Here is a 72089-nt window from a genome sequence, read left to right as displayed (position 1 = left end):
TTATAAATTCTTTGAGAAAAAAGTTGCATCTTATTTATAAGCATCCTTTGTTTTACCCATTATAATATCTTGCATAAACAGTAAATATCCAATAAATAGGTTTAAATGGCTTTCTAGTTGGAAAAAAGTTATAAATTAGCCTCTGTGTTCACAGACAGCATATATTAGTTTAGTTCAGTTCAGTCTCTCAGTCGTGTCTGACTCTTTGTGACCCCATGGACTGCAGCACGCCAGGCTTCCCTGATCACCAATTCCCGGAGTTTACTCAAACTCATGTCCATTGAGTTGGTGATGCCATCCAACCATCTCATCCTCTGTTGACCCCTTCTCCTCCCACCTTCAATCTTTCCCAGCATCTTTTCAAATGAGTCAGTCCTTTGCATCAGGTGGTCAAAGTATTGGAGTTTCAGCTTCAGCATCAGTCCTTCCAATGGATGTTCAGGACTGATTTCCTTTAGGATGGACTGGTTGGATCTCCTTGCAGTCCAAGGGACTCTCAAGAGTCTTCTCCAACACCACAGTTCAAAAGCATCAATTCTTCAGCACTCATCTTTCTTTATAGTACAACTCTCACATCCATACATGACCACCGGAAAAACTATAGCTTTGACTAGATGGACCTTTGACTAGACAGACAAATGACTGATTAATTTAATAAGGGTAACCTAGTGGTATATAATGCACATATTCTAGACACATCTCTAAATACTCATTGGAAGGACTGATGCTTAGGCTGAAACTCCAATACTTTGGCCACCTGATGCTGAAAACAGACACATTGGAAAAGACCCTGATGCTGGGAAAGATTGAAGGTGGGAGGAGAAGGGGACGACAGAGGATGAGATGGTTGGATGGCATCACTGACTCAATGGACATGAGTTTGAGTAAACTCCAGGAGTTGGTGATGGACAGGAGGCCTAGCGTGCTGCAGTACACAGGACTGCAAAGTCAGACATGACTGAGCAACTGAACTGAAAATATTCAGGCTGTATTTAACAATTTTCTATAATCTATTTTATAATATTTTAAATAATTTCTAGAAAGCTGTTCCTCCCTCAATATCAGTTCAAATGCTGAAAAAATTAATATTATGAAGGAAACTTAAAAATTATACTAAGGAAATGTAATCTATCTTTTGTTCTTTATGTCATTCTTGTAAAACCAGCAAAATTACTAATTTTTGTTATCCCAGATGTACCTTTGACATTTTAAGCCTAATGTTTAATCATTTAGTCATAGTAACAACTGCCAGGTATGGAAATAATTTTTATTATCACTACTGGCAATGATTTAGTGTTTCAAGGATTTATTAGGTCAGATCTTCCTCTGGCTAAGAATTTTTATTTTATTTAGAGATGCAGTTGATTTGTCTCAATTTACATGAAAAATATATCTACTTGTTCCACCATTTTGCTATTACAACTTTCTCCATATTCTCAAATATAGTGTGACTTCTTAAAATGTTAATAGCCACTGAAATCACCCCCCCCCAAATCTACAGTCAGTCTCAGAGGGATGAAAAGACAAAACATATGTCACTGACATGCTGAAATCAGAGCCCTGGTCTTCCAAATTTATGCACAGCAATTTTCCTGGACATCATGCTAACTGGTGTCATACCAGATTCATGACAGAAAGATAAACACAGACAGTGATATATTAAGTGATACAAATAATAATCAAGCTTGACACCCATTTTCATTTGTTTTTTTAATAACTAAATTAATTATGGAAACAGAATGTAGTCCAATATATGTAGTAAAAAATAACATATGTTTAGCCTTTTTTCTGTCTATTTATTTCAAGATGTAAGTTTTGTTTGAAGTAGAAGCTCTGCATTTTGTGACAAGTCTCTGAAGTTCAGAGGGAAATGAGAGTCTGCCCAAACACCTCTGATGAAGCAAGCAATCATTTGAACTATTTTTCTGTGTAGGTGAAAAATAAATTATTGTAATTTTAATTTGGAAGTCCTTCATTGGAAGGACTGATGATAAAGCTGAAACTCCTATACTTTGGCCACCTCATGCGAAGAGTTGACTCATTGGGAAAGACTCTGATGCTGGGAGGCATTGGGGGCAGGAGGAGAAGGGGACGACAGAGGATGAGATGGCTGGATGGCGTCACTGACTTGATGCACATGAGTTTGGGTGAACTCTGGGAGTTGGTGATGGACAGGCAGGCCTGGTGTGCTGCGATTCATGGGGTTGCAAAAAGTCGGGCACGACTGAGCCACTGAACTGAACTGAATTTTGATTTGAACAAAATTTAGCATGTTTTATTGTTTTACTTTCTAGTGATGCATTCTTTACGATACAACAAAGAGCAAAGCCAAACCAGAGAAATAAGTAAACTGAAAGTGGTATGATAAATGCTAAGAACCTTACTTATGCTTTGGACTAAAAGGTGGAAATATTTGCTGCTGATCCACAGTAAGGTTTCAACGCATTTCAGCAATTAAAACACTAAGCAAATCCTGTTACTGTAGTCTATCACTATTACAGTAAACTAGAGCTAGGGCACCCCACTCCAGTGTTCTTGCCTGGAGAATCCCAGGGACGGGGGAGCCTGGTGGGCTGCCGTCTATGGGGTCGCACAGAGTCAGACACGACTGAAGCGACTTAGCAGCAGCAGCAGCAGAGCTAGCATTCAGATTAAAAATCTGATTTTTACGTGTATATATATATATATATATTTAAAAATTAATACTATATAATATATACAATAACAATGTATAATAATGATTGAATACTACATAATTGCTATAACATATAATTAATTATATGTGCATATCCATGATCACACATATATGATAATATGTATATGTCATAAATACATAAGGATATATAATGCAATTACAATATATTGTTTTAATAATTCATTTAATATAATATATTCATATGTATATATGTGTAAAGTTATGTGGATACATCTATGATATATATCATGGATATATAATATAATCATAACATATTATATCATATATATGTTATAAATACAATTATATGGAATATGATGATTACAATATTTTAGTATAATATTTGTTAGTGTGTATTTAGAATCATATTATAAATATAATTAATTAAGATATTGGTTTCCCTGGTGGCCCAGATGGTAAAGAATGCCTGAAATATGGGAGATCCAGGTTTGATCCCTGAGTTGGGAAAATCCCCTGGAGAAGGAAATGGCTGCTTACTTCAGTTTTCTTGCCTGGAGAATTTCCATGGACAGAGGAGCCAGGCAGGCTTCAGTTCTTGAAGTCACAAAGAGCTGGACACAACTGACCTACTTTCATCTTTTTCACACATAATATATAATTAAGTATGTGTAGTTATATGTATACATCTAGGATATATAATAATAAAATATATAATATGCCATAATATAGTAATATATAATATAATTCATTATAGATGTGTATACGTGTATCTAATATATATGATCTCATACATACATATGTGTGTAGATACATGTATATATACACACACCACAGCTTCCTTATCTATTCATCTGCTAATGGACACTTAGATTGCTTCCATGTCTTGGCAGTTGCGAATAATGCTGCCATGAATACGTGCATTGGAGTGTATGTATTCTTTGGAATTAGTGGGTTTTTTGGGGAGGGATATATTGCTATCACTATGAGTGGAACTGCTATCTCACATAGCAACTCTATTTTCAGTTTTTTGAGGAAAATTCCATACCGTTTTCCATAGTGATTGCATCAATTTACTTTCCAATCAACAAATTAGGAGAGTTCCCTTATCCCCATATCCTGGCCAAGATTTTTATCAGTGTTCTTTTTGATGATAGTCATTGTGACATGTGTGAGTTTTGATTTCCACTTACCTGATGATTTTCACTTACCTGATGATTTCAGATGATGAGCATTTTTTTCATGTGCTTTTTGGCCATCTGCATTTCCTCTTTGGAAAAATATCTACTCAGTTCTCCTGCACATTTTTTAATCAAGTTGTTTGTTTCATGTTGAGTTGTATGAGCTGTTTCTGTATACTGGATATTAAGCCCTTATTGGTCATATTATGTGCAAATATTTTTACCCATTCAGTAGATTGTCTAGTCATTTTGTCCATAGCTTCCTTTGGTATGTAAAAACTTTGAAGTTTAATTAGGCAGTGCAAATAAATTTAAAATTTATATGGAAGTAGAAAAGACCTCAAGTAGCTAAAACAGTCTAGAAAGGACAGAGCTGGAGGAAAAATGCTCTCTGACTTTGTGCAAAATTATGTATAGTTTTGTACAAAATTATAGTAATCAAAACCTGGACAAATCCAAGTTTGGTACTGGTACAAAAACAGGTACACAGATCAATGGAATAGAAAGGAAAGTCCAAGAATAAACCATGCACTTATGGTCAATTAATCTGTGACAAAAGAGGCAAAAGTATATGATAGAATAAATATTGCATATTTATTTATTTAATGGCAAACAGATGGGGAAAAATGTAAACAGTTACAGACTGTATCTTCTTGGGCTCCAAAATCACTGCAGATGGTGACTGCAGCCATGAAATTAAAGACACTTGTTCTTTGGAAGGAAAGCTATGACAAGGCTAGACAGCATATTAAAAAGCAGAGACATTATTTTATCAACAAAGGTCCATATAGTCAAAGCTATGGTTTTTCCAGTAGTCATATATGGATCTGATGGACCATAAAGAAAGCTGAAGAACTGATGCTTCTGAACTCTCATGTGGGAGAAGACTCTTGAGAGTTCCTTGAACTGCAAAGAGATCAAGCCAGTCAATCCTAAAGGAAATCACCCTGAATATTTACTGGAAGAACTGATGCTGAACTGAAGCTCCAATACTTTGGCCACCTGATGTGAAGACCTGACTTATTGGAAAAGACCCTGATGCTGGGAAAGACTGAAGGTGGGAGGAGACGGGGACGACAGAGGATGAGATGGTTGGATGGCATCACTGACTCGATGGACATGAATTTGAGCAAGCTCTGGGAGTTGGTGATGGACAAGGAAGCCTGGCATGCTGCAGTCCATGGGATTGCAAAGAGTTGGACATGACTGAGAAACTGAACTGAACTGAACTGATTTATTTAATAAATTCAGTCTCTGCAATAAGTGATGCTGGGAAAACTGGACAGCCTCTTATAAAAGAATGAAACTAAAACACTCTTTAACACCATAGGCAAAATAAATTCAAAATGGATCAAAGACATAAATGTAAGATCAGTTACTATAAGATGTAAGATGTCAGACACTCCTTTTAGATCATATCTCACCCTGTATCTTGGGTATAAACATTAAGTTGAAAAAAATAAATTAATAATGAATATAAAAATGTATTAATTACTTCATAAATAAGTTATCTTAATCAGGAGCAAAATTTATATACTTCTGATAAAACATATTGATTGACACATCAAAATGCCTAGTATTTTAAAAGCTATTATTAAGAAGAGAAAATGTCATGTAGTTTTGATTCTCATATTGGGAATAGAGTATTTATATCTCCATGAAATTGTTTTATGGAAAGTGTTAGCAAATGGCATTTTAGAACCTTTCACATCATCTCATCATTTAGCATAAAATCACAAAATTTTTAAATTAAGCTTGCCTGTATTTGTAAACTACAAAATATGAATTTAAAATATTAGCTAAGAAAAAAAGTTTTTTTTCTATTTGACTAACATGAATTTTAATTTCAATACATACTTTGCTACATTGCTATATATACCTTTGGCTCCTACACTAAATACAAATATTATATTTAAAAAGTTACCAACCAATCATGTGTGCACATACATAATTAATTCAAAGCAAATAAAATAATATTCACCACATTTAAAATGAGAAATATTAAATTTGTCTTATAGTATCAGTTCAGTTCAATTCAGTTGCTCAGTTGTGTCTGACACTTTGTGACCCCATGGACTGCAGCAGGCCAGGATTGACTGGTTTGTTCTAATTGCAGAACAAGGGACTCTCAACAGTCTTCTCCAACACCACAGTTCAAAAGCATCAATCCTTCATCACTCAGCTTTCTTTATAGTTCAACTCTCACATCCATACATGACTACTGGAAAAATCACAGCTTTGTATGGTGGGCTAGGTATCTTTTGTTTGTCTCTCCAGAAGCGCACTTCATCCTTCTTCTCACGCTTTCTGCCCTAGAAAACTGTCCTACGTGTTGACATCCTAAATGCACATTCAGTGATGTTAGTTTCAGCCATGGTGGGAATGTTTATTCCATGGAAACTCAAATTTGCCTTGATTCAGAGGTTTCCTGAGCCCCCCTTCTATTTGGGCTAGAGCCCAAAAGCTGTGGTTAGACAATTACTAGCATAAAGTGCTAACTTATACCTATAATCAAGGCTCTTAATTATATCAGTTCAGGTCAGTCACTCAGTCATGTCTGTGTCTTTGCGACCCTATGGGCTGCAGCACATCAGGCTTCACTGTCCATCACCACCTCCCAGAGCATGCTCAAACTCATGACCATCGAATTGGTGATGCCATCCAACTGTATCATCCTCTGTCGTCCCTTTCTCCTCCTGCCTTCAATTTTTCCCAGCATTCAGGGTATTTTCCAATGAGTCAGTTCTTTGTATAAGGTGGCCAATAATTATATAAATCATCATAATTAATATAATCACAATAATCATCATAATTATATAAATGATCATAAATTTAGGCTGAGAATCAGCATTTTAAGTGTGTGTGTGTATAGAAAATTAAAAGGGATTCATGGGAATTATTTGTTAGTGAGAATTCTTACCACTCTTCTCTGAGTGGGAAAAACAAAAGTTAGATTGGATAGAATTTATGATGAGGCACAATAAAATGATGGAGTTTTCTCTAAAAAATGAAATAACTTATTGATATTTAATAGTCTATTAACTCAAGTGAATTATAGGATAATCTAAACACTGTTAAAGGAAGGAAATTTTGCTTAATTTTTACAATAGGGAAAATATAACATGATATTCATGTCATCCTTAGTACTTTATCAACATTTACTGATTCAAATCTAGTTTCCTCTCCCTTTTGGAACTGAATAGTCAGAGCACCAATTGTTTGAAGGACTGTGTACAGTTATTGAACTGTTGGACAAGAAAACAAATATTAACCAAAACTCTTAGTATTAATGCCTACTGTTGAAAACAACACATTCATAGAACAAAAAGGGTGGACAATTCCTTGCTTTACTACATTAACAGTGAAGCATTTTTATTTAAAATAATACCCTTGAGGATCAATAATACCCTCAAGCATATAACAACTAAACGATAACACCAAGATTTCTGGAAGTTGCAATAATGTGCTTATCAAAGAGAGAAATAACTCCAGTTAAACACTTTTCTCCTGGTAGCAAGAGCTGCAGCGAAGATATATCCCAAACAGATGGTGCAGAGGATGTGATCCGGCTGGATGATGGGAGGACAGTATTGCTACACCAGAATAAACTCCTGCTCTCGCCTGAGGATGGAACTGCTCACAGACATACAAGAGGCCCACAGATTGGGGTTGGAAACACAGATACCTGCAGTGGATCTCAAAATATTAGAAAAGATCGAAATGAATTTGAGGTGCGAGTTTTGTCTAAAAGAGGTAGTCAGTCACATTCTTGCTGTGATTGTAGTGTGATGGCAATCCCACGGAGCTTTGTAGAACCATAAAACGCTGCGAAGCTTAAATAAATGCACATCTACAGATTACACCGAGCACTCCACCCAAGCTTCTGCAAGCCAAGATTACTTAACATATGGCATGTGGGCTTGCAGACCCTTTTATATGTGCAGATCTATACGCAAAAAGGAGGAGGGATACGGAATTGCAATGTGATAATTGTCTCTTTGTACTTGTTCTTTTGAGTGTGTCTGTGTGCAGTGAGTACTGCTTGTGGATGGGAAAGGGAGTAAGAAGGCGGGAGGCCTCATTCACTACAGTCATCTGCTTGCTGACTACAGTCGTGAAGAATCAGATACTTGGGTGCGTTAACAGTTTCCTTTCTGAAGAGAAACGTTAAAGATGGGCAAATAATGTTTACTCGTGTGCAAGTTTAAGTAGCACAGCATCAGTACAGTTTTAAGTGGATTGAGTGGGCGAGATGTACATTTTTTGCATGATTTGGCATACAACTTAATTTTTTTAATTAAAACTTTAAAGAATAGAAATTTAAGGTTTATTTCACCATGAATTCAACTGAATATAACATAAAATGGTTTACATATTTTTATTTTAAAATATTTTGGACTTAAAGCATCAAGAAATATGGCTTCATTAAAAAAGCATAAGGCTATATAACTACTTCCCTTAGATTAGTTTATCCTCCCACTGACAACTATATCTTAAATTATGTTATGATTCTGTTCATCAAAGTCCCTGATTTTAAAAACCAGTACCTTAGTGGACATAAAAATGTTTTATAACAACTTTGTTCATATTTGAAAATGAAAGATACTGTCAAGTTAGTATTTAGAGAGATTTGAAGAAGAAAATTTCAAGAGGCAGAGCCTGACAAAATGAATCATAAAACAATCTGTTTTTAAATAAAAGATAATTAAAAAAGCCTGAAGGCTGGTAAGCAGTGCCATGCAAAAGTGTTAATTGACTACAGTAAATATTATGTGTAAGGCATGGAGCAGTTGTTGGTGGGAGTGTCAGGAACCTTTTTTTTTCAAATTAGCATTTTTATTGAAGTACAGCATACACATGGAAAATGTTCAAATTATAATTACACAGCTTGGTAAATTTTTTTAAAATTGGAGAAACCCACATAACCAGCACTTGGATCAAAATCCAGAATACTTCTAGTCTCCAAAAATTTTATCTTATACATTACTCAGTCATGACATCCACTCTCAGGAATAACCTGTACCCTAAAATCTGATACCATTGGGTAGTTTTGCCTGAAACACGGTCCTTTTAAACTATCTTTGTACTCATCATAATAACATTTATACAGCACTTACCATATGCCAAAAGACTACATACATTAAGTTATGCAGTCCTTAAAACCACCCCATAAATAGGTATTGTTATTATCTAGATTTTATAGATTAAGAAGTTGAGGCTCAGGGTATTTAACCCATCCTGTAGTAAAGGTAGAGGAGAAGGCAGTGGCACCCCACTCCAGTACTCTTGCCTGGAGAATCCCATGGACGGAGGAGCCTGGTGGGCTGCAGTCCATGGGGTCGCTAAGGGTCGGATACTACTGATGGATTTCACTTTCACTTTTCACTTTCATGCATTGGAGAAGGAAATGGCAACCTACTCTAGTGTCCTTGCCTGGAGAATCCCAGGGACGGCGGAGCCTAGTTGGCTGCTGTCTATGGGGTCACACAGAGTCGGACATGACTGAAGCGACTTAGCAGCAGCAGCATAGAGGAGAATATAATTCCCTTTCCCTTCTCCAGGAGATCTTTCCAATCCAGGGATCAAACCCAGGCTCCCTCATTGAGGGAAGATTCTTTATCAGCTGAGCCACCAGGGAAGCCCAAGAATACTGTAATGGGAAGCCTATCCCTTCTCTGTTGGATCTTCCTGACCCAGGAATCAAACCAGGGTCTCCTGCGTTGCAGGTGGATTCTTGACCAACTAATCTATCAGGGAAGCCCGATATAAATTTCATTGCAGAGTTTAAGGACATGGGAAAATGCATTGCTGGAGAAAAATTAACATAAATCTATTGAGAATCACTGCAGCACCAAGTCACTATTACTGGTGGGAAGCTGTATATGCTGAGGCACAGAAGAATGGTTGAGAAAGATTAATCTTACAGAGGAGAATGACACATTAGAATCACTTTAGTTACAACTCAGACTCTGAATTCTATGATAGGATATAACAGAAGTACAATATAGCTCAGTGAAGTGAGCAATTAGTTCTGTTGGGGTGGATGTGGGTAGATTCAGGAAGTTTTCAAAGAAACAGAAATTACTTTATGCTAGCCCTGAAAAAGATAATAGTACTAAAATAGAAAGAACATGAAGCAGAGTAATTAGTACACTCAGGCACACAGGGCCACTAAGTAGGAGTGCTATGACTAACATGTATGCTTTAAAAAAAAAAAATGAATTGGAAAATATGGAAAAGATCTACAATAAGGGTTTGGCCTTTCAGACCATATACTGCAAACAGGTGGCTTTTTTTTTTTTTTTAAACTAAAAAAGAGTCACATTTAATTTCAGTGTAACATCCTGAATCAAATCTTGGAACTGAAAAGAGACCTGAGTGAAGAACTCAAGTAATAATGGGGCTTGGTGCTGCTGCTGCTGCTAAGTTGCTTCAGTCGTGTCCGACTCTGTGCGACCCCATAGACGGCAGCCCACCAGGCCCCGAAGTCCTTGGGGTTCTCTAGGCAAGAACACTGGAGTGGGTTGCCATTTCCTTCTCCAATGCATGAAAGTGAAAAGTGAAAGTGAAGTTGCTCAGTAGTGTCCGACTTTTAGCGACCCCATGGACTGCAGCATTATAAGATGTTAACATTAGGGATGAAGGGTAAATGAAGGATACAAGGAAGTTCAAGACTGAGGGGCCAGGAGGGTTGCTCTGTGTTGAGGGTCTCTCCTTGGGTTACAGATGTCCTCCCACAGGCCATCTGCCTTTCCTCAGTGCGCATGGGTAGAAAGAGAACAAACTCTCTAGAATCTTTTTAAAAGGACGTTAACCTCATCATGAGGACCTCATTCCTCATTGCCTCATCCTAATCATCTCCCAAACACTCCATCTCCAAATGCTATCAAATTGGAGGTTAAGGCTTCAATATATGGATTTATGAGGAACACAGTTCAGTCCATAACACTGTCAGGGGGAAGCTTACTTGGCAAATGGAGATGGATAAGCTGATGGTAAACAGCATTCCCACATCCGCTGAACTTGCAAAAGGAGCAGTAGCTGATACCTAAAATATTCTTTCCTCCAATCAAGTATCCAGTTTGGGAAACAAGAATGCACAGCAAATATACAAAGGTATCTGAAGAGTAAAACCAGAAGAAACACAATTAATGAACTAGACAAATATAATTATTTTTATACTGAGTAACTCTGTGATTGATAAGGTAAATAAGATACAGATGAGCTGGTCTCAAGCATACACCCATGCCAGTCTATTGCAAAGTTGCCTACGCTCATGGTTACAAAAAAAGGAAGAAAAGACTCAAGGGTACTGTTAGATTTCCACAAAGACTGGTGTGATGCTCTCTGTCAGATACTGTCTTCAGTAACTCCCCAATGGTGATATGACAAGGTAATTCACTCCAGCAGAATTCCAAGGCAATTCACTGCCTGGAGAATCCCGTGGACAGAGGAGCCTGGCGGGCTACAGTCCATGGGGTCACAAAGAGTCGAACATGACTGAAGCAACTTAGCAGGCAGGCAAACGTATAGATTCTTGTGCTTCCCAAGTAGTTTTAGTGACAAAGAACCCGCCTGCCAATGCAGGAGATGTAAAAGATGCAGATTCGATTTCTGGGTTGGGAAGATTCCATGGACTAGGAAATGGCAGCCTGCTCCGGTATTCTTACCTGGAAAATTCCATGGGCAGAGGAGACTGGTGGGCTACAGGCTATGGGGCCTCTAAGAGTTGGACACACTTGACCAGGTGTGCACACACACATTCAGTTACAGATTTCTGTGTCAAGTGTCCTGACTATATTCAACACGTTTTGAAACCCATAGATAAGTAAATGCTATTAGTATTTCCAGGAATTGCTTATTTCTAATGCTTCTATCAATATAAACCTATCAATAACATTTTTTATTACAATGACCATCAAGATAAAATATTTAAATGCAATTGATAAGTTGAAACAGATACATAGGAGTTTACTTGTAATAAACACAAAATCACTTCTCTGCAGGAAAATATGGAACATTCAAAAAAATCAAACTAAACTACAAAGGAGTCCTTAATAATATCCAAATATAATCATCTTATGGCCTATGTTCTTTGAAGACAATGTAGTAAAATATTAAACTGAGAAAAAAACTAAAACTTCTTTCTGCTTAGAAACTAAAAATATATACCATTATTTAAAAGCATAAGGCAAGCTAGCAAACATTTAAAATGAAAAATAAAAAAGAGAAACTACATATCAAAATAAGCATAAAGAAGAAACTAGTGAAATCAAGAACAATATCCATGCAAGAAAAAACAAACAGCTAAGAAAATTGGAAGATAGTTTTTGAAAATATTAATAAGATTTTACATCTTCAGCAAAGCTGATCAAGGAAAGAATAACAAAACAGAAATAAAAAAGAGAATGAATGAGTGGATATTAATTCAGAGAGAACAATTATCAAAGGCCTAAAAGATATCTCAAATAACTGCATAATGCTATGTTGGAAATGTATATAAAATGAGTAACTGTCTGGGAAACTATGTAATTTCAATATTGATATGAGAATTTAAAAAACCGTATAGATCAGGAACAATGGATTTCCCAATTCCAGAGTACTCAAGAAATAGTAAAAGAAATAGCCAATGTTTGTGTAACATTTATACATGCCAAGCGCTGTTTCAAGTACTTTACTTATATTATCACATTCCTTCCCAATAATTATAAGCATTAGACGTTACAATTGTTTCCATTTTACAGATAGGAAACTGGACACACTAATTTGTAAGTAAGTTTCTGAAGGTCATAAAACCAACACGAGGCAAAACATGATTTTATGACTTCCGGTCATTTCAGAGTCATTTTCTCAAATGGTCTATCATCCTGAATCTCTAAATTGAAATACATTACTTTATTGATTGTAGAATGCCTTTTTTCACATTCTATTATCTTCGGAATCAGGATGCATCTTTTACTGAGACACTTCCGGTTGGCCAGGCACTTTTTTTTTTACATCACAGATTCAGGTGCTCTTCCCAGTGTCATAAAGAGAAAAAGATTGTAACTGTCAACATTTCAGTCAACAAGTCATTTGAAGAAGAAATATGAGTCCTGGCTGTTTAGTGAAAACCTTTGGTTGAAACTTTAAACTTATAAATTGCTAGCCTCAAAATTTACAAAATGGACATTAGTGTCTTAGAAGAAATCATAGAGGTGGTAAGACTACATCAATGCTTTTGTTACTACAAAGGACAATGTCGTGTAGGAAAAATGGATATTGATGACTCAGTCAAAGCTAAATTATATGTATCTCTAAATAAGTTTAAAAGAATATTTTTAAAAGATAGACAATAAAATACAAAGGGATAACCTGGAGAAGGCAATGGCAACCCACTCCAGTATTCTTGCCTGGAGAATCCCATGGACAGAGGAGCCTGGCGGGCTACAGTCCGTGGGGTCGCAAAGAGTCGGACACGACTGACTGACTAAATAACAAGAAGGACATTGTGTCATGGCTCACTTAACAGTATTTTTATTTTTAGTTGTGTTGTGCTACATAAATTAATTGTACATTTTATAATTGTTGGCATCTTGGTTATAATGAAATGTGGTAATATGCAAAGACTGCAATCCACATGGCAGAGACTTCAACCGAATATCTATTACCCTTTTCCTTTAATAACTGGAGTACTCTTCTTTGCTCCTCCCCTCTCTGTTTCCTTCAATTTTAACCTGAGTATGCCAAAACTAACTAAACACTATAGTCCCTAGCATCCCTAGAAGTTAAATGAGCCCATATGACCACATTCAGGCTAATGTTTATAAGGAAAGTGATAATGCAACTTCTAGATTGTTCCCCTAAGGGGAAGACTCACCTCTCTAATTTTCTTCTTCCACTTTGATGGTAGCCTTTCAAGCAGTCACTTGAGATGCAAGCCACATTTTGAGATTGTGGAACCCCAGATAGAAGGAGCTAACTTTGTGTCTTATGATTAATGCAGCAAATAGGCACTAAATCATACGCAACCAAAGACGCCTGAGTTTTTTAACGAAGATAAAGTGAACTTGTATTTTTTTCCTTAGAAGTTTAGATTTTATCTAAAGTTTGTTAATTAGTATTGATGTGTTACAAAATTATTATCAAAAATACAAGAAATCAGTAAATATATTTTCAATGGAGAGATATTTTCTGAAAAACAAAATTATTCATTTTGACTACACAGAAAACAGACCAAGGTTGAAATCACAACCACTGAATTGTTATACCGATAGAAGCATAATAGTTTTCCTTTATGGCTTCCTCTTCCCTGGTGGCTCAGCTGGTAAAGAATCCTCCCGCAATGCAAGAGACCTAGGTTCAATCCCCGGGTTGGGAAGATCCCCTGGAGAGGGGAAAGGCTACCCACTCCAGGATTCTGGCCTGGAGAATTCCATGGACTATATAGTCCATGGGGTCACAAAGGGTTTGACACAACTGAATGACTGTCAATTTCACTTCACAGACTAAATTCTGAAAACCAGAAAATCTGATGCCTTGTGATGCATTATTTTTGAGATATAGGAGGAAGAATCTCCTTACAACGAAACTTCTTTCCCAGTGTTGTAAGATATTGTAGCATTATCACCTCTATGATTTCTTCTAAGACACTAATGCCCATTTTGTCATGTGGGTGAGTGGTAGAGATAGCCATATTTTTATAACAGTTTTAAAAAGTAGAACCTTTTTATCTTGCACTCCACCAAAGAAAGCATGCTGTTTTATAACATACCTTTAGGAAATGAGATACAAGATTTTACTAAAGAGGTTATCTTGACAAAAATTAGTGTTGGGTTACTTCCAAGTTCTCACTTGCAATGTAATATGTTCTCAAGAGAGATGACATTTTCATCTGGAGTCAGCTATTTGGCTAATGTGAGAAGTCAGTGGGTAAAGAGTTACATCAAAAACACATAAAGCTTAATAGGCAAAACTCTTACCAAGCCATTATGACATGCCAGTGAATTTTTTTGTTTCTTAAATTAATTATTGCAAAAAAGAAACTCATTTTGTTTGTCTCAAAAAGTGAATATTTTAGAGCAGAAATTGCAACACTATTATATAAAAGCATAACCATATTTCTATAAATATAACTGTTTTAGGGATCATATTACTATTAACTAAGGTAATATTATTATTCATCATGATACTTCCAGGGTGCTGGGACTGGTGATAAGGACTTTGCATCATTTACATTCATCTTTTTATCTAACAGTGAATGCGTGTGTGAAGTCACTCCCGTCATGGTACTCTGCGACCCCATGGACTGTAGCCCTCCAGGCTCCTCTGTCCATGGGATTCTCCAGGCAAGAATACTGGAGTGGGTTGCCATGCCCTCCTCCAGGGGATCTTCCTGACCCAGGAATCAAACTCCTGTCTCATGTCTCCTGCATTGGCCAACAGATTCTTTACCAATGGTGCCACCTGGGAAGCATGAATAACAATGAACGAGGTATCACAGTTACTTTTTCAAGAAGAGGAAACAGAGGTACATAGAAATTAACTTGCCCAGGATCATTCCAATAGTAAATAATAGAGATAGAATTCAAAATCTAGTCTGATTTCAAACCAAATCTTTTTCTTCTATATCAGAGATTCATGTTCTGGCCAAAAGTCAAATACAGAAGATATGATGAATTTTAGTACATTTTAAATGATAAAAGGAATTCTAGATTGAGTAAAATAGTTGAAAATTATTTAGCTCATATACAAAACATATCCATACAAGAATATTTATTTATATTGGGAATAAAATTCCCAATGCTGTCTAAATATTATCTCAGGCTAACTTTTCTGTACATTTCACTGTACATATTATGTTTTCTGGCTATGTGAAGGCAATCACTCACATATAGGCAGACAGGGTTTTATACTTGTTTTAGTAATTATCTTCCTTCTTTATGACTTTAGGTCTAAGCTATATTAATGTTTTTATTATGTGTTTACACAGGCAGGCTTGTAGATATTAAAATAACAGATGAGGCTATTCAGTCTCTAGAATTTTATCTAAAGAAAGTACATTATATAAGAATGAGTAATTAGCATTAGTATAGACTTAATTTTACTGAAAAAGAATATTTCTTCAAAGATAGTTCAAACTATGTGGGAATAGAGGACACAGATGAAAGCTAATATATCTATATTATAACAGGACAGCCCATTTAAAGCAATTTGATGCTTATTGAGTACATGCAAATGACTTTTAAGATTATGAAACCTGCCTTGTCTTGCCAAGGACAAATTGAATGGCCTGCTACTCCACCAACTGTGTTGTTTCATATAAGAATTAACATCCATCTTCCTAAATCATTAGTTTATAAAATTAAAGACAATTTTTTGGCAGAAATTAACTGAGGTTCCAGGTGGTGTCTCTGTATTTTTACTGACACTACAATTAAAACTACCACTAGTAACCAGAATACTACATTAAAAAATAAATGTCAGAGTTAGGTAAATATCTAGGGTTTAAAAGGTCTATGTTTTTCTGCTTATAATAATAGTAGAAAATTTTTATCAGGGAATTCTTATATTCATCGATAATATTTTCAAATATTAATGACTCTGCTGTTCATAATTTTTCAGGAAAATTGTTAGCCTTCTATACTCTATTGGGAGAAGGCAATGGCACCCCACTCCAGTACTCTTGCCTGGAAAATCCCATGGATGGAGGAGCCTGGTGGGCTGCAGTCCATGGGGTCGCTAGAGTCAGACACGACTGAGCGACTTCACTTTCACTTCTCACTTTCATGCATTGGAGAAGGAAATGGCAACCCACTCCAGTGTTCTTGCCTGGAGAATCCCAGGGACGGGGGAGCCTGGTGGGCTGCCGTCTATGGGGTCGCACAGAGTTGGACACGACTGAAGTGACTTAGCAGCAGCAGCAGCAGACTCTATTGACATTTTACGTTTAATACAAAGATAACAACAACAACAAAAATCATTCACTTCCCTCAGTTTAGTAGTAGACTTAATTTTTTAGAGCATTTTTATATTCGCAGGAAACCGTACCTGAAACTTACTATGCATCGCCAGGCGGCGCACACATACAACCTCCACCACATCAAGACCCTCTCACATCAGGACCCTCCCACCACAGCGGCGCCTTTGGTACAATGATGAACAGACAGGGAAACATCCTTATTATCCACATTCACAGTTTATATTACGGGTCCTCTTTGGTGTTGCACACTCTAAGGGTTTTGACAAAAGTGTAATGATACGCATCACCGCTATATAGTGTCACATAAAATAGTTTCACTGGCCTGAAAATCCTCTGTGCTCTGCCTGTTCACCCCCCTCTCATGCTTGACTTCTGGAAACCATTGATCTTTTACTACTTCTATAGTTTTGCCTTTTCCAAAATGTCATATAGTTGCATCATACAGTATGTAGCTTTTTCAGATTATTTTCTTTGATTTAGTAATATGCATTTAAGATTCCTCCTTTTTCATGACTTGACATCTCATATCTTTTTATCACTGAATAATATAATATTATCCAAATATATTACATTCACCCACTGAAGGGAATCTTGGTTGCTTCCAAATTTAGAGTATGAATTAAGCTTATCTAAACACCTGTGTGCAAATTTTGTGTGGACAGAAATTTTTAACACATTTAGGTTAATTCCAAAGAGTGTGATGGCTGAATCATTACGTTAAGAGGATGTTTAGTTTCATAAGAAAATCCCCAACTGTTATCCAAGGTGACTATACCACCTTGCATCCTCACCAACAGTAAGTGAGACTTTCTGTGGCTCCATATCCTCAAAAACATTTGGTGTCATAAGTGATTTGGATTTAGGCTATTTTAAAAGATGTGTTGTGGTATCTTGGTTTGCTTTTTGAAGTCTCATTTCTTTCTTCAAATATTTCCACATTCAAAGTCTATCTTTTCTGATGATACAAACTGAAGGTAAAAGGTTGGCAGTTTTTATCAGAATTTTAAGTACAAGTTAAGGAATTGGGTGTCAAATTGTATTAAGTTTTTAGAGTACAGATAACCCCTTTCCAGTAAAATATCATGGTTAAAAGCACAGCATATGAAATTTATGGCCTATGTGTGAAAAGCACGTGAACCAGGTGTGCTCATGTGATTTTGGGCAGTCAACCTCTCTGAAATCCAGTTTTGTTCTCTGCAAAACAAAAATAATAAAGTGTTGATATCATAGAGTTGTACATATAATTAAATGAGTTAATATAGGGAAAGTATTCATAAAAACACCACAAATAGCATGCATGTGTTAATATTAAATATTAGATATTTTTATTATTGTATATAATATATCACAAAGCATAAAAATACTCAGAGTTACTGAATTTATGTTGCTAAGTGGTGAATTCTAATACTATAACTGATAAAGAAATGAAATGTCTATAGTAGAAAATTCAAAAGTAAAAGATTCTTTAGACAGATAATTAAAGAAATAATAACTAATTACTATTAAATTGATTAAATTAATATTGATTAATATATAATTCCAAGTCTTCTACTAGCTTCTGACCTTAAGAATTCAAAGATAATTAAATTTTAAAAATGCTAAACAGAAAGAAAAAAATATACAATTTGTATGGAAACACAAAAGACTCTGATTAGCCAAAGCAAAGAAGGGCAATACCAAAAAATGTTCAAACTACCACACAATTACACCCATTTCACATGCTAGCAAAGTAACGCTCAAAATTCTCAAAGCCAGGCTCGAAGAGAACGTGAACCAAGAACTTCCAGATGTTCAAGCTGCTTACAGAAAAGACAGAGGAAACAGAGATCAAATTGCAAACATCTGTTGGATCATAGAAATAGCAAGAGAATTCTAGAAAATCATCTAATTTTGCTTCATTGACTACACTAAAGACTTTGTGCAGATCACAACAAACTGTGGAAAATTCTTAAAGAGATGAGAATACCAGACCACCTTATCTGCCTCCTGAGAAATCTGTATGCAGGTCCAGAAGCAACAGTTAGAGCTGGATGTGGAACAATGGACTTGTTCCAAAGTGGAAAGGAGTATGTCAAGTCTGTATACTGTCACCCTGCTTATTTAACATACATGAAGAATCATCATATGAAATGCTGGGTTGGATGAAGCCCAAGCTGGCATCAGGATTGCTGGGACAAAAATCAATAACCTCAGATATGCAGATGATACCACCCTTATGGCAGAGAGCAAATAGGAAGTAAAGAGCCTCTTGATGAAGGTGACAGAGAAAAGTTAAAATGTTGGCTTAAAACTCAGCATTCAAAAAACTAAGATCATAGCATCTGGTCTCATCAGTTCAGTTCAGCTCAGTTCAGTCACTCAGTCGTGTCTGACTCTTTGTGACCCCATGAATTGCAGCACGCCAGGCCTCCCTGTCCATTACCAACTCTCAGAGTTCACTCAGACTCACGTCCATCGAGTCAGTGATGCCATCCAGCCATCTCATCCTGTCGTCACCTTCTCCTCCTGTCCCCAATCCCTCCCAGCATCAGAGTCTTTTCCAATGAGTCAACTTGCATGAGGTGGCCAAAGTACTGGAGTTTCAGCTTTAGCATCATTCCTTCCAAAGAAATCTCAGGGCTGATCTCCTTTAGAATGGACTGGTTGGATCTCCTTGCAGTCCAAGGGACTCTCAAGGGTCTTCTCCAACACCACAGTTCAAAAGCATCAATTCTTCAGTGCTCAGCCTTCTTCACAGTACAACTCTCACATCCATACATGACCACAGAAAAAAACAGCTTTGACTAGATGGACCTTTGTTGGCAAAGTAATGTCTCTGCTTTTGAGTTTATGCTATCTAGGTTGGTCATAACTTTCCTTCCAAGGAGTAAGCGTCTTTTAATTTCATGGCTGCAATCACCATCTGCAGTGATTTTGGAGCCCAAAAAAATAAAGTCTGACAGTGTTTCCATTGTTTCCCCATCTATTTCCCATGAAGTGATTGGACCAGATGCCATGATCTTCATTTTATGAATGTTGATCTTGAAGCCAACTTTTTCACTCTCCTCTTTCACTTTCATCAAGAGGCTTTTTAGTTCCTCTTCACCTTATGTGATAAGGGTGGTGTCATCTGCGTATCTGAGGTTATTAATATTTCTCCTGGCAATCTTGATTGCAGCTTGTGTTTCTTCCAGCCCAGCATTTCTCATGATGTACTCTGCATATGAGTTAAATAAGCAGGGTGACAATATACAGCCTTGACATACTCCTTTTCCTATTTGGAACCAGTCTGTTGTTCCATGTCCAGTTCTAACTGTTGCTTCCTGACTTGCATACACATTTCTCAAGAGGCAGGTCAGGTGGTCTAGTATTCCCATCTCTTGAAGAATTTTCCACAGTTTATTGTGATCCACACAATCAAAGGCTTTGGCATAGCCAATAAAGCAGAAATAGATGTTTTTCTGGAACTCTCTTGCTTTTTCCATGATCCAGTGGATGTTGGCAATTTGATCTCTGGTTCCTCTGCCTTTTGTAAATCTGGCTTGAACATGTGGAAGTTCACGGTTCATGTGTTGTTGAAGTCTGGCTTGGAGAATTTTGAGCATTCCCTTACTAGCATGTGAGATGAGTGCAATTTTGTGGTAGTTTGAGCATTCTTTGGCATGGTCTCATCACTTCATGGCAAATAGATGGGGAAACAATGAAAAGAATGGCAGACTTTATTTTCTTTATTTTATTTTGAACTCCAAAATCACTGCAGATGGTGACTGCAACCATGAAATTAAAAGACGCTTGTTCCTTGGAAGAAAAGCTATGACCAACCTAGAGAGCATGTTAAAAAGCAGAGACATTACTTTGACAACAAAGGTCTATATAGTCGAAGCTATGGTTTTTCCACTATTCAGGTATGGATGTGAGAGTTGGTCCATAAAGAAGGCTGTAATAGTAGTAGTTAAGTTGCTAAGTCATGTCCAACTCTTGCGATCCCATGGACTGTAGCCTGCCACGCTCCTCTGTCCATGGGATTTTCCAGGCAATAATACTGGAGTGGGTTGCCGTTTCCTTCTACAGGGAATCTTCCAAACCCAGGAATCGAACCTGGGTCTCCTGCATTGCAGGCAGATTCTTTACTGACTAAGCTATGAGGGAAACCCAGAGAAGCCTGAACACTGAAAAACTGATGCTTCTGAACTATGGTATTGGAGAAGACTCTTGATAGTCCCTTGGACTGCAAGGGGCTCAAACCAGACAATCCTAAAATAAATCAATCTTGAATATTCATTAGAAGGACTGATGCTGAAACTGAAGCTCCAATACCTTTTCCACCTAATGTGAAGAGCTGACTCATTAGAAAAGACCCTGATGCTGGGCAAGATTGAAGGCAGGAGAAGAAGGGGACGACACAGGATGAGACAGTTGGATGGCATCACTGACTCAATGGACATGAGTTTGAGCAAGCTCTGGGAGATGGTGAAGGGCAGGAAGCCTGGCGTGCTGCAGTCCACAGCATTGCAAAGAGTCAGACATGACTGAGCAACTAAACAACAGCCAAAGCAATCTTGAGCAAACAAAATGGAGCTGGAGAAATCAGGCTCCCTTACTTCAGACAATACTACAAAGCTACAGTAATTAAAATAATTACTACTGGCACAAAAATTGACATTTGATCAATGAAACAGGAGAGCAAGTCCAGAGATAACCCAAGCACCTCAGTCAGTTCAGTTCAGTCCCTCAGTCGTGTCCTACTCTTTGAGACCCTATGAATTGCAGCAGACCAGGCCTCCCTGTCCATCCCCAACTCCCGGAGTTCACTCAGACTCACATACATCAAGTCCTGTTGCCATCCAGCCATCTCATCCTCTGTTGTCCCTTTCTCCTCCTACCCCCAGTCCCTCCCAGCATTAGAGTCTTTTCCAATGAGTCAACTCTTCCCATGAGGTGGCCAAAGTACTGGAGTTTCAGCTTTAGCATCATTCCTTCCAAAGAACACCCAGGACAAATCTCCTTCAGAATGGACTGATTGGATCTCCTTGCAGTCCAAGGGACTCTCAAGAGTCTTCTCCAACACCACAGTTCAAAACCATCAATTCTTTGGCACTCAGCTTTCTTCACAGTCCAACTCTCACATCCATACATGACCACTGAAAAAACCATAGCCTTGACTAGATGGACCTTTGTTGGCAAAGTAATGTTTCTGTTTTTGAATATGCTCTCTAGGTTGGTCATAACTTTCCTTCCAAGGAGTAAGCGTCTTTTAATTTCATGGCTGCAATCACCATCTGCAGTGATTTTGGAGCCCAAAAAAATAAAGTCTGACAGTGTTTCCATTTTTTCCCCATCTATTTCCCATGAAGTGATTGGACCAGATGCCATGATCTTCATTTTATGAATGTTGATCTTGAAGCCAACTTTTTCACTCTCCTCTTTCACTTTCATCAAGAGGCTTTTTAGTTCCTCTTCACTTTATGTGATAAGGGTGGTGTCATCTGCATATCTGAGGTTATTGATATTTCTCCTGGCAATCTTGATTGCAGCTTGTGCTTCTTCCAGCCCAGCTTTTCTCATGATGTACTCTGCATATGAGTTAAATAAGCAGGGTGACAATATACAGCCTTGACATACTCCTTTTCCTATTTGGAACCAGTCTGTTGTTCCATGTCCAGTTCTAACTGTTGCTTCCTGACTTGCATACACATTTCTCAAGAGGCAGGTCAGGTGGTCTGGTATTCCCATCTCTTGAAGAATTTTCCACAGTTTGTTGTGATCCACACAGTCAAAGGCTTTGGCATAGTCAATAAAGCAGAAATAGATATTTTTCTGGAACTCTCTTGCTTTTTTGATGATCCAGTGGATGTTGGCAATTTGATCTCTGGTTCCTCTGTCTTTTCTAAAACCCACTTGAACATCTGAAAGTTCACCGTTTATGTACTGCTGAAGCCTGGCTTGAAAAATTTTGAGCATTACTTTACTAGTGTGTGAGTTGAGTGCAATCGTGCAGTAGTTTGGGCATTCTTTGGCATTGCCTTTCTTTGGGATTGGAATGAAAACTGACCTTTTCCAGTCCTATGGCCACTGTTGGGTTTTCCAAATTAGCTGGCATATTGAGTGCAGCACTTTCACAGCATCATCTTTCAGGATTTGAAATAGCTCAACTGGAATTCCATCACCCCCACTAGCTTTGTTCATAGTGATGCTTTCTAAGGCCCACTTGACTTCACATTCCAGGATGTCTGGCTCTAGGTGAGTGATCACAGGATTGTGATTATCTGGGTCGTGAAGATCTTTTTTGTATAGTTCTTCTATGTATTCTTGCCACCTCTTCCTAATATCTTCTGCTTCTGTTAGGTCCATACCATTTCTGTCCTTTATCGAGCCCATCTTTTCGTGAAATGTTCCCTTGATAGCTCCAATTTTCTTGAAGAGATCTCCAGTCTTTCTCATTCTGTTGTTTCCTCTATTTCTTTGGATTGATCACTGAGGAAGGCTTTCTTATCTCTCCTTGCTATTCTTTGGAACTCAGCAGTCAGATGCTTATATCTTTTCTTTTCTCCTTTGCTTTTTGCTGCTCTTCTTTTCATAGCTATTTGTAAGGCCTCCCCAGACAGCCATTTTGCTTTTTTACTTTGCTTTTCCATGGGGATGGTCTGGATCCCTGTCTCCTGTACAATGTCATGAACCCCTGTCCATAGTTCATCAGGCACTCTATCTATCAGATCTAGGCCCTTAAATCTATTTCTCACTTCCACTGTACAATCATAAGGGATTTGATTTAGGTCATACCTGAATGGTCTAGTCGTTTTCCCTTCTTTCATCAATTTAGGTCTGAATTTGTCAATAAGGAGTTCATGATCTGAGCCACAGTCAGCTCCCAGTCTTGTTTTTGCTGATTGTATAGAACTTCTCCATCTTTGGCTGCAAAGAATATAATCAATCTGATTTCGGTGTTGACCATCTGGTGATGTCCATGTGTAGAATCTTCTCTTGTGTTGTTGGAAGAGGGTGTTTGCTATGACCAGTGTGTTCTCTTGGTAAAACTCTATTAGTCTTTGCCCTGCTTCCTTCTGTACTCCAGGGCCAAATTTGCCTGTTACTCCAGGTGTTTCTTGACTTCCTACTTTTGCATTCCAGTCCCCAATACTGAAAAGGACATCTTTTTGGGGTGTTAGTTCTAAAAGGTCTTGTAGGTCTTCATAGAACTGTTCAACTTCAGCTTCTTCAGCATTACTGTTTTGGGCATCAGATCAGATCAGATGAGTTGCTCAGTCGTGTCTGACTCTTTTTGACCCCATGAATTGCAGCACGCCAGGCCTCCCTGTCCATCACCAATTCCCAGAGTTCACTCAGACTCACGTCCATCGAGTCAGTAGACTTGGATTACTGTGATATTGAATGGTTTGCCTTGGAAATGAACAGAGATCATTTTGTCGTTTTTGAGATTGCATCCAAGTACTGAATTTTGGACTCTTTTGTTGACCATGATGGCTACTCCATTTCTTCTAAGGGATTCCTGCCTGAAGTAGTAGATATAATGGTCATCTAAGTTAAATTCACCCATTCCAGTCCATTTTAGTTCACCAGTTCCTAGAATTTTGATGTTCACTCTTGTCATCTCCTGTTTGACCACTTCCAGTTTGCCTTGATTCATGGACCTGACATTCCAGGTTCCTATGCAATGTTGCTCTTTACAGCATCGGACCTTGCTTCTATCACCAGTCACATCCACAACTGGGTATTGTTTTTGCTTTGGCTCAATCCCTTCATTTTTTTCTAGAGTTATTTCTCCACTGATCTCTAGTAGCATATTGGGTACCTACCAACCTGGGGAGTTCCTCTTTAAGTATCCTATGATTTTGCCTTTTCATACTGTTCATGGGGTTCTCAAAGCAAGAATACTGAAGTGGTTTGCCATTCCCTTCTCCAGTGGACCACATTGTGTCAGACCTTTCCACCATGACCCGCCCGTCTTGGGTGGCCCCACACGGCATGGCTTAGTTTCACTGAGTTAGACAAGGCTGTGGTCCATGTGATTAGATTGACTAGTTTTCTGTGAGTATGGTTTCAGTGTGTCTGCCCTCTGATGCCCTCTTGCAACACCTACCATCTTACTTGGGTTTCTCTTACCTTGGACGTGGGGTATCTCTTAATGGCTGCTCCAGCAAAGTGCAGTACCTATGGTCAACTAATATATGATGGGGGAGGCAAGAATATATAATGGAGAAGAGCAGTCTCCTCAAGTAATGGTGCTAGGAAAAATAGACAATTACAGGTTAAAGAATGAAGTTAGAACACTATCTAATACCATGCAAAAAAATATAAACTTTAAATGAACTAAAGACCTAAATATAAGACTGGATAGTATGAAAATCTTAGAGGAAAGCACAGATAGATTTATGTCTTGCTGACATAAATCACAGCAATATCTTTTTGCATCCACCTTCTAGAGTAATGAAAATAAAAACAAAAATAAACAAATGGGATCTAATTAAGTTTAAAAGCTTTGTCACAGCAAAGAGAACTAGAAACAAAATGAAAAGACATGCAGATTTGAAAATTATATTTGCAAGCAAAGCAACTAACAAAGAATTAATCTCCAAAATATACAACAGCTAATGCAGCTTAATATTAAAAAAGCAAACAAACCAATCAAAAACAAGAAGATGATCTAACTAGACATTTGTCCAAAGAAGACATACAGATGGCTAAAAAGCACCTGAAAATATGCTCAACAGCACTAATTATTAGAGAAATGTAAATCAAAACTAAGATGAGGTGTCACATCACACCATTCAGAATGGCCTTCATAAACAATCTACAAGCAATGAATGATGGAAAAGTTGTGGAAAAAAGGAAACCATCCTAGACTGTTGCTGGGAATGTAAATTGGCACAACCACTGTGAGAACAATAAAGAGGTTCTTTAAAAAACTAAATATAGATTTACCATTTCATCTAACAATCCTACTCCTGGGTATATACCTGGAGAAAGCTCTAAATTGAAAAATAATACATTGCAACACAATGTTCAGTGCAATGCTATTTACCAAAACCAAGACATTTAAAAGCCACCTAAATGTCCATTGACGGAGGAATGGATGAATAAATGTGGTGTATACATAGAATGGAATAGTACTCAGCCATGAAGAAGAACAAAACCATGCCATTTGTAGCAACATGTTATGTTGAAAGGATGTAATCATTATTTAAGAGGACATAATCATTATGTTAAGAGGATGTTTAGCTTTATAAGAAAATTCCCAACTTGGGAATTGCAACATGGATGAATCTACAGATTGTCATACTGAGTGCACCAAGTCAGACAGAGAAGGACAAAGAAATGATATTGCTTATGTGTGGAATCTAAAAAAAATGGTACAAATGAATTTATTAAAAACAATAGAAAGATTCATAGATGGAGAAAACAAATCTTGGTTTAGAAAAGAGTCCAGTTAAAAAAATAGAAAACCTAAACAGATATTTTTCCAAAGAAGACATTCAGATGGCTAATAAACACTTGAAAAGATGCTCAACAATGCTTATTATCAGAGAAATGAATGCAAATCAAAACTACAATGAAGTGTCACCTTACGCCAGTCAGAATGGCCATCCTCAAAAAGTCTACAAACAATAATTGCTGGAGAGACTATGGAGAAAAGGAGCCCTCTTGCACTGTTGGAGGGAATGTAAACTGATTCAGCCACTATGGAGAACCCTATGGATATTCCTTTTTAAGGAAAACCGCGATATGACCCCACAATCCCACCACATGATTCCATTCTAAAGTTTAAGAGCAGTGAAAACTCATCTATGGTGATTGAATTTATAGGATAATGGGCACATGTGTGGGAAGAATGATATTGTCTGGGAAGAGAAATGAAGGAAACTTAGAAATGCCAAGTTTTCTTTATCTCAACCCATAATACATACACAATTCACATAGCTATACACTTCACATTTTACATATATATTACATCTCAAAAATTAAAAATATGAAAACAATTAGGACAAGATGGCCATGGCCAGGAAAAAGATGTTTGGCTCTGCATGTGAGAATTATTAATAGAAATAATCAGAAATTATTATATTGGAAAATATTTTGAAACTAGTATCAATAAAAGTTGCTAATGGATGTCATTTAAAGAGTGAAAGACACCAATAAAAGATGGTAATGGTGCTTTTTTAAAGTTTAGAATTGATAGATGAGAGTCAAATTATTCAAATCAGAGCAGTTTGGAGGAGAAATTTTCAGGAAAGGAATAACTTAAATTTTAGGTGTCTATTAAACCCTCAACTGGAAATATGAAACATTCTGTAGATTAGAGATGATGTCAGGGATGGTGGTGTAAATTTGATGACTTCAACTCATAGACAGAAAAGCCATGGGATAGATGTACAGCATATATTAGAGAGAAGCAGTTAATAATATAATAAATCTATATTGATAGATGAGCTGATCAATAAAGAAGATATGGAAGAGTAGTTACAGATAAAAGTTTTGAAATTAGAGACTGAGTTCAAGCTATCTCCCATACACACTATCTGTGTAATATGAGAAAATTCCCTATTTTCATTGTTTTCATTCCTCACCTGCAAAACTTCTTAGGTAATAGAATCTAGGAAGTGAATATAGGGTAAAAGTAGATATAGGGTTAAAGGAGGTATATATTGTCGACTTTACATTGTAAATTTTCAATACTGACTAGCTATAATCTTTTTAAACCACCAGAAGTAGTTATAGGCAGTTGACAGAAGAAAAAAGTACTGCTAAGTAAAATGAAAAGCTGTTAGTTTTCACTTGTAAATAAAATAAATGGGAAGGGAACAAATAAAGCAAAAATGATATATTATTTTTTTACCCATCACATTAGTAAAAAAATTGTTGACAGCAATTTTATTAATATTTACCAACGACTGTTTGCAACCAAGATAGCCTTTCAAAAGATAAATGGAAAAACAAACTATGCTACATACATCCATGCTGCATAATGGGATGTTATTCAGTGATAAAATGAGTTATCAAGCTACAAAAGACATAGAGTAACCTTAACTACATATTGCTTAGTTAAGAAGTCAGTCCTAAAAGACCGTGTAAGTGTATAATTGCAACTATATGACAATCTAGAAAATAAAAACTTCAGAAATATAAAAAGATAAGAGATTTCCAGAAGTTTGAGGGGAGGGTAAAGAGATAACCAACCTAGACATCATATTAAAAACAGAGACATCATTTGCCAACAAACGTCTGTCTAGTCAAAGCTATTTTTCCAGTAGTCATGTATGGATGTGAGAGTTGGACCACAAAGAAATCTGAGACCTGAAGAATTGATGCTTTTGAACTGTGGTGTTGGAGAAGACTCTTGAGAGTCCCTTGGACTGCAAAGACATCAAACCAGTCCATACTAAAGGAAATCAGTCCTAAATATTCATTGGAAGGACTGATGCTGAAGCTGAAGCTCCAATATTTTGGCCACCTGATATGAAGAACTGACTCATTGGAAAAGACCCTGATGCTCAGCAAGACTGAAGGCAGCAGGACAAGGGGATGACAGAGGATGAGATGGTTGGATGGCATCACTGACTCAATGGGCATGAGTTAGAATAAACTCCGGGAGTTGGTGATGGACAAGGAGGCCTGGCATGCTGCAATCCATGGGGTCGCAAAGAGTCAGACATGACTGAGTGATTGAATTGAACTGAAAGAGATTAATACATGGAGCCCAGGATATTTTTATAATAGTAAAACTATTCTGTATACTTCAGTGATGAACATATGAATGCATTAAAACTCAAAGAACTGTACAACACAAAGAATCCTACTGTAAATTATAGACTTTAGGTAAAGATAATAATTCAATGTTCAGTTCAGTTCAGTTCAGTTCACTCACTCAGTCATGTCCGACGCTTTGCGACCCCATGAATTGCAGCAGACCAGGCCTCCCTGTCCATCGTCAACTCCCGGAGTTCACTCAAACGCATGTCCATCGAGTCGGTGATGCCATCTAGCCATCTCATCCTCTGTCGTCCCCTTCTCCTCCTGCCCTCAACCCCTGCCAGCATCAGGGTCTTTTCCAATGAGTCAACTCTTCGCATGAGGTAGCCAAAGTACTGGAGTTTCAGCTTTAACATCATTCCTTCCAAAGAAATCCCAGGGCTGATCTCCGTCAGAATGGACTGGTTGGATCTCCTTGCAGTCCAAGGGACTCTCAAGAGTCTTCTCCAACACCACAGTTGAAAAGCATCAATTCTTGGGAGCTCAGCCTTCTTCACAGTCCAACTCTCGCATCCATACATGACCACTGGAAAAACCATAGCCTTGACTAGATGGACCTTTGTTGGCAAAGTAATGTCTCTGCTTTTGAATATGCTATCTAGGGTGGTCATAACTTTCCTTCCAAGGGGTAAGCGTCTTTTAATTTCATGGCTGCAGTCACCATCTGCAGTGATTCAATATTAGTTCATCAGATTTAACAAATGTTCTGCACTAATGCCAGATGTTACTGGAGAAACTGTGATAGAGGAGAGCAGTGGTATATGGGAACTCTCTGTAGTTTCTGCTCAATTCCATGTATACATAAAACTGCTCTAAAAATAAAGTCTATTTATTTTTTTAAAGTAAGCCTTTTATGGTCATAGAAGGCAGAACAATGTGAAGCAGATTATTCTCCAGTTGAGTGATGTTTAAACCTGACAAGTCCGTAATGTCCATGGAGAAGGTAAACCTTCCCTGCAAGTCACAAGCAGAATCACGTTCAGGCCCTTTTGACTAAGATGGTGCAGTGTAAGACCTAAAATCAAGGCCCAGTATTATGTGCTGCCTTGATGTCTGATGAAACCAGGAGGGCCTCGAATGGCCTACTGACAAATTCCCCTCCCCACTCAAAGTCCCTATCCAAACAACCCTTGTTACCAAGGGGACTATGCAGAGTGCCTGACTATCCCTGCGTGACAAGTTTTAGTTTCCCGCTGACCTGCAGAATTATTCCAACAGCTCAGTTCCATCCTTCCATGGGAACCAGGAGTTACCTCATCCTCTTGATATTACAAAGCCTGTCTCTAACACTCCCTGGCTGTTCACTCGGTTACCAAATGCAACCCCAGTGTGAGTGTGGTCCTGTGTGGCATGCAGGGTCCTTCTCCCTTGTGAGTATATGTGATTACTTTAATTCTATCAGTCACATCCCCCACATGTGTCCAACCATCCTCCTAGCCCTAGAGTGGGAATCCCTCTCTCACCAGTGGGATGGATAGAAGAGGTTAAAATAGATCTTGTCTATGAGGAGAACAACAGGGAGGGGGGACTTTAAATCCCAAAGGACTCTAAGTACTCAAGATTCCCTCCAGGAATTGAAGAGGAAGTGGCATTGATCTGAGTTCTCTAAGCATTTTGAGATTACTAAGGTGCACTGTGAGGACCCACCAGCTGGTTTAGCTGAGACAGCTTCTGCCACAGGTATTGGTGGCTGCAATTGAAGAACAAGTTAAAGACATTCCTGCAACTGCTGCATTCATTGGTGTTTCTCTAGTGTACACTCTCCAGTATATGACTTATGGTATATGGATTTATGGTTAAATAATTTTCTACATTCACCATGTTTATAAGCATTTTGCCTAGTGTGTGTTCTCTGGTGCTGAGCAAGTTATCTATTGTAATTGAAGGCTCTCGGTTACTCATTGCATTTGTAAAGCTTTTGTCTAGCGTGAAAGGCCTCCTCCCTCTTGATACTCCTGTGTGGCTCCCCTAGCTGCAAGTGACCTTATGTTGGAGAAGACCTAAGCTGGTTGGGAAAGCCTTATCCCCCTCCCCACATGTGAAGGGGATCTATGGAATGCAGACTCTAAAATTCTTCAAGATTGAGACCTTCCCCTTCTTAAAGTTTTCTCTCCACTATATAGCTTCTGTGTTGAGGACTGCATTGAACTGGAAGCCTCTCCCACATACCCAGTACACTGGGTCTCAATGCACAGTTAATTGGAAAATATCTTTCAAAACAAGGCTACACGTTGCACTAAAGTTGGCTGTCATCTGGGTACACATAACTGCCTTGGGAATTCCACCCATAACATTCCGCATACAAAACTCTTTGCTCAGAATGTGCCTTGTCAGCCTTCATTCAACACCAAAAACTAAACATCAGGTCCCCTTCAAGACTTTTTTGCTATAATTGGAATCATGTCCACTTTTCAGGAACAGTCACAGACTGGGTGACTTAAGCTACAGAAATTTATTTACTCCCCATTCTTGGGGTTGGAAGTCCAAGATCAAGGTTCTGGCAGTTCTGCTTTCTCCTGAGACCTCTCTCCTTGGATTGCAGGTGGCCACCTACTTGCTACATATGCAGATGGGGCTTCTCTGTGTACATATACCCCGTGTGTCTCTTCTTCTTTTAAGAACAACAGGTTGTTTTAGAGCCTCACCCTTATGACCTTGTTAAAACTTATATCTCTTTATAAGCTTTATCTCCAAATACAGAGCAGAGTAGAGCTTCAATATATGATTTTTGTGTTCAGTCCATATGGACAATTCAGTCCCTAACAGGCACCAGGAGCTCTCCCCGCTGCCCTGGACAGATCTTTTCTGGAACCTGGAAGACACAAGTCTTCTGCACGCCCCCTTAAGTTACATATAACGTCATAGGAATCAAAAAGCAGGAAAAATAATCACTGGTATACAGTTGTTGGTTTTTTATGATAGACTTTGGTTAGAAGTAGGAAGGGGAAAAAGTGCTCTCATACACAGTTGTGAAGAATATGAAATTTTAATTCTCTTGCAAAGGTCCACTTCATAAGATGTAGCAAAATTTTAGAATTCTGCATTCTTTTGGAATTAAAATAATATTATTTTTAGGTATTTATTTAAAAAAAACACTGGACATGCATAGATATTTGTTGAATTTTTTTACTACTTTTCTGTACATAATGTGTGATTTGATAGACAAGCTGTGTATGGGAATCCATTTGATAAGAAAATTGATATCAGTTTCATATATCCCATTCTGGCATATCGTCATTTGCAATTTGTCAATATGATAAGTTCGGAGGAAATGTGTATAACAGTAGGAAGTGTTGTAATATGCTCCAAGATGTCTGAATATAAAGAAATGCCTTTTAGAGTGTGTGCACTGGAATGTCCATAAAGAAGAACTGTTTTTTTTTCTTTTTTATGCAAGTGCATTGGTGTGTATTAGCTGCTCAGTCGTGTCTGACTCTTTGCAACCCCATGGACTGTAGCCCACCAGGCTACTCGGTCCTTAGAATTTTCCAGGCAAGAATACTGGAGTAGGTTGCCATTTCCTTCTCCAAGTGGACTGGTAATTATGGCCTTTTTGAGTCTGAAGATCAACAAGTCAATTACTTTTAAAACATATGTCCATTGTTTTAGAAAAATTATCAAGATAGTTGCCAAAAAGTGTCGGGAGCTACGTTAGGCATTACTGACAAAATGGAGGCACGGCCCCAACCCCCTCTCCTCATCTCGCAGGCACTGTCCCGGGATGAAGGAGTTAGGCCTTGTGATTCTGATTTGTTCTTTCCTTTCTTTGGTTGAGTTGGTTGGAAAGAATGTTAAGGTGCTTGAGAGAAGCATGAGAAAGCACAAAGCCTTCTGCAGTTGTGCCCAGAAAATAATCTATAAAGTAACCATTGATATTTGTTCAAGGATCTTTACAAAGAATGTTCCAGGATGAGCATATAGGCCGCAGCTTGAGGCCATGGGAAGGATTGTTTTCTGAGACCTGTTTGTGAAGGAAATATGGCAAAACAAGTTTGCTGAGTTTAGGGTTTAGGAATAATTAAGAATAGCTAGAAGCCTTTTTAGGAGACAGTGATCTTAAGATGCTAGGGGCAAACAGGATTTAGAAAGATAAGAAATAAACTGAGGAATGTAGCATGAGTTACAATGTAATCACAAGTTAAGTATAGGACACATAAGAGAAAGTAGATAATAGTAAAGCCGATTCTGAGAGAATCACTGAAGCAGGAACTCTGTTGTAGGACAACAATGATTTCTGGAGACAGTAAATCTGGGTGGGGGAAACTGAAAATGTCAAACCTCTGATCTAAGCTTTTGTCAAAGTATAAAAGAAAACCTGAAGCTTGAAATAAACATGTAGTTCTGTACTATGAGTCAGAGGCTACATCATCATCCGCCAACACCGCTCACCCCTTCAGGCTGATTCCCTGGCTGCTGGAGCTGGACTCCGGCAAAAAAGTGATATAATTACTCATCTAATCTAGGAAAAACAGCTTCAAGTGGAGATACTCTGGAGTGAAATGCAAAGTGTAATACAAGTGGGTTTACCTTCTATGCCTTAAAGATTTAGAGGATCCATACTCCTAAATATTTAGATGTTGCATTGCTTTTCTCCACAAGTTTTTGTTTGATATAGAATGACACAAGGTTTCAGAAAATATATTGAAAACTACTAGAATAGCTTTGTCTATGCCAAAAAAGGGGGGAGGGGGAGAAAGAACACGTCCTGATAGGGTGGGGGTTTCCCCTGAAGGAACTGACTGTTCACACAGCTCCTTCCTGCGGTGGAGAAAATGAGTGGGTTTTTTTTTGCTGTTTTTTTTTTTTTCTGTCTTTCTTTCTTTTTTAATAGGAAGAGAAAAAACTCTTTCTATTTTCTAGGGCCAAAAAATTGAGAGTCTTTGTGGTGAATGTGGCCAAAGACTTCTCTTAGCAACGTGGTTGGAGGAATAACTGGTTCTCTGACACATGAAAGTGATTGGGAAACTTGTAGTGCCCTTCAGTTAAGGTCAAGGTACTTTGAGTTCAGAGTTACCACTGCTTTGGCCAATCTGCCTCTTCCTGATAATTAAGGTCAATTATTCCCACGAGGATGAAGACTCCTTTCCTCTCCTGCTGTCGGTGATGTGCTGGGAAATGTTGAAGAGCCAACTTTGGGAGCAGGACTGTGAAGGTTAGATTTGTAATGCTTGCAATTTCCACCTTGCCTAATTTAAAGCTGCTAATGCAAAATTACATGTTGAGAAGGAAGGCACACAAATTGACTCCGGAAGCCAGTGTGAGCCTACTGGTCTCCTCACAGGAAAAGCCGGAAATGATAGAGCAGCAACTGTAGCTTAACACTCAATGGGAACAAGTCTGTGCTCCATTGTAGCTGCGTTTCTTGAGAACTATGATTTCTGCACCCACAGGATTGAATTTCCAGGGACAAATTCTGGGATGATGGTAGGCTGGGCTGCTCCTACTTCTAATCTTTGGTTCCTGAGCCTATATGCTCTAATTTGGGACACAGCACCATATGAAGTTTATTGATTTAAGGTATATATGTCATCCTGGAAGATGCTCCCCTATTCCTGCAGGATCTTATCTTTAAGTCTGTACTTTAAGGGTTTTGTCAAAAGGTTATTCCATTGATGTATCCTGCTGTCAGTTTATTTGATAGAATCAGTGTATACCTTGTTCAAATGCCCACTGCTTCGTCTCCTTTGCCATAAATTGGTGTTGAAGAGAGCCTTAATATTCCTCTCAGCTGGACTAAATTTTAGATAGACTTCAAATCCTTGTGGCTCAGATGGTAAAGGATCCACCTGCAATGCAGGAGACCTGGGTTCAATCCCTGGGTTGGGAAGATCCCCTGGGGAAGGGAATGGGCTGCCTACTCCAATATTCTGGCCTGGAGAATTCCATGGACAGAGGAGCCTGGTGGGCTACATGGGGTCACAAAGAGTCAGACATGACTGAGCGACTTTCACTTCCCTTCACTTCCAGACTCTAATTTCCCTTTTAGAGAATTTACTGTAGGAAAACTTATAATCTGTCCCTTTGACATGAATATTTTTTTGGCAGCCTCTTACCAATTTTACAACCCCAGAAAGTCATTTTCAAATACTCAGAGCCATTCCTTTGAAGTGTAAAGGACCCCTATCTCCCAGATTCTGTGGGAAGGTAGAATCTTAACTTCTATGCATGCCAGTTAACAAACACAGATGACTAATCAGAGAAAATCTTTTGTAAATTCAGAAATAACTCAATGTGTTCGACACATCCCATTGACCAATCTAAATGCTCCACCCCATTAATACCATCCAATACTTTTCCACTAACTCATCCTAACATTTAAAATCCCTCCTGTCTTCTATTTTGACAGAGAATTAAGGCCAGGCTTTGGCTTCTCTCCTCATTGCAATATCCTTGATTAAGTCTTTCTTGACTCTTTAACTTTGTTCAGTTTAATTTTTGCTATTGCAGTGGGTCTCTTTGTTCTGGGTGATATTTTCTGAAATGTGGAGGTGGCCCTAATACTTTAAACTTTCATATATTGGGGCTAGCTGAGGCCCTAGACACAGGAAAGATAGACAATACGGGCACTAAGGTAAATCCTTTCTCCTTCCAGGATAGAGTGAATTGGATGTAAGTCAGTTTGCCACCAGTAATCTGGTACTTGCCTTAAGTGTTGATACTGTAGTTGGGTTTCAGCTTTTGTCTCTGTGATGAGCACATTAGATGTTGAGCAGTTGTAGGACTTATCTTGGCTTTATGGCTGTTGACTCCATACTTGCCTTCATCACAGCCATCAGTTCAGTTCAGTTCAGTCACTCTGTGGTGTCCGACTCTTTGCGACCCCATGAATCACAGCACGCCAGGCCTCCCTGTCCCTCACCAACTCTCAGAGTTCACTCAGACTCACGTCCATCGAGTCAGTGATGCCATCCAGCCATCTCATCCTCTGTCGTCCCCTTCTCCTCCTGCCCCAATCCCTCCCAGCATCAGAGTCTTTTCCAATGAGTCAACTCTTGGCATGAGGTGGCCAAAGTACTGGAGTTTCAGCTTCAGCATTATTCCCTCCAAAGAAATCCCAGGACTGATCTCCTTCAGAATGGACTGGTTGGATCTCCTTGCAGTCCAACGGACTCTCAAGAGTCTTCTTCAATACCACAGTTCAAAAGCATCAATTCTTCGGCGTTCAGCCTTCTTCACAGTCCAACTCTCACATCCATACATGACCACTGGAAAAACCATAGCCTTGACTAGACAAACCGTGGTTGGCAAAGTAATGTCTCTGCTTTTGAATATGCTATCTAGGTTGGTCATAACTTTCCTTCCAAGGAGTAAGTGTCTTTTAATCTCATGGCTGCAGTCACCATCTGCAGTGATTTTGGAGCCCCCAAAAATAAAGTCTGACTCTGTTTCCACTGTTTCCCCATCTATTTCCCATGAAGTGATGGGACCGGATGCCATGATCTTCATTTTCTGAATGTTGAGCTTTAAGCCAACTTTTTCACTCTCCACTTTCACTTTCATCAAGAGGCTTTTTAGTTCCTCTTCACTATCTGCCATAAGGGTGATGTCATCTGCATATCTGAGGTTATTGATATTTCTCCTGGCAATCTTGATTCCAGCTTGTGCTTCTTCCAATCCTGCATTTCTCATGATGTACTCTGTATATATGTGTACTCAGCTATCATGGTTACATAAATGCATTAGGAGAGTACTGGGGAAGTTGACAGCAAAATCATGTTGAGTTCAGTTGGTTGACTCGTTTTGTCTGTGTAGTGGTTTAACGTCCCTTAGCGATAGCTGAACTCTAGTAGGCATTAACATGTGATACTGAGACCCTTGTACTTGGTTCTCCCTCAGATAGGTACATTCACAGATATTTCTTCCACCAATTTTTCTTCTAGGTATCTGACTCACCAACAAAGCCCTTTTCCAGGGCTAATGAATCTATTTATTCTTACCAGAGGATACTCCTCTTTCCATACAAAATTGATAACTAGAGGCAGTGACTTTCTCTCTCTCTGTCTCTCTCTATATATACATATACACATATTTCATAAATTCTGTGAATTCTGAGGTATTGATTCCCTAATTGTGGTGACTGGTAGGTCCAAAATCCACAGAACAGGCAAAAAGTCGTCGCAGTCTTGAGTCTGAAATTCAGAGGGGAAGCCAGCAGTCTGGGAACTTGGATAGGATTTCTACATTACAATTTTGAGGCAGAACCTTTTTTCTCTGAAAAACCTGTTTTTTCTCTTAAGCACTTCAAGTCTTTGGATGAGTCACATACACATTATGGAAAAATGCCCTTTTCTTAAAGGCAATTATTTTAAATGTAAAATAGTTTCATAGCAACATCTAGAATAGTGTTTAACCAAACACCTTGGCACCAGAGCATAGCCAAGTTGACACATAAGATTAGCCATCATAGTATTTATCTCTTTGTAGTGGAAGAAAGGATTCTATTTATTTTTAAAACTTTTATACTTTTAATTTTTGTGTTTTCCACAGTTTCTAAAATGTACATGGAATAACTTCTAATTTTAAAAGCTCAGTAAGCATTGTTTTTAAAATATGGATGTATGCATCATCTTAATTATCTTAAAGCAGAAGAAAATATGTAGAAATGAATGAAATATCAAAATTTGTAGAAAACAAGGAAACCGAGAATCAACTAATTTTAAATAGAAATAGTATTTTAATGAATACCAGAAACCAAGTTTATTCCCACAATTTTCAGTAGTAAATCATGTATGATGTGATGTTCTTTGAGTTGTTGTCTGGCATTATGAACAGAATTTCTCTCTGTTGAAAGACTGATAAAAATTATATTGTGTACTCAATAGAAAGCAGTGTAATTAAGCAGAATATTATTAGACTATTTCTATAATAATGGAATTATGATCTGTTCCATTTTTCACCCATTCTAAAATGATGTGCTAGTTTTCTCCAAAAATGTGTTGTTAAAAAAATCAGAAACACATTAAAGTCTGGGAAGCTCTCATCCCCACCAACTCATTTCCCATTAGTTTTATCATGGAGAAATTTAGCCCATGAAGGGTGTGTCAAAGTGTTTCATGGAAGAACTCTGAGATTCTATGAGGTCATTATTTTATTGCCATTTTCAGAGTCATAAAAATATGGCTTATAATAAAAGGAAGTCTTATAAGAATGACAGCTTTTAAACACCTCATAACTATCAGCTTCAGTACAAGCTTTACTATCATCTTCAGAGCATATGTAACTTTTAGTCCGATGTGTTACAGTGTTCTTTTAGCCACTTGCCCAACTAATAAATTTTTATGCTCTTCTTCCACTCTGTTATAATTCTTTCAGGTAGATTTGTTTGTTCTCTGGAGTACAGTCTTCATGTCTTTGGATAACACTCAGTTTTAACAGCTGGTTCCTCTTTTTAACAATGAATGACAAATTCCTTACATGTAACAGCAGTTGTCCTGAAAAGGAATGTTCCAGAGATCTTACCATATTCTCTTCTTTGTCTTTTTTTTTTCTTCCAATTTTCTTAGGCAGTATGGTTTCTAGGAAAGTTATGACCAACCTAGATAGCGTATTCAAAAGCAGAGACATTACTTTGCCAACAAAGGTTCGTTTAGTCAAGGTTATGGTTTTCCTTGTGGTCATGTATGGATGTGAGAGTTGGACTGTGAAGAAGGCTGAGCGCTGAAGAATTGATGCTTTTGAACTGTGGTGTTGGAGAAGACTCTTGAGAGTCCCTTGGACTGCAAGGAGATCCAACCAGTCCATTCTGAAGGAGATCAGCCCTGGGATTTCTTTGGAAGGAATGATGCTAAAGCTGAAACTCCAGTACTTTGGCCACCTCATGTGAAGAGTTGACTCATTGGAAAAGACTCTGATGCTAGGAGGGATTGGGGTAAGGAGGAGAAGGGGACGACAGAGGATGAGATGGCTGGATGGCATCACTGACTCGATGGCCATGAGTCTAAGTGAATTCCGGGAGTTGGTGATGGACAGAGAGGCCTGGTGTGCTGCGATTCATGGGGGTCGCAAAAGTTGGACATGACTGGGCAACTGATCTGATCTGATATGATCTGATGGTTTCTGGGATAGATCAAGTTAAAAAATGAATTTTTGGGGGGTTTGTTTTCATTTTATTTATTTTTAAATTTAAATTTATTTATTTTTTAAATTTAAATTTATTTATTTTAATTGGAGGCTAATTACTTTACAATATTGTATTGGTTCTGCCACACATCAACATGAATCTGCCACGGGCATACACAGGTTCCCCATCCTGAAATCCCCCTCCCACATCCCTCCCCATACCATCAAAAGTACCAAATCTTCCTTCCACAAAGAAGAATGGAAACACTGATGAATTAAATGAAAAAGCTTTCTTTGAAATGTTTTTTAAGACAATTTAGCTGAAAACAAGCTGATCTCTTGAACTTGATGAACTTATACTCAAAGTTTCCTGTATTGCCTTACCATTAAATTGAAAATGTTGGCTATTTATACCTTCTTAAAATCACAATTTTGGGAAATTTATTTTTGATGTTAAAAATGACTTTGCTGATCTTATTTAGTTGGGAAAAAAAAAAAGTGACTCGCTCAGTCGTGTCCGACCCTTTGCGACCCCATGGACTGTAGCCTACCAGGCTCCTCTGTCCATGGGATTTTCCAAGCAAGAATACTGGAGTGGGTTGCCATTTCCTTCTCCAGAAGATCTTCCTGACCCAGGGATTGAACCCCGGCCTCCCACATTGTAGTCTGAGCCACCACGGAAGTTTCTTATTTATGCATACACACACACACACATATTTCCTTCATTTTTCTGTGATGGGGTGGGCTAGTTAAAACTGTAGGCTCTTAAAATACAGAAGCCATGATGTAAAAAATTTTTCCAATGTCACAGTGGTCCTGCAGAATTCTTAGTAATTCTAGAAGTCTAGGATCTAATGATGAAAGTCAAAAACAAATTAGCCGGAGCTACAATAAGGCCTCTGGAGTTAAAAAACTTATTTTAAACTAGTACACACAGTATATACAAAGGCAATTGGGTATTACAAGAAAGTTTACGGTGCTTACATATAGAACCACAATTTTATGTTATATTAGCCAGTGAAGCCTTTAAGTATGATCATAATAACAGAAGCAAGTCAAAGAAACCATTTCCAACATGGAGTCAGGATTGGCTTCCTCCTTGCAACAGTGTAACTATTAAAACAGTGTTATTGAACAATATTTAGGGGGGTATAGCTTTTGTTCTTGGAGAAGGAAATGGCAACCCACTCCAGTGTTCTTGCCTGGAGAATCCCAGGGACGGGGGAGCCTGATGGGCTGCCTTCTATGGGGTCGCACAGAGTCGGACATGACTGAAGCAACTTAGCAGCAGCAGACTTCATAAAGTCTGTGATTATTTTGAGATCATTTAATTCCTTGGTTCTCAACAAGAATACAAAACTTTGTGTGTGTGTGTCACAATCAATTTGTAGTTCTCAAAAAATTTACTTTCTTATGCACTAGATTCAAAATTATCATTGTAACAGTGATTTATCACATATTATGCCAAATGTGAGCAGAAAAGAACAAAATACAATGACAGGTAGCATTTCAGGAATTTCATTTAACCTTCTACAAAGTGTATTAAAAAAAATATTGAGGGGGAGAGAATTACCTGTTGAGTGTGTTATAGTTAGGCAAGAGGTGGGATCAAGATAGCAGAGTAGTAGGTCAGACTGTAAAGAATCTGCCTGCAATGCAGGAGTTCTGTGATTTATCTCCAGATTGGGAAGATACCCAGAAGAAGGGAATGACTACCCACTTCAGTATTCTTGCCTGGAGGAGTCCATGGTGGGCTACAGTTCATGGGGTTTCAGAGTCAGACACGACTGAGTGACTAACACAACTAATACCCTGAACTCACGTCCATCCATGAACACAACAAAACCACAACCACAGTTAGAACCACTTGCTCCAAGAATGACATGAAGACCAGCAGAATTCATCTACAATAAAACATATAAAGAAAGAACCAGAAGGAATCTGGTAGGGCAGGAGGACAAGCAATTTAGTTGGCACCCACACACTTAGTGGGAGACTCAGAAGAGAAAGAGGATACCACAGGCTCAGGAATCATCTCTGGAGAATAAAGTTTAAACCTTACTTTGGGAACCCCAGCCCTGGGATTCAGCATTGGGAAGATGAGCCCCCTCGTCTGGTCTGGAAGCCAGTGGGACTTACTGAAGGGCTGTAGGAAACTGAGACTTTCCTCTTGAAGAGCACATGGGTGGACCTGCTTGTTCCCGGTCCCAGCACAGAAGCCGAAGACTGAAAACTGTCTGGGGCTCTTGCTGTCCTACCAATACTGCCCTGGCATGGCCCCCAGGCTGCCCCAGGTTCTGACTCCAGCTTCTCCAGCTCCAGACCTACATCTTGTGAAGGTAGCAACTGCCACAGAAAGAACCCAAGGCTTACTCCAGGCTGCTGTTTCAGACCCTCTAGCTCCAGTCCTGTCTCTGGTCAAGTCCAGGGAGAAGCTGGACTGTGACTCTAGCACGTCATGCCCCGGATTCACACCCTCAACCAAAGTGGCAGCCACCACTGAGCCAGGGAGAGGCCACAGTTAATTTTGACTACAAAGGAGCACTCTGGACCAGAGCTCCAGCCCCTCCAGCATTAATCCCAGCCTTGACCAAGGCAGTGACCTCCATTGCACCAGGGGAGAAGCCTCAGGTCACATCAGCCTTGGATCTAGTCCCTCCAGCTCCAACTCTACTGCCTGCCAAGGCAGCAGTCCCCACGGCCTCTAAGGATGGCCCATGCTTGCTTCAAGTGCAGCTCTCCAGTCAAAGTCACTGGGCACACACAAACTGCATGGGGATGCTCTCAGGGAAAGGCACATCTTCTACACTGAAATAGGTTACTGTTTCATCTGATTTCATAGAGACAGAGAAGTCAGACAGGAAGAGGAGACAGAGGAATGTGTTCCAAATGACCAAAAAAAAAAAAAAAAAAGAAAGAAATTTACCTGATAAAAAGTTTTTAAAAAATACTCATAAAATGCTAACTGAACTAAAGGAAAACAATAAAGGAACACAATTAGAGAGTCAACAACGAACTAGAAAATATAAAAAAGAACCAATCAGAGATGAATAATACAATAACTGAAATAACTCAATGAATTTAACAGCAGATTAGATGATACAGAAGACTGTATAAGAGACTTAGAATAATGGAAAACATCTAATCTGAATAATAAAATTAAAAAAATAAGAATAGTTTAAAGGACCTCTGAGACAATGTCAAGTGTGCTAACTTTTGACTCATAGGGATCTCAGAAAGAAAAGAGAGACAGTAAGGGTCAAAGGATATATTTGAAGAAATAATGGTTGAAATTTTTCCTAACCTGAAGGAAATACATGCAGGTCCAAGAAGCACAAAGTGTTCCAAGCAAGATAAACCCAAAGAGACTGACACCAAGGCATATCATAATTAAAAATACAAAAGTTAAAAGATAAAAAGACAGTTTTAAATGTCCCAAAATAAAACCAAAGAATCATATCCCAGGGAAATTCCAAAAGTTTATCAGCTGATTTTTCAGCAGAAACTTTACAAGCCAGATGGAGTGGCATGATATACTTAAGGTGTTTAAAAGAAAGGAAAAACAAACAAACAAACAAACAAACAAAAAACTAGAACCAAGTATATTCTACCTAACAGGATTAGTATTCAGAGTAGGAGTCATAGGGTTTCCCCACACAAGAAAAAACTAAAAGAGCTTATCACCATTAAACTGACATTACAAGAAATGTTAAAGTGTCATCTTTAAGGAAAAAAAAAAAAATGTAAGATTATAAAAAGAAATAATAAAATACGTAAAAGGAAAAATGTTCACTGTTTAAAGTAAATGTGCATTAAAGACAGTGGCTATGGTTTTTCCAGTGGTCATGTATGGATGTGAGAGTTGGACTGTGAAGAAGGCTGAGCGCCAAAGAATTGATGCTTTTGAACTGTGGTGTTGGAGAAGACCCTTGGTCTGCAAGGAGATCCAACCAGTCCATTCTAAAGGAGATCAGCCCTGGGATTTCTTTGGAAGGAATGATGCTAAAGCTGAAATTCCAGTACTTTGGCCACCTCATGCAAAGAGTTGACTCAATGGAAAAGACTCTGATTCTGGGAGGGATTGGGGGCAAAAGGAGAAGGGGACGACAGAGGATAAGATGGCTGGATGGCATCACTGACTCGATGGACGTGAGTCTAAGTGAACTCTGGGAGTTGGTGATGGACAGGGAGGCCTGGCGTGCTGCGATTCATGGGGTCGCAAAAAGTCGGACACGACTGAGCAACTGAACTGAACTGAAAGACAGTGGAACAACCAGTTAAGCTAGTACAAAGATTAAAAGATAAAAGAGACAAAAAAGAAAAAAAATCAGCTTTACCTACAGTAAAGAGTTAAGGGATAAACATAAAGCTATCAAATGTGACAATATATAAAACATGGTGGAGGGAGAGTAAAAAATGCAGAACTTCAAGAACATGCTTGAACTTAAACGACTATCAGTTTAAAACAAGTAGATAAAATAGGTTGGTATCAATAAACTTTATGGAAACCAAAAAACAAAAGCTCTAATAGATGCATAAAAAGAAAGACAGAAAAGAATTAAAACATAATGTTAAGGAAAATCACCAACCACAGGGGAAAGTTTAAAAAAAGTAGACAGAAACAGAAAAGAGCTTTAAAAGCAATTAAAATACAAGTAACAAAACGGAAACAGTACGTACATTTCAAAAAATGTTTAAATTTAATACCTTTTGAATATACTTTAGATATATATGGGCTACATGCTCCAATCTAAAGATTGGATTAAAGATCTAAAGGTAAGACCAGAAACTATAAAACTCCTAGAGGAGAACCTAGGCAAACACTATCTGACATAAATCACAGCAGCATCCTCTATGACCCACCTCCCAGAATACTGGAAATAAAAGCAAAAATAAACAAATGAGACCTAATTAAAATTAAAAGCTTCTGCACAACAAAGGAAACTATAAGCAAGGTGAAAAGACAGCCTTCAGAATGGGAGAAAATAATAGCAAATGAAGCAACTGACAAAGAAATAATCTCAAAAATATACAAGCAACTCCTTCAGCTTCCAGAAACATAAATGACCCAATCAAAATATGGGCCAAAGAACTAAACAGACATTTCTCCAAAGAAGACATACAGATGGCTAACAAACACATGAAAAGATGCTCAACATCACTCATTATCAGAGAAATGCGAATCAAAACCACAATGAGGTACCATTTCACGCCAGTCAGAATGGCTGCGATACAAAAGTCTACAAGCAATAAATGCTGGAGAGGATGTGGAGAAAAGGGAACCCTCTTACACTGTTGGTGGGAATGCAAACTAGTACAGTCACTATGGAGAACAGTGTGGAGATTCCTTAAAAAACTGGAAATAAATTGCCATATGACCCAGCAATCCCACTGCTGGGCATACACACCGAGGAAACCAGAATTGAAAGAGACATGTGTACCCCAGTGTTCATCGCAGCACTGTTTATAATAGCCAGGACATGGAAGCAACCTAGATGTCCATCAGCAGATGAATGGATAAGAAAGCTGTGGTACATATACACAATGGAGTATTAATCAGCCATTAAAAAGAATACATTTGAATCAGTTCTAATGAGGTGGATGAAACTGGAGCCTATTATACAGAGTGAAAGTAAGTCAGTAAGAAAAACACCAATACAGTATTGGTGGGAGAAATATCAATAACCTCAGATATGCAGATGACACCACCCTAATGGCAGAAAGTGAAGATGAACTAAAAAGCCTCTTGATGAAAGTGAAAGAGGAGAGTGAAAAAGTTGGCTTAAAGCTCAACATTCAGAAAATTAAGATCATGGCATCCGGTCCCATAGCTTTATGGGAAATAGATGTGGAAACAGTGGAAACAGTGTGAGACTTTTTTTTTTCCAAAATCATTGCAGATGGTGATTGCAGCCATGAAATTAAAAGATGCTTACTCCTTGGAAGGAAAGTTATGACCAACCTAGATAGCATATTCAAAAGCAGAGATATTATTTTGCCATCAAAGGTCCGTCTAGTCAAGGCTATGGTTTTTCCAGTGGTCATGTATGAATATAAGAGTTGGACTGTGAAGAAAGCTGAGCACCAAAGAACTGATGCTTTTGAACTGTGGTGTTGGAAAAGACTCTTGAGAATCCCTTGGATTGCAAAGAGATCCAACCAGTCCATTCTGACGGAGATCAGCCCTGGGATTTCTTTGGAAGGAATGACGTTGAAGCTGAAACTCCAATACTTTGGCCACCTCATGTGAAGAGTTGAATCATTGGAAAAGACTCTGATGCTGAGAAGGATTGAGGGCAGGAGGAGAAGGGAACAACAGAGGATGAGATGGCTGGTTGGCATCACTGACTTGATGGACATGAGTTTAAGTGAACTCTGTGAGTTGGTGATGGACAGGGAGGCCTGGTGTGCTGTGATTCATGGGGTCACAAAGACTCAGACATGACTGAGCAACTGAACTGAACTGAAATATATAATATATATGATATGGTATATTATATATTTTAAAATTGAGTATATTATATATAGACTAAATATATAATATACAATATATAATATATATAATTATACACTATAAATTATATATCTTATATATTATGTATCTATATTATATATCATATATTATATACTAAATATTTTCTTATATATAATACATTATATATTATATTATAAAATATATGATATAAAATGTATTTTAATATAAATATATATAAAATTATATAAATATACAAATTATTATATTCTAATATATTTATATTATACTATATTATATATATTAATATATAATACATATGATAATATGTAATATATATTTTAATATAAACATATATTAAAATATATATAAAAATATATATAAAATGTATATAACATAATATAATATTAAATTATAATATATATGTTATGTTATATCATTATTTCATAAAACATTATATAATATATATAATATATACTATAATTCTTTATAATTATAACTATAATATAGTATAGTTATATTCATATTAATAATTCATAGTTATAATAATATAATTATAAGTATATTATAAAAAAAGAAAAGAAACCACTCATTTTCTACACAGCAGGAAGGAGCTGTGGGAACGGTCAGTTCCTTCAGGGGAAACCCCCACACTCAGTATCAGGATATCTTTCTCCCCACCCCCTTTTTTGGCATAGACAAAGCTATTGTAATAGTTTTCAATATATTTTCTGAAACCTTGTGTCATTCTGTATCAAATAAAAACTTGTGGAGAAAAAGATTGCAATATTTAAATATTTAGGAGTGACGCGAACGTGAATGTGAAGTCGCTCAGTCGTGTGCGACTCTTTGCGACCCATGGACCCTACCAGGCTCCTCTGTCCATGGGATTTTTCCAGGCAATAGTACTGGAGTGGATTGCCATTTCCTTCTCCAAGTGATCTTCCCAACCCAGGGATCGAACCCGGGTCTCCCTCATCGTAGACAGACGCTTTACCGTCTGAGCCACCAGGGAAGTCCATTTAGCAATGTAGATCCTCCAGTTCTTTATTTCATAATTATGTTATATTTTTATATAACATAATATAATATAAAAATATAATATAAAGTTTTTAATTTTAATGAAGTCCAGCATACCAATTATTTCTTTCATGGAGTATATCTTGGTGTTGTATCTAAAAAACCCGCCATGCCATAGGAGTTTTATAATTTTGCATTTTATTTTTAGTTCTGTATTCCATTTTGAGTTATCTGTTGTGAAAGGTCTGTGTCTAGATTCGTATCTTTTGCATGTGTGTGTTCAGTTATTCTACACCATTTGTTGAGAGCCTGTCTACTCCATGGTATTGTCTTTGCTCCCTTGCAACGCATCAGTTAACCATTTTCATGGATAGTTTCTGGGATCCCTACCTTTCATTGATCTTTTTGTCTGTTCTTCCACCCAAACTACAGTCTTTATTACTGTAGCTTTACAGTAACTCTTAGGTGTTATCATTCTTCCAACTGTGCTCTTAACATTAAATATTACATTGATTATTCCAGGTCTTTCAACTCAAAAATTTTAAATGCTATCTTTTTAAATCACAATTAATGTAATGAGAAATCCCCTTCACTACCTAAAATGCAGCTCTTAGATGTCATTAAAAATATAATGGTTGCTATCCTATTTTAAGTGGAGATCCAAATTTTATCTGTATTTGGTGGGGTCCTGTTTGCTAATTAGAAAATGTCTTTTTTTAAAAAACACAATTCGTTATTAACATTTCTAGCTTCATTACTGGGAAAGGCACATTTTTGCAGTAGTGAATGGAGTGGCAATAGGATTAACATTTTAGCTTTTATTTGTAAGTCAGATCCTGAAATTCCTAGATCTGGTGAGAAAGCAGGACCTTGCATATATATTTGAGGGCAGAAATTGATTCCATATGCCTAGGATATAAATGATCAACTTTGAATGCAAAGAACTTCAGGTGAAGTCTTCACAAGGTGTAATTTAAAGAGCATTTTTAGCTTCCTAATTACCTTATTGAACCTTTAACTTCTTTCTTAAGTAAAGATACTTTCACATTACAAATGGCTTTCATTAGGAGGCATGTCTTTTTTTTTTTTTTTTCTGTACTTGGGAAAAAACAGTATTCTGAGTAAACTGGCAGGAAAGAGAATATGGAAAGTTATTCTACTGATGGATGAGTCAAGACCTTGGCTTTATGTAGCTGATTTATCTAAGAACTTGAAAACTGTACAAAAATCTTTAATAATCTGTTTAACTTCTCATTAATTTCTGAAATTCCACTTTTGCTCATCTGTGTTTTTTCTAGTTCATAATCTCTACATTCCAGTGTCTTCTTTCTTCTGTGTTACTGCTAATTTTAATTTTTCATATATTCTTTTATTCCTAAAGAAAAAAAATTTCAATTTGCCATGTGTTTCCATGGCAAGTCCATTACACTAAAGAATAAACAAGAGTATTAAGAAACATGATAGCTAGTGTAAAATTGATGAAATACTAGGTATCTCTTTAGATCAAACAAAAATTGCCCAAATGGACTTACTGGAATATGGTAGGACAGAGAAGATTTAAAAAGATATTTGGGGATTGTGAGGCACTTGAGAGAAGTGTTCAATTCAGTTCAGTAGCTCAGTCATGTCTGACTCTTTGCAACCCCGTGAATCACAGCACGCCGGGCCTCCCTGTCCATCATGAACTCCCAGATTTCACTCAAACTCATGTCCATTGAGTCGGTGATGCCATCCAACCATCTCATCCTCTGTCATCCCCTTCTCCTCTTGCCTCAATCTTTCCTGGCATCAGGGTCTTTTCACATGAGTCAGTTCTTCACATCAGGTGGCCAAAATATTGTAATTTCAGCTTTAGCATCAATCCTTCCAATGAATATTCAGGACTGATTTCCTTTAGGATGGACTGATTGGATCTTCTTGCAGTCCGAGGGATTCTCCAACATCACAGTTCAAAAGCATTAATTCTTTGGCGCTCAGCGTTCTTCACGGTTCAACTCTCACATCCATACATGACCACTGGAAAAACCATAGCCTTGACTAGATGGACCATTGTTGGCAAAGTAATGTCTCTGCTTTTGAATATAAATTTAATATAGCAAATTAAGCAACTGACAAACAACTAATCTCAAAAATATACAAGCAACTCCTACAGCTCAACTCCAGAAAAATAAACTACCCAATCAAAAAATGGGCCAAAGAACTAAATAGACATTTCTCCAAAGAAGACATACAGATGGCTAACAAACACATGAAAAGATGCTCAACATCACTCATTATCAGAGAAATGCAAATCAAAACCACTATGAGGTACCATTTCACACCAGTCAGAATGGCTGCAATCCAAAAGTCAACAAATAATAAATGCTGGAGAGGGTGTGGAGAAAAGGGAACCCTCTTACACTGTTGGTGGGAATGCAAACTAGTACAGCCACTATGGAGCACAGTGTGGAGCTTCCTTAAAAAACTGGAAATAGAACTGCCTTATGATCCAGCAATCCCACTGCTGGGCATACACACTGAGGAAACCAGAAGGGAAAGAGACACGTGTACCCCAATGTTCATCGCAGCACTGTTTATAATAGCCAGGACATGGAAGCAACCTAGATGTCCATCAGCAGATGAATGGATAAGAAAGCAGTGGTACATATACACAATGGAGTATTATTCAGCCATTAAAAAGAATACATTTGAATCAGTTCTAATGAGGTGGATGAAACTGGAGCCTATTATACAGAGTGAAGTAAGCCAGAAGGAAAAACATAAATACAGTATACTAACGCATATATATGGAATTTAGAAAGATGGTAACAATAACCCTGTGTACGAGACAGCAAAAGAGACACTGATGTATAGAACAGTCTTATGGACTCTGTGGGAGAGGGAGAGGGTGGGAAGATTTGGGAGAATGACATTGAAACATGTAAAATATCATGTAAGAAACAAGTTGCCAGTCCAGGTTCGATGCGATACTGGATGCTTGGGGCTAGTGCACTGGGACGACCCAGAGGGATGGTATGGGGAGGGAGGAGGAGGGAGGAGGGTTCAGGATGGGGAACACATGTATACCTGTGGCGGATTCATTTTGATATTTGGCAAAACTAATACAATTATGTAAAGTTTAAAAATAAAAATAAAATTAAAAAAAAAAACTAGGAATAAAACCACACACACAAAAAAATAAATTTAATATTTTATGTTATATTATATATTATTATAATATATAATATATATTATATACCATTTAAAATATAAATGGTCATAAATTTCCTTCCAAGGAGTAAGCGTCTTTTAATTTCATGGCTGAAATCACCATCTGCAGTGATTTTGGAGCCCAAAAAAGTAAAGTCTGCCACCATTTCCACTGTTACCCCATCTATTTGCCATGAAGTGATGGGACTGGATGCCATGATATTAGTTTTCTGAATGTTGAGTTTTAACATCACTTTCCTCTTTCACTTTTGTCAAGAGGCTCTTTAGTTCTTCACTGTCTGCCGTAAGGGTGATATAATCTGCATACATGAGGTACTGATATTTCTCCCAGCAATCTTGATTCCAGCTTGTGCTTCATCTAGCCCAGCATTGCTCATGATGTACTCTGCATATAAGTTAAATAAGCAGGGTGACAATATACAGCCTTGACATATTCCTTTTCCAATTTGGAACCAGTCTGTTGTTCCATGTCCAGTTCTAACTGTTGCTTCCTGACCTGCATATTGGTTTCTCAAGAGGCAGGTCAGGTGGTCTGGTATTCCCATCTCTTTCAGAATTTCCCACAGTTTGTTGTGATCTACACAGTCAAAGGCTTTGGCATAGTCAATAAAGCAGAAATAGATGTTTTTCTGGAACTCTCTTGCTTTTCCCATGATCCAGTGGTTTTTGGCAATTTGATCTCTGGTTCCTCTGCCTTTTCTAAAACCAGCTTGAACATCTGGAAGTTCACAGTTCATGTATTGCTGAAGCCTGGATTGGAGAATTTTGAGCATTGCTTTGCTGGTGTGTGAGATGAGTGGAATTGTGCAGTAGTTTGAACATTCTTTGGCATTGCCATTCATTGGGATTGGAACGAAAACTAACCTTTTTCAGTTCTGTGGACACTGCTGTTTTCCAAATTTGCTGGCATATTGAGTGTAGCACTTTCAGAGCATCATCTTTTAGGATTTGAAATAGCTCAACTGGAATTCCATCACCTCCAATTGCTTTATTCATTGTGATGCTTCCTAGGGCCCACTTGACTTCACATTCCAGAATGCCTGGCTTTAGGTAAGTGATCACACCATCATGATTATCTTGGTTGTAAAGGTACAGTTCTTCTGTGTATTCTTGCCACCTCTTCTTAATATCTTCTGCTTCTGTTAGTTCCATACCATTTCTGTCCTTTATTGAGCCCATCTTTGCATGACATGTTCTCTTGGTATCTCTAATTTTCTTCAAGAGATCTCTAGTCTTTCTCATTCTATTGTTTTCCTCTACTTCTTTGCACTAATCACTGAGAGGAGGGCATTAACAAAATTTTGAATTTAGGCAGCTTCTTCTATGCACACTCCAGCCTTAAACATTCTTTACCAATCTTTAGTTCTCTCTACCCTTACATGCATATGCTGCTGCTGCTGCTAAGTCGCTTCAGTCGTGTCCGACTCTGTGCGACCCCACAGACGGCAGCCCACCAGGCTCTGCCATCCCTAGGATTCTCCAGGCAAGAACACTGGAGTGGGTTGCCATTTCCTTCTCCAATGCATTAAAGTGAAAAGTGAAAGTGAAGTCACTCAGTCCTGTCCCGTGTCCGACTCTTCGTGACCCCATGGACTGAAGCCTACCAGGCTCCTCTATCCATGGGAGTTTCCAGGCAAGAGTACTGGAGTGGGGTGCCATATTGGTGTAAAAACCCTGTAGTTATTCAGTGCTCTCCTTACATTGGTAATTATTAGCCTCCTTACATTAATTAATGTGTCTGTTAATGCTCCGTGGGAGCTCCAAACCCTTTGGTGGGTCATGTTTCACAACAGCAGCTCCTGGTGGATTGTAATGGTCTTCCAACACTATGATCGCTCTACTTGTTAAGCAAAATGATCTGTCCTGGGTCACATTCTATATTCTCCTAATTTCATCAACAAATATATGCTAATTAAAATGTATCCTTCCTTCTTAAAACATTTAAAAAATTTCCCTCTCTCATTAAAAATTTAAAATTTGTACAAACTTTGCTGAGCCCGCCTAATTTGGGTCCCAACATCCTCTCTAAATTTATCTTGTACTGCTTGTTCCTTCATCACTTTATTGAGATGTAACTGACATAAAGTAAATGCAGGGATTTAAAACTTTAAATTTGATAGGCTTTATGTCCTTATACACCTGTGGGACTATCAATATCATTAAGATAATAAACATCTCTCACTTTCTAAAGTTTTTTTTAACTTTCTTTGTCAATCCTTCTCTTTATGGGAAAACAATGATTGGTTATCACTGCAGGTTAGTTTGTACATTCTAGAGTTTTATAAAAGTGCAATAATACAGTGTATAATATTTTTATCTAATTTCTTTAGCATAATTATTTTGATACCCACCCATCCAAGTTGTATATCAATAGCTCACTTTTTATCATTGCTGAGTAGAATTCCATTGCATAAGTATACTGTAATTTATCTGTGCTCCTATTGAGGAACAATTTTGCTGATTCCGGCTTTTGTCTATTTCAAATAAAATTCCTATTAATATTTGTGCACAAGGCTTTGTATAGACATATCTTTTTCTTGGGAGAATACATAAAAGAAAAATAACGGGGGTATGCTTAGCGTGTTACCCTGACAAACTGTTTTCCAGAGTGGTTATATCATTTTGGATCTGTACCAGCTGTGTGTGAGAGTTCAATTTTTTTTACAATCTCGCCAACACTTGATATAGTCAGAGTTTCAAATTTAGACACTGTAATACTTACATAGCAGTATCTTACGATTTTCTTTTCTTTTTATTTTCCTTTGCTTTACACTCATAGTGTTGAGCACTTTTTCATGTGCTTGTTTGAAATCCAATATTCTTTGACACTGTGTCTGCTCAAATGTTGGGTCATTTTTTAGATTTTGTTGTCATCATTTTTGTTTGATTTTGAATGTTTTCTATTTAATCTGAATACAATTCTTTATTATATCTATGCTTTGCAAAGTTTTTTCCCAGTTGTGTTCATTCTCCTATGAGTGTCTTTCAAAGATAAGATGTTTTTAACTTTAATGAAGTCTAGATTATTATTTGTCTTGTATAGCTTTTGTTTTCAATATCATATCTAAGAATTCTTCACCTAATCCAAGGTTACAAACATTTTTTTATGCTTTCTTCTGGAAGTTTCATTATTTTAGCTTTTATACTTCTGTGCTCAGTCATGTCCAATTTTTTGCACCCCTTTGAACTGTAGCCAGTCAGGTTCCTCTGTCCATGGGATTCTCCAGTCAAGAAGACTGGAGCGGGTTGCCATTTCCTCCTCCGAGGGATCTTCCCTACCTAGGGATGGAACCCATATCTCCTGAGTCTCCTGCATTGCAGGTGGATTCTTTACCTGCTGAGCCATTGGAAAAGCTGTCAGATTTTTATGCTTAGGTATATAATCAGTTTTAAGTTAATTTGTTTATCTGGTGCAAGATATTGGTCAAAATTTACCTTTTCCATATGGAATTCAATTATTTTAGTAAATAGTATACTGAAAGTCTTTCTTTATCTACAGAATTGCTTTTTATTTTGTCAAAACCAATTTGTGTATATACATGCGAACATATTTTGGACTCCATACTTAATTCCATTGATCTATTTCTCCATCTTGATGCAAAATATTTTGCTATATTGTTACTTTAATTTTTTTTTGTCTTAAAATCATTTAGTATTAGCTCTCAGACTTTGTTCTTTCTCAAAGGTTTTTTTTTTTCTTACTTTAGGTCCTTTGAATTTTACTGTGAGTTTTAGAATGAAGCTTGGAAATTGCCAAAAAAAAAAAAAAATGCTGTCATTTTAAACAGTTTTATTCGTAAAAATTTGCACACCATAAAGTTCACACTTTGTGTGTGTGTGTGATTGAAATATTTTAAATAAATTTATAGAGCTGGGGAACCATCAAAATTCAGTTTTAGAATATGTTCATCAATTCCAAAATATTCCTCTTATCTGTTTGCATTCCATCCCTAATCCATCCCTAAAGAACACCATTTTTCTGTTTTTCTAGGTTTACCTTTTCTGGATGTTTCGTATAAATGGAATCATGCAATGTATGGCTGACATCAAACTTCATTTACTTAGCATAATGTTTTTGAAGTTCTTTCATGTTGTAGCGTGTATCAGTATTTCCTTCCTTTTTATTGGTTAATTATGTTAATTCGATGGATAATCAGATTCACTTTGTCCAATAACATGTTGATGAACATTTAGATTGTTTCCAATTTTTAGCATCTATGAATGTTGCTGAGCATTTGCAGGCAAATCTTTGTGAATGTGTGCTTTAATATCTTAGGAACATCACTAGGAGTGGACTTGGGTGTTACACTAAGTATGTGTTTAACTTTTAAAAAATAGATTTTATTTTTAGAGCAGTTTTAGGTTCAAAGAAAAATTGAGCAAAAGGTATAGTGAATGATAGGATGAATCCCTTATCCTCACAAATGTTCACTACCAATATTCATTACTACAATGGTACATTTGTTACAATCTATGAACCTATGTTGATACATCATTGTCACCCAAAGTTCATAGTTTATATTGGGTTCCTTCTAAGTGCTGTGCATTATGTGGGTTTTGAGGGATGCATAATGACATGTACTTACCATTGTATAAACATACAGAGAGCCAATGTTTTCAGTGCCCTAAAAATTTCCCGATCTGACTGTTTTCCCTCCTTCTCTCCAATCTCTGGCAGACACTGATCTTTCATTGTCTCCATGATTATTATATTTCAGAACTTCATATAGTTGGAATCACACAGTATCCATTTTTTGGTCTTCTTTCATTTAGTTATATGCAGATAAATTGTCTCCATATCTTTTCATAACTTGATAAATTATTTTCTTTTATCACCAAATAATATTTGTGTCTGCATGTAACACAGTTTGTTAAATCACTTACCTACTAAAGAACATCTTTATTGCTTCCAAGCTTTGGCACTTATAAATAGAGCTTCTACAAACACCTGCATGCAGAACTTTTTGTGGACATAATAAGTTTTCAGACCATTTGGATAAATACCAAGGACTGTGGTAGCTAGATTGTATGCTAAAATGTGTTTAATTTTGTATAAAACTACTAAACTGTCTTCCAAAGTGGCTGTACCATTTTTTCATGGCCATCAGCAATGAATGAATTTATTTTACTCCACACTTTTACCAGGATTTGGTGTTTCTGTGTTCCGGCTTTATAATGATAACTCACTGTTTTAATTTCCAACTCACTAATAACAAATCATGTGGAATATCCTTTCATATGCTTAAATGTCTTTTGGTAAGTTGTCTGCTTAGGATTTTGACCATTTTTAATCTATTTTTATTCGGTCTGATTTCACAGGGTCGCAGCTGGAGAAGAATTTTACCTCAGGAAGAACTGTGTCTTAAATCTCATTCAGACTGCATTTAGATATTTTGATGACACTTTATATGAATTTATACAGGAATGTGTTAAGACTCCGCTTGCTGTGGGGGTAGAATGAATGTGAGAGGACATGTATTCGGTTGGGGAGGAGAGGGACAGAATAGCATGGATGGCTTAAGTCTCTCAAATGCATGTCTTAAAGCCCTAAGACCCAATGTATTATTACTTGCAAACGAAGCCTTTAGGAGAGAATTAAAGTTAAAGTGAGTCATGAAGCGGGCTCCTAGGATAAGATTAATGCCCTTATGAGGGACACCAGAAAGCTCACTGTCTTTCTTACCCTCCACGAGTGCATCCTCAGGAATGCCCACGTGTGCACATAGCAAGTTGACACCAGTCTACAAGTCAGGAAAGGAGTACACGTAAGAACGCAAACCCATTGGTCCCTTTGATCTCAAACTTCTAACCTCCAGAATTATGAGGAAGTAAACTTCTATTGTTTACGCCATCTGTTGCATGGGACTTCGTTTAGGCAGCCCAAGCTAAGGCACCATTCATTTGTGAGACATTATCTTTCCATAATCAAAGAAAAGACAGATTGATTAAGATCACAGTCCACAATCGGTCTGCTTCTGTTTGCATTAATGAAGACCCTCTTGGTTTCTACAGATGGAATTTCAATGCAAAAAAACCACAAACAAGCCATAAACACTTTAATGAAGTGGAAGGATTTTTAATGCAATACAAGAATTGGTTTAGGTAATTGAGAAGTCTAACGGACAGCTGAATCTTGAGGTTAAGAATATTAGAATTCCATCTCAGATCTGTATGACTCTAATGACCTCTACTTGGAGATGGTTTTCCTCTATGTAGAAGCCAGATGGCTACAGGACAAGTCTCATTTCCAGATTTCCTGTTGCGACACAGTATCATCCTTGCTGCCTTCCTTACCCTCCCCTAGTTCACAAGCAAGGGGTCTGAGAGCTATATTTTCTGGAGCTTCTTGTTAGCAGAATTTCCTGTTAGATTCTAACAAGTAGCACATTTTTAGGATGTTTGGAAATCCTAAGAGAAGGGAAAACCATTATTCTACAGCTTGTAGGCAGGTGTGTGGGCAGAAAGAGTTTACACACGTGGGTTTTGCCATTGCCTTCCCAACATCCTGTTATAATGGAATCTCCCACATTGTTTCTGCAGCATCTGAAATGACTGAAACGATTTCCTGTAAATCCTGCACTTCTGATTTTCTCAAAATCTAACAATGGTCTCTCATGTTTACATTCCAGCCCTTCAAAAGCTGTGTAAGCCTCTAATAACCTGTATTGGAATCTTTACTGCTTGAAATGCCTAGGAAAGCTTCTGTTTTCCTATCAGAATACTGATGGATGCAATAAGCACAGTGCATCCCTTACAGCTGTTGTTCTGAAAGAACAGAAAAAAAGGATCATTTTGCAATATCCGTTCTCAATATTTCCAGGTAAACATTAATTTTTTTCATTAGATTATTTGCCCACATCTGAAAAAAAAAAGAGTGTGTTTAAACTCAGCCTTAGGAAGTACCCCCATAATTACAGCATAGATTGGTCCCCTTGTCTATCACAAGGGTTCCAAACAATGGAAAAGTGAGTTTTTGAAAGAAAGGAATAAAAATTGTGTTAGAAGAGTAAGACATCTACAACAGAAGAACTATGCTAGTAAGTATTCTTATTTTTACTGTTTGTAAAAAGTGGAATAAATTGCATTGTCCAATGGAGGTACGTTTACTTGTTGGAGACATATTTCAAAGCTTTATTAGCACTTATCTTTAACAAAGAGCAGTCATGTTCAGTTTAACTCACTGAATTATATCTATCAATTTGCTGAGAGATTAATGAAGGAGAGAAAAGAGTACGAGTTAGAAATAAGAACTCATCTTTCTAACAGAGTTAATTGCTTTTTTACCTTGGCAACTAATTAATACAAATTTCAATCACTTACATAATTATATGTAAAAATTATGTATATAGTACAAACATAATATTTTCTTATGTGTTCCTTTGATAAAGTTTGATTCTTAAGGCCATTTTTAAATATAATACATCGCAAGAAAATTAGAAATCGTAGAATAGCATATGTGCCACACTTTTGTCATTTTATATAATAGAACAGTTTAGACATATAAAATATATAGACATTGTTTTAGTCAGGGTAAACATAAAGAAGTGTTGTATAGACACACAAACAACTGATATAAACGATAGAAGTTTGAGTATCCCTCTTCTATTACTGTTACAAAGGAGCTATTACAAATTGGCAGATAGTTCTGGCTTAGAGCCCTTCAGAAGGTTCTAAAATTCGTTCCTGTTTTTGTCTCCACCATGTCTGAAGCTGGACCAATGGCCTGTGCTGGTTGGAGCCCATTGTAAAAGAAAGGAGGTGCGGATCGCGGATAAAGCATACCTTCTCTGTTAATGGTTTGACCTGGAAATCATTTTATTGACTATTGACTTTAGTCACATAGCTACAGCTTACTGCTTGGAATTTGGCGGATGTAGTCTCCATATAATCCTGGCTGAAATTTTACTCTGTGAAGGAAAAGATTAGATTTTTGTGGAAACTAGCCTCATCCAACACAGATATTAATTTGATAAACACTTGGGAACCAGTCATAAAATTAAAGCCCCTGTCTATACTTCTCCAGTGCTTTGGCCACCTCATGCAAAGACTTGACTCATTGGAAAAGACTCTGATGCTGGAAGGGATTGGGGGTAGGAGGAGAAGGGGACGACAGAGGATGAGATGGCTGGATGGCATCATTGACTCAATGGACGTGAGTCTGAGTGAACTGTGGGAGTTGGTGATGGACAGGGAGGCCTGGCGTGCTGCGATTCATGGGGTCGCAAAGAGTCGTACATGACTGAGTGACTGAACTGATACTTCTCTTTAACTCTTAACCTTTGCTTTCCTCTTCCTCACTCTACTGAGCCTAAATTTATTTATACTTTTACTACATATGATCATATTTATAAATGATACATAGGCCAGCTTTTCATGTGCTTGTACCTTATATTAAGTGTCATACAGTGTGTTTCCATTTATAATTTGGTTTATTTTTCAAACTTAAGTTCGGAGAACACTTACATAGTCACATATAGCTCTAATTCAAACATATTTATTGCTTTATAAGATGCTGCTGTCTCAAATATCTACTTGTTTAAATATTTTGTCACTTAAAAATGTTATCACGAGTATTCTTTTATGATTCCTAATCACATATGAAGAGATTTTCTAGGACCTGTGCACAACTGTGTGTGTATATGTGTGTTTGTAAATGTGTGACTGTGAGTGTGTGTACATGTAAATTCTAGGCTGTAAGATCTAAACACATTCAACCTAAGTACATGTCTTATCTGAAATTGTTAGGTGCAGGTGTATTTGAGAATTTAAATTTTATTTTTTACTTTAGAAAGATAATTTGATACATATGCCATATTTTATACCTCAGTATCAGGGAGATATTGGACAATTAATACTAAGCATGTAGGCACACATGCACACAGAACCACAGACAAGTATGTCTTAACATATGTATTTTCTAAGAAGATAGAAGTTTTCTATAAAATTCTATTTCTTTCTAAGCTTTTACAAGAATCACCTCTATTATCAATATTTATACAAGCAGTCTTCAGGACAGTATAGACTTTTATATTATGTGTCTCAAAGCTCTTCCAGCCTCTACCCATTACACAATTTCATAGTCACTTAAACATTTTTAGGTATTTGTTTCAGCATCTGAAATAGCCATCATCTTATATGGGTATCAGTCATTTTGGTTTAAAGGCCCATTCTATTCCAGTATGATATCATATCAATTTAATCAATTGTGTATTCAACAATGCTATTTACCAGTAAGATCCTATTCCGAGGTGCTGAGTGTTAGGGCTTTAACATCTCTTTAGAGAATTATGTTTAACTTCTAATAATATGTAACAGTGAGCTTGTATCCAGATTATATAAAGAATACATGTGACACACTAATAAAAGATAAATAGCCCAATTAGAAATGGGTGAACAAACATTTCTTCAAATATGATAAAAATAGACAATAAGAATATAAAAATATAGTCAGCATTATTAGTTAATAGAAAAACACAGATCAAAACCACAGTAAGATATCACTACATAACCTATTAGAATGCCATGATAATAAAAAGTAATACATTTAGGTGGGGTTGTGTAAAGCTCTTACCTTGGTGGTGGAATGTAAAATTATGTTTCTTTGGCAAATATAGTTGAAGTTCCTCAAAATGTTAAGCAGAATTACCATAGGACCAGAAATCTCATCCTTAGGTATATATAGCCAAGAGAAAAAATGATATATCTCTATACAAAAACTTGAACAATGTTCATAGCAAAATTATTAATAACACTAAAAGGTAATCCAAATGTTTACCAACTGATGACTGGATAAATAAAATATGATATATCCATGCAATGGAATATTATGCTATCATGAAAGGAAATGAAATGTCAAAATGCTACAACATGGATGGTTCTTAAAAACATTATGCTAAGTGAAGCACTATGATAAGCTATTCATAAAACAGCACATATTTTATGATTTTATCTATATAAAATATCCAGAATCGACAAACCTTAAGAGAAAGTAGATAATGGATGTTTGGAATTGACATGTAGATGAGAATGAGGAACAACCACTCATTTTAAGGTGATGAAAATGTTCTAAAACTATAAAGTAGTGATGGCTGCAGTACAATTTGCAAACATTAAAAATTACTGCACTATGCAGTTTATATGGGTGACTTTTATGGAACACTAATATTGAAATAAAGAGGTGAAGGAATTGAGTATAAAAAAATAAATATATTCTTTAACTCTTAGTAAAGATCCTGATGCTGGGAAAGTTTGAAGGTGGGAGAAGGGGACGACAGAGGATGAGATGGTTGGATGGCATCACTGACTCAATGGACGTGAGTTCGAGGAAGCTCCGGGGGATGATGATGGACAGGGAGGCCTGGCGTGCTCTGGTCCATGGGGTTGCAAAGAGTCGGACACGACTGAGGGACTGAACTGAACTGAACTGAGAGATTTGTCAATACATGTTTGAAAAGCATTTAAGTTACAAATACAGGATGAAATGCCACAATTGTTTGGCTCTAATGAATATTTTTTTTGAATTGAAGTGTAGTTAATTAACAATGTCACGTGCATTAGTTTCTGGTGTATAGCACAGTGATTCAGATATCCATGTTTACATAGTCTTTTTCAGTATGGTTAGCAGAATACTGATCACAGTTCTTTGAGCTATCCAGTAGGACTTTGTTGTTTATTTTATATATAGTAGTTTGTATTTGCAATCTCAGACTCATGTCTGTGACTCTGTTTCTGTTTTGTAAATAAGTTTATTTGTGTCGTGTTTTAGATTCCATGTATAATGATGCCGTATAGTAGATGTCTTTGTCTGACTTACTTCACTTAGTGTGATAATCTCTAGGTTCACCCATGGCAATTTTTCATTATTTTTTATGTCTGAGTAGTATTCCATGGAGCACACGTACCACATCTTATACATCCATCTGCTGATAGACATTTTGGTTGCCTCCATAGTTTGCTATTGTAAATAGTGCCTCTGTGATCATTAGGGCGCATGTATCTTTTTGAATTATAGCTTCCTCCAGATATATGCCCAAGAGTGAGATTGCTAGATCACATGGCAAATCTATTATAAGTTTTATAAGGAACTGTCATACAGTTTTCCACAGTGTCTGCACCAATTTACATTCCCACCAACAATGTTGGAGGGTTCCCTTTTCTCCACACTCTCTCCAGTATTTTCTCTTTGTGGAATTTTTAACGATGGCCATTCTAACTAGTGTGAGACAATACCAATTGTGGTTTTGATTTGCATTTTTCTAATAACTAGCAATGTTGAGCATCTTTTCATATGCTATCTCTGTGTTTTTGGAAAATATGTCTATTTAGGTCTGCCCATGATTTGATTTCTTGAGGAGATCTCTAGTCTTTCCCATTCTGTTGTTTTCCTCTATTTCTTTGCATTGATCGCTGAGGAAGGCTTTCTTATCTCTTCTTGCTATTCTTTGGAACTCTGCATTCAGATGCTTATATCTTTTCTTTTCTCCTTTGCTTTTTGCTTCTCTTCACAGCTATTTGTAAGGCCTCCCCAGACAGCCATTTTGCTTTTTCATATTTCTTTGCCATGGGGATGGTCTTGATCCCTGTCTCCTGTACAATGTCACAAACCTCTATCCATAGTTCATCAGGCACTCTATCTATCAGATCTAGTCCCTTAAATCTATTTCTCACTTCCACTGTATAATCATAAGGGATTTGATTTAGGTCATACCTGAATGGTCTAGTGGTTTTCCCTACTTTCTTCAATTCAAATATGAATTTGGCAATAAGGAGTTCATGATCTGAGCCACAGTCAGCTCCTGGTCTTGTTTTTGCTGACTGTATAGAGCTTCTCCATCTTTGGCTGCAAAGAATATAATCAGGAGATATTAAGAAGATGTGGCAAGAATACACAGAAGAACTGTACAAAAAAGATCTTCACGACCAAGATAATCATGATGGTGTGATCACTCATCTAGAGCCAGACATCCTGGAATGTGAAGTCAAGGGGGCCTTAGAAAGCATCACTACAAACAAAGCTAGTGGAGGTGATGGAATTCCAGTTGAGCTATTTCAAATCCTGAAAGATGATGCTCTGAAAATGCTGCACTCAATATGCCAGCAAATTTGGAAAACTCAGCAGTGGCCAGAGGACTGGAAAAGGTCAGTTTTCATTCCAATCCCAAAGAAAGGCAATGCCAAAGAATGCTCAAACTACTGCACAATTGCACTCATCTCACATGCTAGTAAAGTAATGCTCAAAATTCTCCAAGCCAGGCTTCAGCAATACATGAACCGTGAACTTCCAGATGTTCAAGCTGGTTTTATAAAAGGCAGAGGAACCAGAGATCAAATTGCCAACATCCGCTGGATCATTAAAAAAGCAAGAGAGTTCCAGAAAAATATCTATTTTTGCTTTATTGACTATGCCAAAGCCTTTGACTGTGTGGATCACAAAAAACTGTGGAAAATTCTAAAAGAGATGGGAATACCAGACCACCTGACCTGCCTCTTGAGAAACCTATCTGCAGGTCAGGAAGCAACAGTTAGAACTGGACATGGAACAACAGACTGGTTCCAAATAGGAAAAGGAGTACATCAAGGCTGTATATTGTCACCCTTATTTAACTTCTATGCACAGTACATAATGAGAAATGGTGGACTGGAAGAAGCACAAGCTGGAATCAAGATTGCCAGGAGAAATATCAATCACCTCAGATATGCAGATGACACCACCCTTATGGCAGAAAGTGAAGAGGAACTAAAAAGCCTCTTGATGTAAGTGAAAATGGAGAGTGAAAAAGTTGGCTTAAAGCTCAACATTCAGAAAACGAAGATCATGGCATCCGGTCCCATTACTTCATGGCAGATAGGTGGGGAAACAGTAGAAACAGTGTCAGACTTTATTTTTTTTGGACTCCAAAATCACTACAGATGGTGATTACAGCCATGAAATTAAAAGACGCTTACTCCTTGGAAGGAAAGCTATGACCAACCTAGATAGCATATTCAAAAGCAAAGACATTACTTTGCCAACAAAGGTCCATCTAGTCAAAGCTATGGTTTTTCCATATGTATGGATATGATAGTTGGACTGTAAAGAAAGCTGAGTGCTGAAGAATTGGTGCTTTTGAACTGTGGTGTTGGAGAAGACTCTTGAGAGTCCCTTGGACTGCAAGGAGATCCAACCAGTCCATTCTAAAGGAGATTGGTCCTGAGTGTTCTTTGGAAGGAATGATGCTAAAGCTGAAACTCCAGTACTCTGGCCACCTCATGCAAAGGGTTGACTCACTGGAAAAGACTCTGATGCTGGGAGGGATTGGGGACAGGAGAAGGGGACGACAGAGGATGAAATGGCTGGATGGCATCACTGACTCGATGGACGTGAGGTTGAGTGAACTCTGGGAGTTGGTGATGGACAGGGAGGCCTGGCATGCTGGGATTCATGGGGTCACAAAGAGTCGGACACAACTGAGCGGCTGAACTGAACTGAACTGAATGGTTTGATTGGATTGAGTGTCTTTCTGATATTAGAGTTGCATGCTGTTAGCATTCTTTGGGAATTAAGTCCTTTGTCAATGGTATCACTTACAGTTACTTTTTCTTAGTCCATAGGCTGTCATTTCATTTTAAGTTTTTTTTTAATTTAAATTTATTTATTTTAATTAGAGGCTATTTATTTTACAATATTGTATTGGTTTCTTTGCTGTGAAAAAGCTTTTAAGTTTGAATAAGTCCCACTTGTTTACTTTTGCTTTTATTTCTTTTGCCTTGGGAGATTGACCTAAGAAAACATTGGCATGATTTATGTCAACAAATGTTTTTCTTATGCTTCCTTATAGAAGTTTCATGGTGTCATGTATTTTTAAAAAATTTGAAGCCATTTTGAGTTTACTTTTGTATATGGCATGAACATGTGTTCTAACTTCATTGATTCAGCACCACTTACTAAAGAGACTGTTTTTCTTCTACTGTTTTAATATATTCTTGCCTCTCTTGTCAAAGATTAATTGACTGTAGCCTTGTGGGTTTATTTCTGGGCTCTGTTTTCTGTTCCATTGATTGAGATGTCTCATTGATCCAGATGTCTATCTTTATGCCAAAGCCATGTTGTTTTGATTACTGTAACTTTGCAGTACTTTCTGAAGTCTGGGGTGGTTATATATCTTTTTTTTTCTATTTTCTTCAGGGTTTTTTTTTTTTTTTTTTTCATAATTCTAGACTTTTATGGTTCCATATAAATTTTAGGATTATCTGTACTAATTTTGTGAAAAAATATCTTGGGTAATATGATAGATCACATGAAATTTTATATTGCTTTAGGTAGTATTGCTATTATAACAACATTAATTTTGTAATCCAAGAGCATGGGATAGCTTTTGATTTCTTTGAATCAGCTTCAGTTTTCTTTACCAGTGTTTTATAGTTCTTAGCATATAAGTCTTTCTCCTCCTTGGTCAGCTTTATCACTAAATGCTTAAATTTTAAAAAAATGTTATTTTATATTGGACTATATTTGATTTATTAATAAAATGTGTTAGTTCTAGGTGCACAGCAAAGTGATTCAGTTATACATATACATGATTTTTTTTTCAAGTTCTTTCCCCATTTAGGTCATTAGTTTCTTTAAATGTGATTTTAAAATGGATTTCTTTTTTACTTTCCTTTACTGATATTTCATTGTTAGTATAAATAAATGCAAGTGATTTCTGTATGTTAGCCTTGTATCCTGATACTTTCCTTCCATTTTTTAAAATCAGTTCTAGTAGTTTTCTGAGGAATTTTTAATATCTACAGGCTGAACTTAATATCTACAGGCTTAGCAAATTTTAAATCTATAATAAAGTATCATTAGCTGTAAGTAGTATGCTGCAGAATAGATCTTTGGAATTTACTTATCTGGCATAACTGAAACTTTGTGCCATTTAACCACTGTCTCTTCATTTCCTCCTCTTATCAGACCCTGGTAATCACCATTCTACACTCTTCTTCCAGAAGTTTGACTTTTTTAGGTTCCATGTATAGGTGACATGGTACAGTTTTTATTTGTTTCTGTCTTATTTCACTTAGCATATGTCCTCCAGTTCCATCCAAGTTGTCACAAATCACAGAATTTTCTATTTTTTAAGGCTGAGTAATATTCCATTGTGTGTATGTATGTGTGTCTGTTATAACATTTTCTTTACCCATTTATTCACTGATGGATATTAGATTGTTTCCATATGTTGGCAATTGTGAATAGTCCTGGAATGAACATGATAGTACAGGTATCCTGATTTCAGTTTCTTTGGATAAATGTCCAGAAGTGGGCTTGCTGATCACATGGTAGTTCTGTTTTTCAGTATTTTAGGAAAGCTCCATATGTTTTCCATAAAGCCTGTACCAGTTACATTCCCACCAACAGTGTACCAAGGCTCCTTATTTTTCAACACGTGATTGCCAAACACTTGTTATCTTTTGTTTGATAATAATCATTCTCATAGTTATGAAGCAATAGGTCCTGTGGATTTGATTTGCATTTTCCTGATGATTAATGATATTAAACACATTTTAATGTACCTGTTAACCTCTTCTTCTGAGAAATATTTATTCAGGGCCTCTTTCCATTTTTTAAATTGGATTATTTGTTTATTTGCTAATGAGTTATTGGAATCCCTTATGTATTTTGGATAAAATCAATTATTAGACATGTGGTTTACAGATATATTCTCCCCATTCTGTACACTGTCTTATCATTTTGCTGATTGTTGCCTTTGTCATGCAAAAGATTTTTATTTTTTTCTCTAACCCCATTTGTTAATTTTTGCTTTTGTTGTATGTGCCTTTGTGTGTCACATCCAAAAAGTCATTGCCAGGAACAGGGTCATGGAGCCCTTTCCTCATATTCCCCCCAACCCTTAGGAATTTTGTGGTTTCAGATGATAGATTTAGGTTTTAATCTGATTTTGGTTGGTTTTGTGTATCCAATTTCATTCTTTTGCATGTGGATATCAAATTTTCCCAACAATCTATTGAAGAGATTATCCTTTCCTCTCATTGTATTGTATTTTTGAGACCCTTGTAGAAGATTAGTTGTCCATAGATATGCGGGTTTCTAGCCAGGTCTTTTATTTTGTCCCATTGGCTTATGTGCCTGTTTTTATGAAATATACTTTTTTATTAGTTTCTAACATAATTTGAAATCTGGAAGTATGGTGCTTCCAACTTTGTTCTTGCTCAAGATCCTTTTACATATTCAGTGCTTTTTGTGACTCCATATACATTTTAGGATTATTTTTTCTATTTATGTGAAAAATGCCTTTGGAATTTTATAGGAAATTCATTGAATCTGTAGATTGCTTTGAGTAATATGGGAATTTTTGCAATATTAATTATTCAGTTTATGAGCATGAAATATCTTTCCATTTATTTTTGTCTTCTTAAATTTTTTCATCAAGGTTTTATAGTTTTTAATGTATAGATCTTTCATCTCCTTTGCTACATTTTAATCTTTTTGAAGCTATTATAGATGCAGTTGGCTAAAAGTGACCTCCAAAAGGACTTATGCCAAACCTCACCTCCCAAGACTGTTTCTGCCAGTGACCCTGTCCCTGCAGCAGGCCACTGCTGACCCACTCCTCTGCAGGAGACCCTCAAACACTCGCAGGCAGGTCTGACTCTGTCTCTTACAGGGTCACTGCTCCTTTCTGCTGGGTCCTTGTACACACACAGTTTTGTTTGTGCCCTCCAAGAATCTCTGTTTCCTCTAGTCCTTTGGAAGTTCTGTAATCAAATCCCACTGTCCTTCAAAGTCAGATTCCCTGGGGACTCCCAGTGCTTTTGTGGGATCAGATGATCAGGTTATTGTGGGGCCTAGAACTTTTGCAACAGTGCGAGAATTCACTCTCATTCAAATTTTGTCTCTGTCTCATTCACATCCCTTTTCTGTTCTAGGATCAAATCTAGGATTGTCATGGGCTTGGTCTTCTTCTTTTAATCAAAAATGGCCGTGTCTCTTCCTCTCTATGCGATAGACAAGACCACTTGGTGTACACTTGTGCTGAGTCATGCCAAGAAAACTTCTTAGTGATGTGGACTTGGTGTCAGACACAGCCATGGAAAAAGTGGAGATTCTGGGAAAGCAAATGAGAGGCAAGGTAAAAAAGAGAAGCCAAAATCTCATCAGACTGAAGAGGCAGCAGAAGAAAAGGAAGAAATGATTTCCCCCAAAGTTAAAAAGGTTAAAAAGAAAGCAGGGCCTTCTGAGGTTGCAATGAATTCTCCTAAACCCATAAAAGGCCAAAAAGAAAGAAGGGCCATCTCAAGATGACATTATTTCTCCTAAAAACAAAAGTTAAAAAAAATCGAAGAAGCCCTGTGAAAAGACAATTGTTTCTCCTAAAACCAAAAAAGTTATAAAAAATGAAGAGCCTTCTGAGGAAAAGTTGGTGCACCTAAGCCCAAAAAGATGAAGAAAGAAAAAGAAATAAATGAAGAAACTGGAGAGAAAAGCCACAGCTTCAAGAAGAGGTTTCCTGTTTTTGGATCTGACTCCAAATCCAAGGAAGCTACCAGTGAAGAAAACAGTGAGTTAGAGCAGGAAATGACTGTGGAGCAAAAAAAAAAAGGAGCTTTCTCTAATTTTCCCATATCTGAAGAAACTATTAAACTTCTCAAAGCCCAGGGAGTGACCTTCCTGTTTCCCATACAAGCAAAGACGTTTCACCAGGTCTATAGTGGAAAGGATTTGATTTCACAGGCATGGGCAGGAACCAGAAAGACATTCTCCTTTGCTTTCCCTTTGGTTGAGAAACTTCAGGGAGATCTGCAAGACTGGAAGAGAGGCGGTACCCCTCAGGTACTGGTTCTTGAACCCACAGGGAGTTGGCAAGTCAAGTAAGCAGGGACTTTAGTGACATCACAAAAAAGCTGACAACAGCTTGTTTTTATGGTGGAACATCCTATAGAGGGCAAATTGAATGCATGAGGAATGGGACTGATATCCTGATTGGGACATCAGGTCGTATCAAAGATCACCTGCCTGTGTCTTTTTCAATTTTGATTTCCTCAGGGTGTATCGGAGAAGGCAATGGCAACCCACTCCAGTGTTCTTGCCTGGAGAATCCCAGGGTCGGGGGAGCCTGGTGGGCTGCCATCTGTGGGGTTGCACAGAGTCGGACGCCACTGAAGCAACTTGGCAGCAGCAGGGTGTGGACCTAAGAGTGGGATTGCTGGGTCATATGGTGGTTTTGTTCCTAGCTTTTTTTTTTTTTAGGAATCTCCATACTGTCTTCCATAGTGGTGATATCAATTTATATTTCCACCAACAGTGCAAGAGGGTTCTCTTTCCTCTACACTCTCTCCAGCATTTATTGTTTGTAGACTTTTTGATGATAGTCATTCTGGCCAGTGTGAGGTGATATCTCATTGTAGTTTTAATTTTCATTTTTCTAATAATGAGCACTGTTGAGCATCTTTTCAAGTGTTCGTTAGCCATTTGTATGTCTTCTTTGGAGAAATGTCTGTTTGGGTCTTTTCCCCACTTTTTGATTGAGTTGTTTGTTTTTCTAGTATTGAATTGTATGAACTGCTTGTATGTTTTGGAAATTAATCCTTTGTAAGTTTTTTTCATTTGCTATTATTTTCTCCCATTCTGAGGGTTGTCTTTTCACCTGGTTTATAGTTTCCTTTGCTGTGCAAAAGCGTTTAAGCTTAAGTAGGTCCCAGTTGTTTAATTTTTTTACTTCCATTATACTAGCAGGTGGGTCATAGAGGATCTCGCTTTATGCCATCGAGTGTTCTGCCTATGTTTTCCTCTAAGAGTTTTACAGTTTCTGGTCTTATTCAGCACTATGTACAACAGCTAGACCATAGAAGCAACCTAGATGTCCACTGACAGATGAATGGATACTGAAGTTTTACATACACACAATGAAATATTACTTAGCATTAAAAAGGAACACATTTGAGTCAGTTCTAATGATGCGGATAAATCTAGAGTCTGTTATACAGAATGAAGTAAGTCAGAAAGAGAAAGATAAATACCATATACTAATGCACATATATGGAATCTAGAAAGATGGTATTGATGAATGTATTTGCAGGGCACCAATGGAGAAACAGACAGAGAGAACAGACATATGGACATGGGGAGAGGGGTGGAGAGGGTGAGATGTATGGAGAGAGTATCACAGAAACTGACATTACCATATGTAAAATAGATAGCCAATGGGGATTTGCTATATGTCTCAGGAAACTCAAACAGGGGCTCTGCATCAACCTAGAGGGGTGGGATGGGGAGGGAGATAGAAGGGAGTTTCAAGAGGGAGGGACATATGTATACTTACGGCTGATTCATGTTGATGTTTGAAAGAAAGCAACAAAATCCTTTAAAGCAAGTATCCTTCAATTAAAAAATAAATTAACTTAAGAAAAAGACCACCTGCAGAATGGCAAGCTAGATCTCACCAAACTTAAGCATGTTGTCCTGGATTGGTTGACCAAATGTTGGACAAGGGCTTTGATGATCAAGTGGAAGAGATTTTATCCATGGCATGCAAGAATGATTCAGAAGACAACCTAAAACATTACTTTTTTTCTGCAACTTGCTCCCATTGGTTGTGTAATGTTGCTAAGAAATACATGAAATCTACATATGAACAAATGGACCTGATTGGTAAATAGACGCAGAAAATGGCAATAACTGTAGAGCATGTGGCTATCAAGTGCCACTGGACTCGGAAGGCAGCAGTTATTGGAGATAGTGGTTTTCAAGGGCCCACTATCGTATTTTGTGAAATGAAGAAAGAAACCCAGGAGTTGTCGCAGAATGTGGCCGTAAGGTACGATGCCCAGTCATTGCACAGAGACAATCCATAGAAGCAAAGGCAAATCACCAGGAAAGGTTTTAGAAATGGTGATTTTGGAGTTTGGGTTCCAACCAATGTTGCTGCACGTGGTTTAGACATCCCTGAGGTTCACCTGGTTGTTCAAAGTTTTCTGCCAAAGGATGTGGAGTCCCTACGTTCATCGTTCTGGGTGAACAGGTAGAGTTGGAATGACCGGGATTTGCATCTGCTTTTCCCAGCACAAAGAAGAATACCAGTTAGCCCAAGTGGAGCAAAAAGTGGGAATTACATTTAAGCGAATAGGTGTTCATTCTGAAACAGAGATAATAAAAGCTTCTAGCGAAGATGCCATCAGGCTCTTGGACTCCGTGCCTCCCGCTGCTATTGGTCACTTCGAGCAGTCAGCCGAGAACCTGACTGGGGAGCAGGGAACCTTGGAAGCTCCTGCAACAGCCCTGACCCACTTCTCCGGTGCCACGTCGGTAGACCAGCGCTCTGTGAACAACTCAAATGCAGGCTTTGTGACCATGATCGGCAGTGCGCGATTGCAATGCCAAACATTAGTTCTGCTTGGAAAGAACTTGAAGAGCTCCTGGGTGAGGATACTGATTCCAAAGTGAAGGGAATGGTCCTTCTCAAAGGAAAGCAGGGTGTTTGCTTTGACATCCCTACTGCAGCAGTAACAAAGTACAGGAAGAGTGGCGTGATTCACGGCGCTGGCAGTTTTCTGTGGCTACGGAGCAGTCAGAGCAAGAAGGACCAGGGGAAGGATAGCGCAACTTCCAAGGGCAACTGAGGTGTCAGGCGACAGCGGGAAAGAAGTAGAATCTTCAGAGGACAGCGATCAGGAGGCGACAACAAAAGACTGAGTTAGGCGCTCAGTCGTGTCCGACTCTTTATGACCCCGTGGACTAGCCCACCAGGCTCCTCTGTCCATGGAATTCTCCAGACAAGAATACCGCAGTGGGTTGCCGTTTCCTTCTCCAGGGGACCATCCTGACCCAGGGATTGAACCTGGGTTCCCGTATTGCAAGTAGATGCTTTACTGTCTGAGCTACTAGGGAAGCCTAATAGGGAAGCAACAAAAGTTACAGATTCCAAAACAAAGGCCAGAGGCAGAGTTTTAATAAAGCATTCGGACAGTAATTTAAAGTAGAGGATTTATTTGGCAAAAACAGAGCTATGTTCAGCAACATGGAACTGAACATTATTTTTTATGCAAAGTTAAAAGCACATTGTATTTCCATCCTGACCGGTTTCCCAGTCCCCATTTCTTCAAGAGAGGTAAACTTCATCTAAAATATTTCATCTGATTTATGATTGTCATTTATAACTTTATTGCTACTTCTGTCTTGGGTATTCCTTTAGAAAAGGTGTATGGATTAATTACATATTCTAATGTATTGTCTATAGATTCTACAATAGAGTCAAGCAAGTATCTCTGATACTGTTTAAATTGACCTGTCTTTATACTTAGAAATGTCTCTTAATAGTAGGCTTCCCTGGAGGCTCAGATGGTAAAGAATCCGCCTGCAATGCCAGAGACTTGTGTTCAATTCCCTGGGTGGGGAATATCCTCTGGAGAAGGAAATGGCAACCGACTCCAGTATTCTTGCCTGGAGAATTCCATGGACAAAGAAGCCTTGTGGGCTACAGTCCATGGAGTTGCAAAGAGTCAGACAGGACTGGGCAACTATCACTCACACTCACTCTTAATAGTGTCTTTCCTAAATATCATGGGGAATGCAACAGTTTTTAAAGAAACACTTTGAGCACCCAAGGCTTTGTTCTCTAATTGGTACTCCTCAGTCATTTGACTGCCAATTACTCCTATGGTCCTATGATGGATCTTCTAAAAATTAACAGTGAGCAATATTTTGAAGCAAAGTTTCACACTTAACTGTGATGGAACACAGCTTATACCAGCATATGTTCTAGATTTGGAGCAAGAAGAGATAAGAAAGCCTTCCTCAGCGATCAATGCAAAGAAATAGAGGAAAGCAACAGAATGGGAAAGACTAGAGATCTCTTCAAGAAAATTAGAGATACCAAGGGAACATTTCATGCAAAGATGGGCTCGATAAAGGACAGAAATGGTATGGACCTAACAGAAGAAGAAGATATTAAGAAGAGGTGGCAAGAATACACAGAAGAACTATACAAAAAAGATATTCACGACCAAGATAATCATGATGGTGTGATCACTCACCTAGAGCCAGGCATCCTGGAATGTGAAGTCAAGTGGGCCTTAGAAAGCATCACTATGAAAAAAGCTAGTGGAAGTGATGGAATTCCAATTGAGCTATTTCAAATCCTGGAAGATGATGCTGTGAAAGTGCAGCACTCAATATGTCAGCAAATTTGGAAAACTCAGCGGTGGCCACAGGACTACAAAAGGTCAGTTTTCATTCCAATCCCAAAGAAAGGCAATGCCAAAGAATGCTCAAACTACTGCACAACTGCACTCATCTCACATGCTAGTGAAGTAATGCTCAAAATTCTCCAAGCCAGGCTTCAGCAATACATGAACCGTGAACTTCCAGATGTTTAAGCAGGTTTTATAAAAGGCAGAGGAACCAGAGATCAAATTGCTAACATCCGCTGGATCATGGAAAAAGCAAGAGAGTTCCAGAAAAACATCTATTTCTGCTTTATTGACTATGCCAAAGCCTTTGACTGTGTGGATCACAATAAACTGTGGAAAATTCTGAAAGAGATGGGAATGCCAGACCACCTGACCTGCCTCTTGAGAAACCTATCTGCAGGTCAGGAAGCAACAGTTAGAACTGGACATGGAACAACAGACTGGTTCCAAATAGGAAAAGGAATACATCAAGGCTGTATATTATTACCCTGCTTATTTAACCTATATGCAGAGTACATCATGAGAAACAGGCTGGAAGAAGCACAAGCTGGAATTAAGATTGTCGGGAGAAATATCAATAATCTCAGATATGCAGATGACACCAATATGACACTTATATGC

At 37.7% G+C, this 72089-nt stretch overlaps 1 pseudogene; it reads left to right on the top strand.

The window, feature by feature from the left end:
• The first annotated feature begins 66322 nt into the window (after positions 1–66322).
• On the top strand, positions 66323–70249 carry LOC102269870 (nucleolar RNA helicase 2-like; annotated as a pseudogene).
• Positions 70250–72089: the final 1840 nt, after the last annotated feature.

The sequence above is a fragment of the Bos mutus genome, chromosome 14 (assembly GCF_027580195.1).
Source record: "Bos mutus isolate GX-2022 chromosome 14, NWIPB_WYAK_1.1, whole genome shotgun sequence".
NCBI classification, from domain to species: domain Eukaryota; kingdom Metazoa; phylum Chordata; class Mammalia; order Artiodactyla; family Bovidae; genus Bos; species Bos mutus.
The sequence above is the reverse complement of the archived record's forward strand: the minus strand, read 5'-3'. Positions and strand labels throughout refer to the sequence as shown.